This window comes from Helianthus annuus, chromosome 12, assembly GCF_002127325.2.
Source record: "Helianthus annuus cultivar XRQ/B chromosome 12, HanXRQr2.0-SUNRISE, whole genome shotgun sequence".
NCBI classification, from domain to species: domain Eukaryota; kingdom Viridiplantae; phylum Streptophyta; class Magnoliopsida; order Asterales; family Asteraceae; genus Helianthus; species Helianthus annuus.
In genome coordinates, this window is record NC_035444.2 from 55,332,076 (window position 1) to 55,404,164 (window position 72,089).

Here is a 72,089-nt window from a genome sequence, read left to right on the forward strand (position 1 = left end):
CCGTATGTGGCGACTAGATGTGAATGCCCAACCCCAATGCCTCCATTTAGGCATTGGTCATGAGGTCAAGGTATCAAACAACCTTGAATAGATGTAAGGGGTCTTATATGTACACGATGAGAATGCCCAACCCCAATGCCTCTAACTAGGCATTGGTCATGAAGTCCAGGTAATTAGTTCACGCCCGTCCTTTCGGCCCGGTATGAGGGTGCCAAACCTAATAGCGCTATCAACTAAATACCTTGTTGCTTCTTCAGCAACACGGTAGATGTACGGGGTCTTACATGATTTATACTGTGTTCAATAACCAACATCCCAATTAAACAGTTTACCCAGTATTCCCTTCAGAAACGTTTACCAGATGTCCCAAACCACCGGGACGCATGCTTAGAAAAGTGCAGTGAACTCACCTTCGGTTTGCTCGGTTAGACTAAGTGCTTGTTTAACAGTTAACCAATCAAATCCTACCGTGGTTAACAGAGACAGTCAGTGTCGTGTAAACATAAAACATATGTTCTTTTAACTTAGTACATAGATTACAAGTAAACAGCACACATAATATTACTCAAGTTGTAGCAACATCCAAATCACAACACTATTTCATATAACACCATAATCCATGTCGGGTGATTTGATTAACATTTCAGTGAACATACAACTTATAACTAGAAATCCTACAACATAGTTATCCGTAACACTAGGTACCATATTAATTCGCAGATTTATATGTGTATATATTATATCGTTACACAAGTTAATATATCATTATCTTGATTCCACAAGTTACCGGCCCAGTCCAGCACGTTGTAATATGTACGACCCAACGAAGGTGTGTTGTTTGGACTGCCTACATCTAGGCCCAAACAAGTGTACGGCCTGTTTACGAATATGCATCTAGTTGGTTTGGGGCCCGACGAGAGTGAATGACCCAGTTTAGTGTGTGCGCCGCCCGACTATCATGGCAGGCCCAACTGAATTAATTTAATACTAACGTGTGGCCCAAGCAAATGGTCCACTAGCCGGTGAGCAGCCCACTCGATAATAACTCAACTTTGTAACAACTCTTCCACATAATTTATATCACATAATATCTATCACATAAATCATGGTCATGCAGTTAACACTCATATTCCGGTAAATCCTATGATCTCATCATGTTAATGAATAACCCCCAGCATAATCAACCGTGACCATAGTATTTTGGGATCCTTAATTTACCAACATAAAGATCAAACAAAGATATGAACCCAAGGTTACTGAATGTGAATTTCCCCTATTTTCATAATAACCAACCCACCTCATCATCTAGTGATTACATCATTATCTCAACCTTTAATGCATATAATAATCTTACTGACAACATTAATTAAATGTCTATGTTATTTGATTAGATCAACACATGGGCCGCCATTCTTTAGTCAAAGTTATCAATTTGATTATTTGAAGTTTGCAATTTCAATGGACCCTTGACAATTCTCATGCAAACATAAACAAGATAGCCGACAACATGAAGTGATCATTATCCACATTGGTTGCACTTTCAAGGCATATCACATGTACTAATATTATAACATATAGGGCCAACATAACAAAGTAAATAATGATATTACTAACCTAGAGGTGAAGAGTTATATTCGGGCACAAGAACTTCGAAGGGGGGGGGGGTGGTATCCACTGCCGTGACAATCTCAAGGAGTGTAGGGTTTGTATTTGCTTTGAGTTTATGTTAAACTAAAACATAATACATATATTCGCATAATAAGGGTTTGGTTTGGGGCGGTTAACAAACTGAAATGGGCTTGAGCCCACTCACATGGGTCGCCGACCCACTTGTTTGTTTTTGTTTGAGCCGAGTACAAACAACCAAAAATAGTGGGCCGAGCTTCGGGTTTTTAAGTTTAATACTTCAGGTGTGGGCCGAGATGCGTGTGTGCCAAGGTGCCCAAATGCGGCCCAACGTGTGTGTGCTAAATAAGTCCGTGACCCAACTCAATTAAGCGATTCATAAAACGTTTAACGATTCCATGCGTAGTAATTTATCATGTTCACATAAACGCCCAGTGGTTCACGAGATAGACCAATAGACTTAGAAACGCACGTCAAAGGTTGTGGAGTGTTAAGTAGTGCTAACCTCATTTATTCAGGTTGTCACTGACTGTCTCTGTTAACCACGGTAGGATTTGATTGGTTAACTGTTAAACAAGCACTTAGTCTAACCGAGTAAACCGAAGGTGAGTTCACTGCACTTTTCTAAGCATGCGTCCCGGTGGTTTGGGACATCTGGTAAACGTTTCTGAAGGGAATACTGGGTAAACTGTTTAATTGGGATGTTGGTTATTGAACACAGTATAAATTATGTAAGACCCCGTACATCTACCGTATTGCTGAAGAAGCAACAAGGTATTTAGTTGATAGCGCTATTAGGTTTGGCACCCTCACACCGGGCCGAAAGGACGGGCGTGAACTAATTACCTGGACTTCATGACCAATGCCTAGTTAGAGGCATTGGGGTTGGGCATTCTCATCGTGTACATATAAGACCCCTTACATCTATTCAAGGTTGTTTGATACCTTGACCTCATGACCAATGCCTAAATGGAGGCATTGGGGTTGGGCATTCACATCTAGTCGCCACATACGGTAATCGAGTAATAACCACATCAAATCAAAATGTTAAACTGTTTTATACATGTATCTGGTAAACTAAACTCGTTAACAAAACTTTGAACTCACCAGCGTTGTCTGACACACTTGTTTGCATGCTTGTAGGTCGTTAGATGTCTTGCATTGGAACTTGCTGTCTGGAGTAGCGGGAGTGGTCATGGGTCGACTGGAGGAACTCATGTTATTGATTTCTTGATACTATACATTGGTTTTGACACTGTTTTACTTTGCTTCCGCTGAACACTTTGGTTTTCACTTAACTTGCCGATGGTATTTTTATTAATAATTGCGAACTTTATTTTGAAACATGTATGGGTTCAATGTAATTGGTGGCTCATTGTTGGTACGTCACACGCCTAACAGGGACATTCCCTATGTGGTATTTTTGGGGGTGTGACAAATGAGGCTCTTAATGGTTGAGACCTCTTACTGGTTCAGCACTTAATGGTTCAGACTGTTTGTTTCACGAGCAGATGTTTGAATGATTCAGACATTTGCCTCTGAATGGTTAAGCATTATACAGAGTCTGAATGGTTAAGACCTCTATCTGAATTGGTCAGACATTTGTCTCTAAACGGTTAATCGTTATACAGGCTATTAATGGTTTAGACCTGTTACTGATTCAACACTTAATGGTTCAGACCTCTTATTGGTTCAGCACTTAACCATTCAGATGTTACCAAACAACCCCAAAGCCTTTGTCATCGCTACTCAAACATTATTTTTATAATTTTATTGTAATTTAGATTTATTTTTAATTTATAAACATTATAAAATTAAAAACTCATCCAATTTATAAACTATAATTAAACGAGTTTTTAAAACCCGTGCGTTGCGACAGAACCGTTAAACCTAATTAAAAATAAACTTAAAAATGTTGAACCAGATACGTGCGTTGCAGGGTGTTAAGTCGTCAAATTTAGAGAACGAGAGAGAAAACCTAAAAAATACATAAATGTAGTATGCCAATAATGTCTATTTAAAAAATTTAACGTAAGAGTCTTTAACACTCAAGTAAATATTGTCTTAACCAATGGGGCGGTGGTCCATTGACAAAAACAAAGTCTTTAAACACCTTGGGATGAGGGGAGGTCTTAAGTTCAAGTCCCACATACGATAGGAATAAAAAAAAATTTGCCATTAAAAAAAGTAAATATTGTTTTATAAAGAATTCTGATGTGTGTGAATTGAGAAAAAATAGTTTTGACAACTCATATGAGGATGAAAGTTGTACCAAACACCATGATTTTGTATATATGAGCTCACATATAAACAGTTTCTACTTATCTCCCTATGAAATCTCTGCAAACAAAATCATCATCATCATTATTATTATTATTATTATTATTATTATTATTATTATTATTATTATTATTATTATTATTCCTCTCTATGCTCAAATCCACTTGTAATTGTTAATGTCATTAAAATTCTAAAAATGATAATTAATAAAAAAGAAAAATAGAAACGACAAAAAAGTAACAAATGGTGGGTGTATTTCAAAACACCACCACCACCCTCGGTTGATTGAAGAACTCATGTCTACACAAAATCCCAACTCTAAATAACTTGATTTAACCCACTTTTATTCTCACATTGTCCACACTACCGTCAACCACCATCATGCTTCCTAAAGATTCCATTTTTCACCACACTCCTCCATAACAATAAACTTTTTACCAAACAATTATCACCTCAATGTGTTTATTCAAGTGAATTTCTTTTAATAAAAAGGAACAGATTATCCCCAACCTGACAACCACCCCCACAACATCTTTAACTATTTATTCGCTCTATGACAATCAAAATTTCGGGTGTCTTCTCCTGTCAACACTATCATCACCATAGCACAACCACCGCTTCCGGTGGGCATCTGACTTGTTCCTACCACTACCACCGTTGCACTCTCTCTCTCCTTCTTTGAAGACAGTTGTCGAGCCACCCATAAATGCCTCATGCTTGCCTCGTCGACCTACCCATTACTACCATAGGTAGACCGCCGTCAACCAACTCAAAATTTACTGTTTCTTAGTACAGGAGATAGGCAACATTTGGGTCCGGCCGGAAAAGTTTTCGCGTCACTGTTGCAACCTTGGAGGAACTTGAGTTTGAGTTTGAGAAGGGTGATAGGTGTTGAGTGGTGATTGCTGAATTTTTTATTAGTCAACACCAGGGGTGGTGGTCATGTTGATTGTTGAAGTTGTCATGTGAAATGGCACACACACCCCCAAAAAAGACAAAATGTTATACAACTGGACCAGTAACATTCAACAAAATTGAACAGTAAATTTAGCTCACAATAAGAATTTGGTAATTAATATAGAAGAAATTACAAACAAACTCATCCAACTTATAAACTAGAGGTTTGTAGGTTATTAGTCGCTGCTCTGGCCTACACCATTTGGCAGGAAAGGAACAATCGTCTTTTCAGGAACCAAGCGAGACCTCCGGAGATTATGTGTAAGACTTTTCTTCAAAATGTGAGGTATAAATTGATGGGACTCAGATTCAAGAACACAGTTAGAGTTCGGGAGTTGCTGGAGAAGTGGGATATCCATGGAGCGGATCTAGTTATGGATAATCGCTGATTTTTATGTCTTGGTTTTTGGTTTAGACTAGATCGTTGTCTAGTGGTTGTGTTCTTTTAGTTTGTCGCCTTTTGTGGTTGTTTCTAGTTTGTTTCTACTTGCATGAGGGTATGTCTCATGTTTGAACTAGTAAGGATGCTCCTTACTACTTGTTTTGATTGTTTGTGAATATATAGAATCACCGGGATAACCCTTTACCAAAAAAAAAAAACTTATAAACTAGAATTAAATTACAAACTTGATACATCAAATTTGTAAACAAATCACCCACTTATTTTATTATAAACCCATTTTGGTGGCCATATTTAAGCCAATTAGTCCATCCCTAGCCTCTTTAAACCTATCCCTATCTACCCTAAATAAAAGAAACACAGTCGTTCAAAAAAACACAACTAAGGGGGTGTTTCTTTTTTGCAAGAAGTACTTCCTGACCTCTTATGTCTGCGCCGCGCAGAGCACGCGCAGACATTTGGGTCTGCAGCGTGTTTGTTTTTTGGAAGAGATTTCACTAAAAAAGCTCTTCTAGAGGTCTTCCTCACGCAGATGTGGACTTACATCTTCACACCTCTTCCAAACCTCTCCCTCATCTTTCAAAACGCATCTAAAAAAAACCCTAGCTTGCTTCTTCTCCACAGCCGACCCCCACATCCTTCTTCTCCAAAACACAACCCTAGCACCCTTCTTCTCCACAGTGACACCTCCATTATCATAAATCACCGTCTCCACCACCGGTGAACACCGCCGCCACCGGAAAACCGTGTTCTCAGTTTCCGCCTCCTCTCCTAGCTCTCCGTAAGTAATACTACAATCTGCCATTAATAGAGAATACAACTACTACAATCATAAATCGAAACAACTTATTATTATTTATCTAACTTGTTTCACTCATTAATTGCATCTCCATCCACTACATTCGATGCTTCAAGAACAGGCCGGGTATAGAGGAAGAACAAAATAACTTCAATGTTTCCAACACAATCGAAATCGTAAGTTTTTCTCCCCATGTCTTCATCAAACCACAAATTCAATCGCAAATGCTTCATATCTTCTGGGTTTCTTTAATTCTTCAAGAAATCACCACTATTGGGTTTAAAGTTTTTCATAAAACAAATGTGACTGTAATTTGGGGTTTGTCGACTAGTGTTTGTTTTCTATTTTAATCAGTGTTCTCTCACATGAATTTGTACATTTGAATTACCAGTTCGATTGAAACTAGTTCCTTGTTCACATATGAGGTGGTTAATTTTAGCAGATCTTTGCTTTGTTAAGTTAAAAAACAAACAGTCTTCTTCTTGAAGACTGCAGAGGTTTGGTCCACCTCTTCAGCCGCAGATGTCTACAAATGTGGTCCGCGGACTGCAGACGTTTTACCTCTGAAAAAACAAACAACACCTAAGAAAAGGTTGTCGGAGATGCTGGTCTGTAGTCGACCGTACTTTCTTCCAGAGAAAAAGGGGTTTAAGAGGGTGGTACACGGCTGCAAACAAGGTGGGTCCCCTTGTTTTGCTCTTCTCATGCCCGTTATCTCCTTAGCGAAGCCAAGGATGGCACCCTCCCTTGGCGGAGGCGAGGTGGTGTTGGGGGCACCATAGCTCCAACGTGGCTATGGGCGCTAACCCACGTCGTTTGGTCTTATTAACCAAGTTTATATATTTTTTTTTATTTCCTTTTTGTCATGAAATAATTAAAAATATGAGAAGTCCATTTCTTTCATTCATAAATATGCCTATATATAAAAAAGATGTACTCAATATATATAATAGAAACATAACAACCTAGGAGAAGAATCAGGAGGATATATCTGAATTTATAAAACTCCCCCTCATATATATATTATTATTTATTATACACGGTTAACAACATACTTCGGGATGATGTTATGATGGGTACTTCAGGACCTAAAATAAATAAACTGATACTACTGGATCAGTTGTACTGCCTCATTAAAAACCTTACTAGGAAAACCCATTGGGACAAAACTTAGTTAAGGGAAAAAGAGTACAATGTGTATAATTCTCTCCCTGAATTCAACAAACATCTTTCAATCTGCGGAGACCGATCTTGTGTGGTAGTTGCTCGAAACTGCTTCTTGGTAAAGATTTTATGAACAGGTCAGCTAAATTTTCACTTGACTTGATCTGGCAAACATCAATTTCCCCTTCTTTCTGCAAGTCATATGTTGAGAAGAACTTAGGTGAGATGTGCTTTGTTCGATCACCCTTGATGTATCCTTCTTTGATCTGAGCTATGCAAGCAACATTGTCTTCATAAATAATCTTTGGCTCTTTCTTGATCTGTTCTAATCCACATGCTTCTTGTATGTGAGTAATCATTGATCTCAACCACACGCATTCTCGACCAGCTTCATATAGTGCGATTAGTTCGGTATGATTTGATGATGTTACTATAAGTGTTTGCTTAGTTGACTTCCAAGAAATTGATGTGCCACCATATATGAATACATAACCTGCCTGAGATTTTGCTTTATGTGGATCTGATAAATATCCAGCATTGGCATACCCAACAAGGGGAGACTTTTGATCTTTCTGGTAGAAGAGACCTAAGTCTTGTGTCCCGCAAATATACCTGAATATGTGTTTTATTTCATTCCAGTGTCTACGTGTTGGGTTTGACCTATATCTTGCTAGTACATGTACCGAGAACGCAATATCGGGTCTCGTGTTATTTGCAAGATACATAGGGGCACCGATCACACTTAAATAGGATACTTCTGGACCAAGTACTTCTTCGCCTTCCTCTTGAGGGCGGTAATGATCCTTATGTGGATCTAGTGGTCGGACAACCATGGGTATGCTAAACGGGTGAGCTTTGTCCATATTAAAACTTAAAACGTATTAACATCTTCTGGATGTAGTTTGACTGATGGACGAATGTACCATTACGCAAATGCTCGAACTGCAGGCTGAGACATAATTTTGTTGTACCAGGATCTTCCATCTCAAATTCTTTCTTTAATATATTAGTAGTTTTTTCTATCTCTTCAGGAGCTCCGATGATGTTTATATCATCAACATAGGCTGCTATTATAGTGAAATTTGAGTGTGATCCTTTTATAAATACACATGGGCTGATTACATCAGATTTGTATCCTTCTTTTTCGAGATATTCACTTAGTCGATTGTACCACATCCGGCCAGATTGTTTGAGACCATATAAAGACCTCTTAAATTTTATAGAGCACATATCTCGGGGTACTGATTTTAATGCTTCAGGCATTTTTAATCCTTTAAGGATTTTCATATAGATGTCATTTTCTTGTGTCCCATACAAGTATGCAGTGACGACATCCATAAGTCTCATTTGAAGTCCTTCTGAGATTGCAAGGCCAATTAGAAATCTAAAGGTTATCGCATCCACTAGAGGGGAATACGTTTCCTTATAATCAACTCCTGGGATTTGGGAAAACCCTTGTGCTACAAGGCGTGCCTTATATCGTACAATCTCATTCTTTTCGTTTCTTTTTATAGTAAATACCCATTTATAACCAACTAGTTTGACGTCTATGGGTGTCCGGACTACAGGTCCGAATACATTTCGCTTTTCAAGCGAACCTAACTCAGCCTTTACGGCCTCTTGCCATTTTGGCCAATCAATTCTGTTGTAACATCTGCGTCCCTAGACTTTTAGATATTGTCAATTTTAGTCCCTGAACTATGCAGACATTAATACTTTTGATACTTAGGCGAATTTTATGCTATAAACTAGATACTTGGAATGTCTAAATCTACATACTTGGAATGTCTAAAATCTAGATACTTGGAATGCCTAAATCTACATACTTGGAATGCCTAGATTCTTGACTCTTGATATGTTGGTGCTTGACTCTTGAGGCTCGTAAAACTTGAGACTTGGTTGAACGAGGGACTGGAGTCTTGTCACTTGCGAAAACTATGAAACTTTGAAAAATTTTGTGTTATTGCTATAATCTAGTTATACTATTACCCAAAAATACGCAACGCTTAACCTAACTCGCAAACGAATCAAAGACGGGGACGCAGAAAGGATAGGATTGATCAAGTGGCAATCTGATCGGATGACCATCCGATCGGATAGCCATCCGATCGGATGACCAACCGATCGGATGGCCACTCGATCGACTCGCTATCTGATCCGCTGTACACCGCCCTAGTCCTTCGATCTCCCACACTATAAATAGGCTTGTCACATCAGTCCTTCACTGATGTGACAGCCTCACTCGACTCAGACGCATGCACACCACATTTATTTGATTTCTCGGCGATTCCGGTATGTTTTACACTAGATTCTTGTACTTTCTTGATCTACACTTCATTCTCTACGTGATTCTCCTTTTAAATCACACTTTTCACTATGAAATCTCTTAGATCTGAGTTCTTGAGGATGATGTCATCATGGTGGTTTGTACAAACTACCATGTGATGTCATTCCTGGTAAGATCTAGCTCAGATCTGAGGAATTCCATGTGTTTTTCACTAAATCTATAGCAGATCTAGGATTTTTCTTAATAAAACTTAAGCTATCTTCATTTGTTCTCCAAACTCTCACTTGAAATGGCGGAATCCAGGTCAAATGGACTGTAGACTGGATGGATAGTCTGAAGTTGGTTTGGAAACGGGTTGTTGCCGGAAAGACGGCCGGAATACGGATTCCGACGTAGACTCGTTATGAACAGACGACTGGTCGGACAAGGTGATTCCCATCCGATCAGAACAGTTGTATATTGTTGAGTTTACCATTGTATCAATACGTATCATGCCGTCATCGTTAAACCAGAAACTTAGAAACTTTACAAAACTATAAACGAGACAAGGACCACTCGATCGAGTGGCAATCCGGATGGATAGCCATCTGATCGAACAGCCACCCGATCAGGTGACACTTGCCTCGCAACCTTAGAAACTTTTTCAGAAACTTGAAACTTTCGAACCTTGATCGAATGGCAATCCGATCGGATAGCCATCCGATCGAACAGCCATCCGATCACAGCAACCAAGACCCTTGGCATCAACTACTCTTGAATCGAGTGGCAATCCGATCGGATAGTCATCCGATCGGATAGTCATCCGTTCCCTCACACATTGTCACCTCAATCGACTAGAAATCCGATCGGATGGCCATCCGATCGGACAGCGATCCGATCCAGTGACCAACTCGACACTTTGCGCAATCTCGTTATTCTGCCCGACTCTTATTTGTTGTAATCGAATCAGGATAATTCTAAAAGATTTCCCTTTGATCCAATAACGGTCTTAACTGTTAAGCAATCACTGTGAGTATACTTGATCCCTTTTTATTTTAAACTTTGGGATGTAACATGTATTCTATAAACTACGAAACTTGATACTTTTGAATCTAAACTCTATCCTATGTGTACGGGAAACTTGTGATTCTTGACTCTTTGTGTTATGTGACGTTTAATCCAGAGTGTGTAGTTCCGCCTTAACAATAGTAGCGCTATAAGAGATGCACCTCCCCATTATTCTCGGGGGTATCGTTAGGAAGATTCTAGTTTACCTTGAGTCTTGGGTAAACACCAAAGCATCGGGATACTTGGGCTATCACTGGTTGGACTGCGACACTAGCACGGCTGAAACTATTTTTATTACTTACATTGTGGATATGAGTTGTTTTAACCTACTATTCTATATACTCAAACTTGTATACTCGCCGGTACATTTTTGTACTGGCTCTATTTTAATACATGTTGCAGTCTGATAGGATGCTGTGAATCAAGAACTTGCTAGGATGCTGCTTAGAAACACATCTTAGTTAAATTTAGAAACTTCGAAACTATTTTGGATGATAGTATTTGATAATTTGGATGTTTGACACTTTTAGACAATTTGTTATGAAATCTTGATTAATATCTATCGAAACTTTTAGTGTTATGGAATCTCCTGAGCAATCTGAACGCTTAGTGCTCGCACCCTGATGTTTCCGCCATCGGTTGGGGTGTGACATCTGTGCATGCACTCTTCTAGAGTTTTAGGTACATAATTAGTTTCATTGATTACATCCGTTGCTATAGCATATGCAAATATATCATCAACACGTGTTTCATTTCGGTTCCATATTGTACTATTTTGTACATAATTTATAAAGATCTCGTTTTCGTTTGGTACCAGTGTGTCTTCTGGGATTTCATTTTCCTCTGGAATTATGTTAGTTTCTTCTAGGACTTTTACCTCTTCTAGGGTTTCATTTACTAAGTTTTCACCAACTGATTTATTCTGCTCTTTCCGTATACGTGGGTTCTTATCTTTGGTAGCTATTGGTCTCCCACACTTTCTATGTATGGTAATCTTCTGGGATTACTTCAATTCGAGCAGGCGCATTTAATGCTGGTATATGTGACTTTGTCACTCTATTTGTGTCCGTGAATGCATCTGGTAATTCATTTGTGATTCTTTGCAAATGTATAATCTTTTGGACTTCAGATTCACATTTACCACTTCGGGGGTCGAGATTTGATAACGATGATGCATTCCATGTTAACTCTTGTGTTACCAGTCTTTCTTTAGTCTTATCTCCCCCTAAGACTGGGAATACAGTCTCAGTAAACTGACAGTCAGCAAAACATGTTGTAAACATGTCACCCGTTAATGGTTCTAAATATTTAATAATAAACGGGGAGTTAAAACCAATGTAAATATCCAGTCTTCTCTATGGTCTCATTATGGTACGTTGAGGTGGCGATATCGGTACGTATACCGCACAACCAAATATTTTGAGGTGAGACATATTTGGTTCTCTTCCGGAGACCAGTTGTAATGGAGAGTATTCATGATCAGCAGTTGGTCTTAATCGAATTAGTGCAGCAGTGTGTAGAATAGCATGCCCCCATGCAGAAGATGGCAATTTGCATCGCATCAGGAGAGGTCTAGCTATTATTTGTAATCGTTTAATTAATGATTCAGCTAAACCATTTTGTGTGTGAACATGAGCTACTAGATGTTCAACTTTTATCCCAATTGACATACAATAATCGTTAAAAGCTTGGGATGTGAATTCTCTTGCATTATCCATTCGTATGGTTTTAATTGGATTTTCAATTGTATGGTTGGTTAAAAATGTTTCGAATTGAACCGTTTCGACCAGTACCATTTCGACCCGTACCGTTTCAACCAGTACCGTTTCGAATCGAACCGTTTCGACGCGAACTGTTTCGACCCGTACCGTTTCGAATCGAACCGTTTCGACCAGTACCGTTTCGAACCGAACCATTTCGACGCATACCGTTTCGACCCGTACCGTTTCGGCGCGAACCTAAACATGAATTAATACGCAAACCTAAACACTTTATCTTTTAGTAAATTGGATATACGATATCAATCCTGCCGTTGTACAGCTGACTAGAATTTGATAGCATTATTGCTATTTACCACCATTGTAGACTTATAATACATTACAGGAATTGATAATAACAATTCTGCTGATGTGACTTGAAGTGTTATTTACAAAAAGCAATTCATGAAGCCTCAAATATGCCTGTTATTTGACGATGATGCAACCTAGAGATATATGGTGGGACATCCTTTCTATTTGCGTATTACGGTATTACCTTTGTTTTGCACCTACGGTATTACATTAAACAAAATTGCCCCTTGATGTACAATCTTTTAAAAAAAACATTTTTAACCAACCCGTTCCGACCAGAAACTCGTTCTGAAACGAACCCGTTCCGACCCGAACCCATTTTGACCCGAACCAAAACAACCCCTTTTTTAATTGACCCGTTTTGACTCGAACCCGTTCTGACCCGAACCCGTTTTGACCCATGATCCGACCCAACCCAACCCGACCCGTTTGCCAGGTCTACTTTTAATCATCATAAAGGACTCGGTAAGAATTATTGGTTAACCTTCCAGAGAAGGCAAAAATAAAATTTCATATAATGAGATGACATCGAAAAGATTGACCAACTTTCATGAACAACAATAACAATCTTACTCACTTATTCCCACCTATAGTAAGGTCTAGGGAGGGTGAGATATAGGCACACCTTACCTCTATCCTATAGGACTCTTGGCTCAAAAGACATATTAAGGTATAAGACTGTGGGATGTGGGGCGTGGATTAGGGCGGCAGAATGCCTTCAACGCTGGCTAGACCACACTAGGCTAGCGTTGGCCATGGCGTTGCCCCGTTGGCGTGGGGATTGAGCCTGGCGTGGGGCGGGGGGCTGGGGTGATGTGGCTGGCCATGGTTGGCTAGTATTTGATGACCACATGGCACCCTAACGCCGCCTAGCCACGCCCCTTCCACACCCCACTTTTTTGGGTGTGGACTAGTGGAGACCACACCTGCCACGTGTCGAGCAATACCACCAACCCAATCCCCTCCACACCCCATAGTCTAAGAGTCAACTGTATACATAGCGTATTTATGCAAAAAAAAAAAAAAATACTTGGTTTAAAATCTCACCCAAAAAAAGAACTACAAAAGCTAAAGCTCCTAAGGCAAGAAAGCCCCCTACAAATCTTTAACCTTAGAGAGGTGCAAGTCTAATAAATCCTTTCTAACTCACTCTTCCCAAGTTAGTTTCGGCCTGCCTCTATTCCTCCCCTCCACAGTGAGATTTTCTACTGATATAACTATACATGTCACTTGTCTCCTCCTTACATGCCCAAACCATCTCAACCCCTCCTCCCTTATCTTATCTAAAATACTAGTCGTTCCCAATCTTTCCCTAAAAATCTCATTTCTTTTCTTATCCTACCTAACCTAGCGTGCCCACACATCCACCTTAGCATCCTCAACTCTGCTACCTCTAGCTAACGCGCTTATGTCTTCTTGATGGCCTAACAATCTGTACCATATAACATAGCATGTTTAACTGAAACCCTATAAAATTTCGCCTTTAATTTAGTTGGTAATGGTAATCGCTTGTCGCACAATACCCCAGTAGCTGCTCTCCACCTACACGCGATGGTCTACATCACTATCTATCCCCCCATCATTTTGTACAAACGATCCTAGGTACTTGAATAACTATCTTTAAGAACCGATGCGATTTAGACAAGGAAACCAATGTGGCTCTATATTAAAGATCTTTGTACATAACGCTAACACATATAAACTTGAACTCAACACCATTCGACCCATTTAACCAACCCAATTGATTTCAAACTTTTTGAAATAGAAACCACACCGAGTTGCATGGTTTGATTCTATTAACCATCAACCATCTTTCTCTGAGCATCGCCACGTAAGCTTTAGATTACAGTTTTGAACATTCATCTCCTGTGCCATAAGAAGATACAGTCAACTTTGTCTCCATGATAGGCACATTGTCAATGTGAACATCGCGTTAAGGGAGTGGGTGATAGGGTTGGGTTGACATGTACAAATAATTCCATTTGAAACAACCTTTCATATACAATCAATTCATGGTAACAAAACAATATACAACCACGAATTTCACCCCGTTTACTTATAAGATGATCAAGTCAACCTATATCTCCATTTATAAGTAAACGGGGTGAAATTGCTACCTCTTATCTATCAATAAAACTTTAACCATCTCTAGGGTCCTAGGTATGTAACATGATTCAACATTAAACCAATAGAATAATTGTAGGATCGTGAGACGATCGAAACGAGTCTATCAGAAGAGTTCTCAGTCTAATCAGAGGCGGAATTCATTGATTAGACTTTGTAACAACTTGATTCACTTTTAATTGTCTTGTTTTATTGATTTGACAAGTTTACAGATCAAACGACACGTCGGCAACACTTCGGTACCGGAATCACGAGCGTTACAAATGAAATCACACGACAGGTATTTATAGGAGTGTGATTTCGTACGAAATAGACAGAAGTCATTTCGTGCGAAATAGCTGATTGCTATTTCGTACGAAATAACTACTTGCTATTTCGTGCGAAATCAACTATTCACACACAAACCCTATTTTCCTCGTACAACGTGCCCTGATCTAACATTTCTATTACAAGACTCGGTACAAGACGAAGTCGACAGACGTATGCACCAACAGACTCCCCCTCGGATGTTGATGAAGTCTTCGGTGTCGAGTCTTCACAGTCTTCAGCCTTGATCAGTCTTTGGGCTCTTACACAGTATTTGACAGTGTAAGTATCATCCAATCTCTTTCTCTTCTTCTCTCTTTCTTTTCCAGAAATTCAATCTGACTCTTCACATTTTCTTGATCAGATCTTTTGAATTCTTAACCTCATTAGCATCAGCAACTTGTATGAATATAAATTCAGAATCTGGATCTGGCTCTATTCATCTACAAACTCCTCTTTTCTAACATGCTCCCCCTTAAGTTGTGCTGGGATCATAATCTGGCTTTCACAGGTTCTAGAATCACAATCTGGCTCAACTTCTGCTCAGGAATCAGAACCTGGCTTTTTCATGACTTCATTCGTGCACATTCTCTACCTCAAAGTAAATTTCACACATTTAAAATTTGACAAATTTAAACTTTTGCAGGAATCAAACAGAAAGATTTAACATTTAAAATCTTTGATTACCACTTGTAGATAAAAACATTCAAATCTTTTCTCATTTTAAACAGACTCCCCTTCACCTGATATTTATCATGTTTAGCACTTGGAATTCTGAAAATCAGCTTTTCAACATCAGTTTATCAAAAATCTTTTTGAATTTTTCAAAAATTTATGCTAAAACACTTCGAAAATCTTTTTGAATTTTTTATTTTACAGAAATGCTGTAAAGACATATTTACAAACAATATTTTTGTGAGTTTGTGTAAGAGGATCATATCAGTTTTTGAAACATATCACCAACACCGTTAAGCTTTAGACATTTTAAGTTCTAAACGATTCACATAGATTGTCAGTATATTGGTCCACTTAAATTTTCACACAAAGTTCAACTGTTTCGAGATACGAAATTAATGTTTTAAGAACTTAAACTTATTCGAGTGTACCACCTCAGAATATACTCTCGTATCCAGATTTCTATATTCAGTCTTACAGGTGAGTGGACACTAATGATATCTGTAAACGGGTAAATGCGAGACCGTAAGAGCTCCGGCTAGAACTTCCGTTCAATCAGAGAGATGACGGCTCGACTTTAGGTGTGTCCCGTTTGGGGATCTTTTATTCAACAGCACATGATTAGCATTTTTCAATGTTTCATCATTTTTTATGCTGAGGGCTGACTTTAAGATTAAAGCTTATGCAAAGTATTATACGAGGACTAGGCTATTACTCCCGCAAAATCAGAAGTCCTGGTATAATACCCCAGATATCACCACGCACAAAGTCCTAGTATGTCAGAAATAGAAAATCTTTCAACCAAGATTTCGGGGGTTACCCATATATCCGAGAGATGTTCCCCACGAGATAAGTAAGCATTTGAATTTACGTTTATATCTCGAAAAAGAATATACTGAATGTATAAAAACCTACTGACACATCAACAATGAGATCGTTTATCACATTTGACTTTCCAAATCTTTAACGTGCTGTGATAGTCTACTGATATACTATTATTTCCTCTTTTTACAACAAAACTCAGTTTATGAATTTTTTTAATGTTTTTTTGGATTTTTCAAATTTTCGAAATTTCCTAAATTTTTACTCCCCCTAAAATCAAAATATGTTTCAATTTTGATTTTCTGGGAAAATTTGAAAACAAACTGTACAGATAAAGTGACAACTGATCTTTGAAGCTTCAAATCTCTATCCAACTGGCATAAACAATCAGAACTCCCACTAACAACAAACTATTTTCCTATTATGATTTCAAAACACTTAAGTTTGTTTTAATCAAAAATGGTTTTTCCGGAAAATAAGTTTTGTTGATTTTACCACTTGTAAGATTGGGGTTGAGTTCATCATTTTGTTCTTTCTTCATATTATGAATAAATCCCCTTTTTCTTAACCACTTGCAGGAAAGTTAAATCAAGTTCAACTTAATGACCTTGATTACCCACTTGTAATTGAAAATCCCTTTCAACCACTTGTAGAAAGATGCCAATTCCTACTCCACACTTACCAACCTAGGAGTTCCGGCAAGTCACACTTGACAAAAATTTTAACAATTTTAATATTTTTCACACAACAGTATTTTAAGAATGATGCCGATTCATGCTCCACGATTACCCACTTGGGAGCTCCGACAAGTCAGGGTTTCAAGTAGAAAATGTTGTTACCCAAGCCTGACCAGCCTTGGGTGATTTTGACTCACATCTATCCCACCATCTTTTTGATTTGTAAAATTCTTCTGCACCTTTAACCTTTCCATCAACCATTTTCCCGAAAATATGTTTGACTTTCCCACTGAAAGCCTTTTCAGCATAAAATTCTTTCTTACCAGCAAAGAATTGATCTGAAATCTCAGTTTTACCAACTTTTAACTTCAAGTTTTCTTTTGACAATTTTGGAAAATTTCCATCGTTCGATTCTGGAACGGAAATTTTCTCATTCTTTTTCTCAACATATGACTCCTCTGATTATATGGAATCAGATTCATTGTCAGAACTACTCTCGGAACTTTTAACAACCCATTGTTGTTTGTTCAAATCGACTTTTCTTTTGTAAAAATGTTTTGAACTTTCACCAATTTCGAAAGTCGAATTTTCAAACACTCTGAGTTTTTCTCTTGATTGTATTGTTTTATTAATACATTTCTTTTTCATTTCAAAGTTAGAAGAAACTCCCTGTTTTGAATAAGTGGACTCGTGGCAATTCCAAGCAATGTGTCTAGCTTTTTGACATTTAAAACAAGTTCTTCTGTCAACTCTTGGAACAAATTTCTTCATATTCTTCTTTCTTTCAGCAAGAAACTCTCAGTTTGACTGTTTCCAGAATGATTTCTTATACTCTTCTTCAGAACTTCCTCCTGCAACAATTTTTTTTTTATTTATAATTTTTCTCATTTTTATAATTTTCTGAATAACTAAAACCCAAACCTTTCTTTTTTGAAATTATTGTTATAGTTTGGTTTCTTTTGAAAACCATAACCAGAACCGTAACCCATTTTCTTGTTTACTCTTTGTTGAATTCTTGAAGTGTACTTATTAGGTTTTTTAGTAAGATTTAAATCTTTTATTTCAGAAATATTAATTTCTGTTAATTTGAAAACCTGTTTGATCATTTCAGTTTTGACACTTCTTATTGGAAATTCCTCATCAGAATATAATTTGTCTGAATCATTCAAAGTATAAGCCACTTTGATTGGTTCGTCATTCAAATTAGATTTTGATAGCAAAAATTCTTTATTGTAAACCCGTTTGACCGGTGAACTCGGACTCTTTTCTGATGAACCCGGACTTTCAGATTTAGACTCCGACTTTGACTCTTCATCCATATCTAACACCTGGTCGACAACTTTCTTTAACAACTCAGACTCATGATCAGTGTCAGACGCTGTGAATGTGACATCAATGTTGTCGGGTAACTCATCAATGGTTTTAGACTTTAACTTTATGTTGAGCGCATTTTTTAATCGTTTTTCATTTGGCTTTCTGGGGGAATAACTCTCATAGATCGGAGGCGGACACTTGTTATATTTGACACTTTGTTTCTTACCAGTATCCGTATCTTCCGTTTCTTTATCTTGAAAGGTTTCAAGACCTGCAACAGTAGGATAAACTCGATCAATCAAATAATCACAAGTTGTATAACTCAACGGTAATCGTTTGATTCTTTCGCTTTCAATCTTTTCGAGTTCCAAATCCTGCTTTAGCTTTGCACAATTTTCAATATACTCATTGATGACCTTCTGCTTTGTCATTAATGTTGAGCTCATCATCGTCATAGCAGCATCAACTTCTAAATTTGTCTTTTTCAGACCATCAATTGTTTTGTTCAACACATCATATGTTTCCTTCACGTACTTCACATCAAACAACAGTTTTTCTTTCAACTCTTCAAGTTCACGAATCTTCTTGTCTTTTTCTTCACAATGTTTGCAAAAATTCAAACATTTCTGACAAGGTTTCATGACCTCAACTATCTTTTCAACCTCGACAATCTTCTCAACTTCAATGATCTTTTCAACTATTTTCTCAACTTCAACAATTTTTTCTACTTCAACAATTTTCTCAACTTCGATTATTTTTTCGACTTCAACATTTTTTTCTACTTATTTCTCAATGGCCTTTTCAGTCTTCATTGGTTCTTCATCGAATTCTATTTCTGCTTCACACTCAGCATCTTTGACCTTCTCTGTTACTTCCTCAGCTTCCAACTTTGCCTTTTCTTCGGCGATCCTTTTTGCTTTCAACTCTCTCTTCAATCTGGCAGCCTTCTTCTCATTCAGCATCTCAACCTTATCTGCAAAGAACAAATTAAAACTATCAGGATCCAGACCTTTTCTAGCTTTATTAAGATATTCTTCTTCATCATCGGTATCTATATCACTTCCTAGTTCTGGAAAAACCAGTATTCTTTTCAAACTACATTTGACCGACTCTTCTTCCAAGATTTTTGCAACAAGTCCTCCTGAACCAGCCGGAATGTATTTATCCCAGCTAAATCCCTCTGCAACCTTTTCATCATCTTGATTAACAAGATAAATTTTTTTCTTTTCAACATCAATGGCACGGGATGATGATGGTTGTTGTTCAATTTGATGAAAAAATGATTTTTGATAATAATTGTTCTTTCCAGACTGATCTTGTCTTCCGTTTGCTTCTTTGTTTTTACATTCTCGTTTAAAATGTCCCTTTTCTCTGCAACGAAAGCACGTGACCTTTGATTTGTCAAACCCTATCGGAGATTTAGACATCTCACTAAACTCATCTCTACCAGTGATTTGTTGAAACTTTTCTGCCCTTCTAACAGCACTGGCTAAACACCACTTGACATCCATCAACTCAAGTTCCTCAGCATCAATTTGGTCATAATCCTCTTTAGTAAGCATTGGATTTCCAATTTTGCCAGCAATTAAACTTTCATATGATTCTAACATAGCAACCAGTGATGCCATGTGTTGCTTAGCTATTTCTGGAGAAAGATTTTGACCATTTTGAATGTTCAATGTAACATTGCACTGAAGATTCGTTGAATTCTGTCGTTGAGGACTTGGTGTAATGAAATTTGGATCAAAGCTTGAATACGAAGACGAATGTCCACCACTCTGAGTTACAGTACTACCCTTCGTTCCAGAAGAACTATCAGTACTGAAAGTTGTCTGAATCTTTGGACTCGGAGTAATTTCAAATTTGTTTCCTCTGTAGTATAAACTGATATCTTGTTGCGCATTTGGATTACTCATGATAGCCGTTTTCTGAATGTCCAATTCATGTTCTTCAATCTTCTGAATGAACTTTGCCAAATTCATACTTTCTGATTTTCTCATATGTTTTAAGATCAACAAATAAGTTCCCCGTTTATTCTGAGGTAATGCATCGGCTAGCTTATCAACCCATTCATCGTCGTCTTTCATAATGTCCAATCTTCCCATTTCCAAAACCAGATGACAATATCTATCAATGGTCATTTTTGTTGTTTCACCTTCAAAAGTCACAAACATATCAAATGATTTCTTTAATAAAGCCTTTTTGTTCTTTATCATATCAGCACTTCCCTTAAACTTGTTAATCAACGCTGTCCAAATTGATCTAGCAGTACCCTCATGTTGGAGCAAAACAAAGATATCTTCTTTAACTGCTTGTTATACCAATCATCATTTTTTCACTTGTATATTTCAATTTTTCACCCTCTGAATAGTCACTAAAAGCTTTTTCAAGCCCATGTTCATTTTTTCGGTTTTTCGTAATCTACCTCTAACGAACACCATGCATCAAACTTATAAGCTTGCACCCAGTTTTCAAATCGATTTTGCCATCCTCTAAAATCTTCAATGTACATAAGCTTCGGCGATTTTTGATAAGTTTCCGTCTCATTTTCACTGTAAACAGTTTCAACAGCTGTAACAGGAGCAACTGGTGTAGCAAACGCATTGTAAAACTCTTCTTCCATGTTTTGGTAACCTGTTTCACAAACTTAACAAAATTCAAACAAACTGTAAGTTCAAACGAAATGACACACTGACACGAAATGAGTTTGATGCGAAATACACTTCAAGCGAAATAACTCTTTGAAGCGAAATAATCTTTCAAGCGAAATAGCAATTTTCACAAGAAATGACCACTTTTACACGGAATGACGATTTCGTGCGAAAACAGTCACGCGAAATAACGACTTGGTGCGAAATAATGTGATTTCATGCGAAATAACGTGATTTCGTACGAAATGAATGATTTCGTGCGAAACGGGAGAATTTTTCAAACGAAATGAGTGATTTCGTGCGAAATAATGAAGACAAATGCTATTCCGTGCGAAAAGAAGATTCCAATGTGTATTTCGTGCGAAATAATCCAAACGAAATAAGCATATTTCGCGCGAAATGCTGCCGATGTCATCATTTCGATCTGATTTTTGCCAAAATGATCAAGTTTTCGTTTGATTTTAGGTCCGATTCTTTCAAGGCTTTGTTAAAACTATGTTTCGCACTTAATACGTGAAATTCAATCCATTTTAACCGTGAAAATCCGTTTAATTTTAAAAAGAAGGTGTAGAAGTCAGATTTTCAAGCTGAAATTGGTAAGAACTCTTCCTCCTGAGCTCTGATACCACATGTAGGATCGTGAGACGATCGAAACGAGTCTATCAGAAGAGTTCTCGGTCTAATCAGAGGCGGAATTCATTGATTAGACTTTGTAACATCTTGATTCACTCTTCATTGTCTTGTTTTATTGATTTGACAAGTTTACAGATCAAACGACACGTCGGCAACACTTCGATACCGGAATCACGAACGTTACAAATGAAATCACATGACAGGTATTTATAGGAGTGTGATTTCGTACAAAATAGACAGAAGTCATTTCGTGCGAAATAGTTGATTGCTATTTCGTGCGAAATCAACTATTCACACACAAACCCTATTTTCCTCGTACAACGTGCCCTGATCTAACATTTCTATTATAAGACTCGATACAAGACGAAGTCGACAGACGTATGCACCAACAATAATGCAATAGGTTTCATATGATAATCTCACGTGTCTCGGTTTCCATTATAAAATTGCATCTTATAATATTGAACATCCAGACAAATAACAATGAAAGAAATTATAGTTGACTTATAGAGGGTGTGTGAGATGGATCACAATGAATTTGCAAGATCTAGTGGTACGGGCACAAACCACTCAATGGTTCCAAACCAGCCAATTGACTACGAAGAAACCCGTAGACTGATTCTGTTGTTGTGGCAGCTATTCTGACAACACTACCGATTCCCTGCGGTTGTAAACAAACAGCATAATAGGTGATTCGTGAGTAAACTCAATAAATGAACCAGCACAAACACATTAGAAAATAAGATCGTTTGTCCAATATTCGCTCAATTAGATGATAAACCAACATACACATTAATGAACAGTGTTAACAAACATTTTCACAACCAGATAAACAGAAGTCATAAGTTGCATAAAATTGACTTGGAAAAATATAAGTCAACAAAGAAAAGCATAGTTAACTGAAGAGGTCAAAGTGAATGCCAGAAGTACCTTTGGACCAAAGGAGTTACAAGAAGCGACAAGGGGTGGCTTTGTATAGCCATCACCATTAATTGCTTTAGTTCTTCCCCCCATAGATAGTTGCTCTGACATTATCTTCTTCACATCTTCTTGAATTTGGTTTTGTATGTGCTTCAACTTAGGCCTAAAAAATAACAATAAACTTGATTCATGAAACTTCATAGTACTATTCAGAAAAAAAAAAAAAAAAAAACTTTCCCAAAAATGACAAGATATGAGGCTTAGTGAGAATGATCCTACCCCAGCAAAATAACCATTGCAATTACTTGGTAATCTTGCATGCGTTCAGCGATACTCGTAACATTTCCGTTCTCAAGTAGTACCTGCATTCACATGAACCATAATAAATAGAGGTGGCAAAGTGATTATTGTTACTTAAATAAAACCACAAAGATCAGATAACCAGTTTTATAAGGCACATCTAACAGGGGTGCTATGTACCCAATAGTACATGCGTTATAAACACCTTATCCTTAAAAAATAAGCAGACATTGGCCTAAAGGAAAAGGAAAAATACCGTATCAAGAAATAGAGGCTTGGTTTCCATAATATATATATGGTTGGTGCTTTTATAAAGTATGAAATCCCATTTTTCTCCACTTTCATGACGCCCACTAGTGATCCAATCAACAACCAGCAAGCTCGAGCCAGACATGATTCTCAACACTTGCTTTTGGGAGTATTTCGCAGTAGAAAAACATGTCACTGGATCTGGAATGACAACCAAAAGGCCACCATTGCCTATGCTTGCCTACTACATTAAAAATATTGGGCTTGTTAAAAACGAAAAAGAAGCGAAATAGAACTAATAGGAACTACTTATTTCATTTAAAGGAATGTATGTGCGTGACTGTGTGCATCTGGGTGGGTTTGTATATATATAGACAGATATAGAACTAATAGGCACTACTTATTCTCTTACCTCCATAATTTGCTCAGAGCACTTCAAGGCCACCGATTTATACACCTATACAACAATGTTACTCATTAGAAATTGAGGGAATACCAATCAACATTATTCAAGTAGATTTTGTCAAAACAGATTCATCTTTGACTTAACTGATCATAGTCTAAAAAGGTATATTCAAAATGTCACAAATTATCAATTTAGTTGGTTAACAAATTATCCAAATGTCACAATTTGTCAATTTAGTCATACTTGTCAATAGCGAATAGTGGCCAATAGTGACAAGCTACCTATATGCTACGTAGCGATAGCGCCTGCTATTTCATGTTTAGCGATAAAGTAGAGAAACAGATCATACATGTTATCGAGCAATGAGATGAGGAAAATACATGTCATAAGACCAAACCTGAGGTATAGAGTAGTGGAGATGAGAAAAATAAATAAATCATCATCATCATACTCAGTAAATCCCACCAATAGCAAAGCAAAGGTAGGGTCTGAGGAGGGTAAGATGTAGACAGCCTTACCTCTACCCCGTAGGAATAGAGAGGCTGCTTCCAGTGAGACCCCGGCTCGATAGTAGTTTTGCATCAAGCCTTGGACATAAGGTACATAACACTCAGCAATCGGGACAAAGACCGATTAGTGCATGTACCCTTTTGTCTTTCAGCTATCAAGGCCACCACATGATGCATGATTAACCGTCCTCAGCTTTTAACGTTATTTTCACGAAATTAGTAAAATAACGTTAAAATTAGTGCACTTTCACTTTTGCCCCCCAATGGCCCACACATATATACACGCATACCGCAAGCCGGGCGTAGAGAAAAATAAATAAACTAATTAAAAAAAAATGTTGCTATTTATCACTATATAATATATTGCTACATATGACCTATACGCTACCTAGTGCGCTATAGCCGCTATTGACAACTATGAATTTATGGATTTGGTACCTATGCAATACAACTGTGACACAATTGTTTGGATGGATATTCGTGAAGTTGGGACTACTGTGCCTTGGTTCAAACTTGTTTGGTTTAGCCAAAAGCCCAAAACATTCCCAGACTGTGGCTTGCCTTAAAGTGTAGGCTTAAAACCCATGATATCTTGGGTACATGGATGGACGTAACAAACCTTTGCTGTGTCTTCTGCAAATCTGTCCCGGATAGCCATTCCCACTTGTTCTTTGAATGCCAGTTCACTAACTAAATCTGGAAAGAGCTGAGTTGTGTTACAAGATGGGGTAGTATACCTAATTCCTGGCCTTATATTGTGAATCATTTGTGCAACATGAGGTCTAAGAAGTCTATTTGGAGTATCGTCAATCGTCTCACATTGGCCTATGCGGTGTATTACATATGGCAGGAACGTAATCTTCGCTCCCATGAGGACAGAGCTAGACCCAAGGCTGCTGTTGTGAAGTTGATTAAGGATGCAGTTAAACTTCGCCTTCTGGGGTGTATATCTGCTGCATCTTTAGAAGTCATGCGTGTCTGGGATCTGAATAATGCTCAGTGGTTTGTCTCTGGCAACTCCCTTATGGTTTCCAATGAAGTGTAAGCTGTTTTGTATTTGCTGGTTTACTGTCATGATGGTTCAGCAGCTCAGGAGGGGTTCGGTCTTGAGGGTTGAGAGGTTGAAAATTATCTGGACCATCACACATTTTATGGAAAACCTTCTAAATGGCACCCCACTGGTGCCATTTTCGTATTTACGTTACTCTTCAGGCTGGGCTGGGCTGTATTTACTTTCTGGTATTATGTTTTGAAGGGAGGGATGGGGCTGGGCTATTATACTGTTTGGCTGTGTTGCTGGCCTCGTTGATTTAATGCTTTTCTGGGCTGGGCTGCGGGTTGGGCTAAATTGTTATTTTAGTCGCTGTTGGGCTGGAGTTATAAGGGGGTGGCAGGTAGATCCTGTATGTAGAGTTTCTTGGTGCTCTTGGGTGTTTTGCTTCCTTTTTTGGACTTTAGGTTGTTTTTTTCTATAACTTTCCTTTGTTTCAAACCTTGGATATTTATAGGAGACATTTGGGAGTTTTAAGTTTGGTCTGCGTGTTGGGGATCGGGAGTTATAAGGCTGGACAGGTTTGGGAGGAAGTTCTTTCGTTTGCACCCTACTCCCAAACCAAACCCTGTAGGATTTAGAAGCCAGTTGAGTTCTACGAACTGTTGGTTTTTATGTCATCTTGGGGTTTGGGCTATAAAGGGTTGGGACAGGAAAACAACGTTAAATGGGCGAATTTTTACAATGAGGTGCCATCCTCGGATCTGTCTGTTAGGTGTGATGTTACTGGATCTTGGTTTAGTGTTCGTGTTCGCTAAGAGCTGGTTACATCATCATGGAAGCAGGGCAGCCAAAAAGACTTTTCTGCCCCCCACTGTTGGTTTTTTCTGCATATACCTGCTGCTGGGACCAATTTTACTATTACATAAGAATCATTAGGTATACAAACTTGTTGCTGCACGTGCATGATGATAGGAGATCCCTTGGTCTTGGTCCTGTGATCTTGATTGGAGCTAAACACTGGTTGAATCAGAATATAGGCAGCGTTGGGCTCAGGGGTAAATTGGTAAAAAAGGCTGCTGGGTTTACGAAGACCTGCAAATTTAACTGGCTGGGCTGTGTTGCTGTTTGTTTAATTACTCAGGTTCCTTCTCTCCGGGTTTATGGTTTCCGAGCTTCGTTTCCGGATTTAGCCCCTATTTTTTGGATCCGGGTTTATGATTATGTTCCTGACCGTTCTGAGTTTGGATTGTGGGCTCCGGCGTTAACCTCTGCTTTTGCTGTCCGGGTCTACGGGAGCTGGGTTTGTGGGCCCTGGTGTATACGTCAATATACTACAACCAGTTGGGCCAGTACATGGGGTAAATTGGTTATATTGCTGCTGGTTTCATGAAGATCCTCCATACTAATTGGTTGGGCCGCTATGCTGTATGTCTGCTGTTTTTAGTGAAGGCCCTTTATTGGGTTAATCTGCTGCTATTGAAGGCCCATCATTGGGTGGTGATGCTGCTGGATAGTAGCCATTGGCAGGCCTGTATGAAGGTCCATTTGGGGGTCATTGTCAAAACTTTGAAGGCCCTTAATACAAGCCCACGATCTGGGGTTTATTTTTGGGACACTCGAATGAAATCCAGATCTATTTATGTGAAGATGGGCCTGGGATATATTATGTTGAGGACCACTAAATGGGCTACTATGCACAAGCCCACATTTGAGTTCGTTTGTATGAAGACCAGGTTTAACTACATTTTGCTGGGTCTGATGTGCAGATCGCCCAAGGCCCAGAAATGGCTGAAGCCCGGCCCCAAAGGCAGAAGAATAAGCCCAAGTTGGGTTACTACTTTGATGTCCAATGGGCTGAGTATTGGGCCTGTTATTTTGGGCTATGTGCATGACGACGGGGGATATAGGCAGAATTTCAAGTGCAAATTGCCTAGTTTATTTAAGCGTTCTTGGTTTATTTGTAATTCTTTAAAGAGTGGGCACACTGATAGTGTTTGTATGTGCAGAACTAGTTACTTGTGTACCCCAAAGAAAGGTCGGATGATTTCTTATTTTTGGTCTCCGAAGTCTGTTTCGGGGATGAAACGGGGGTATGCCCCTTTGATTGTGTAATTTTTATTTGTGGTTTATATAGTTTGCCGGGCTTTGCCCTTTCATCATCATCATCATACTCAGTAAATCCCACCAATAGCAAAGCTAAAGTAGGGTCTGAGGAGGGTAAGATGTAGACAGCCTTACCTCTACCCTGTAGGAATAGAGAGGCTGCTTTGCCCTTTAAAAAAAGTATATATATATAATCCTTTGAGTTGTAACTTGTAAGAAATACCTCCAACCTTTTCGTACGGGTAAAGATCATCTTATTAACCAAAAAAAACATGACAATCAGGGGTTGAAAATGTGTTAACTGTCAACAAAAAAAAAAAAAAAAAAAAAAAAAAAAAAAAAAATTTCAATACCCATATGGCAGTAATTCAAATTCTACAAAACTGAGTATATTATAGCAAACACATGGTGTGCAACCAAAAAATCAATGAAGTAGAACAAGCAAACCTTAGTAGATGCCTGAGTTGTCAAAACAGCAGTGCAATCATCTTCAACAGTAATGTCAAAGGAGATACAATCGCCCTAAGTCACAAGAAGCATACATCATGAATAAAAGAAAACTAATTGGCTGGCTTGGCTGGGTAAGCGAAAAAGCTTATTGAAACAATGCCACCACCATAAGTGAGAGTGTAGATCCAAACAGCATCAATTTCTGAACGCCCAGCCTGCAAGATCAAACAAAATGTGAATAAAAGAATTCAATTGAAAAGTTGTTGTTTGTTACCTTACCTTTGTTTAACCAACTGGGGTAGCCCAGTTGGCCACCGACACCCACCTCTTCCCAGAGGTACCAGGTTCGAGTCTTGGGAGTGGCATATGTCGGGTAGCGGCTCCCGGAGTGAGATCACTCCGGCGGTTGGGAGGACCGTGCATTATCCCCCCACCCCTACCTTACCTTTGTGGGAACGATGAACTTGAGAGGGTACTTGGAGAAGCATCAGGTTACGCTGGACTTGCCGCTAACTCTCTCCACTGCTAACCTGCCGGTTTCCATCTTCACGAGTCAACTGCGCCCTTGTGGTTTATCCCTTATGTATTTATTACCTACTTTACACTCTGCGTCCCTCCAATTACATTATATAACATCTTAAAGGAGAAAGTCGGTGCTATAGTCAAGGTTGGAGAACTCGCTAGTCGGCCGGTGAGGTGGGGACTAGCGACTACTCGGGATTAATCGGATCGGAATTTTTATATGTATATTTTATTATTTTTATAAATATGTATATATTAATAAGTACTAGTCAATATAAAGTCGGTGCTATAGTCAAGGTTGGAGAACTCGCTACTCACACATCTATATCAATATAATACTTAAAAATGAAAATGTAAAAGTAGTTCAAAATTCAAACTAAACTTACATATAAGTCATCACATCACAAGTCTAAGTATCAACCATCAGTCACTTCAGTATAGATTAATAAGTACTATAGTCTATAAGACTAGTGGGTATGGGGGCCGTCCCCATGCCCGGCTTGTGTTCGCCGCCCCGTCTTCCCCGCCCCCCTGCTCCGGCGCCGGGCCAGGCCTGGCTTCTCCATCTCCCCAGCGACGGTCTCGACGCCCCTCACTCCCACACACACAGCTATACATACATACATACATACATACATATATATATAAAGGGGTTCTTCACCACCCCCTAGGTCCATCCCCTTCCTTTAGGCCCCCGCTTACATGGCGGCCCATCCCCTTGGGGATGAGGCTCTCCATACCGGTTAGTCTAAGTATCAATCAATTAAGAAAGTAACAATCAATTTAAGAATTACTGAATAAAATTCATGTAATTTATCAGTTATACACTTATATAAGTACTGTACTATCAACATCATCAGTTCACAAAATTAAGAAAGTAACAATCAACATCATCATCAGTTCACAGTATAAAATTCATGTAAGTACTACGACCTGACCTGTTGGAGTGTGGAAGAACTACTGCCACCGGAGAAAGAAGAAGGGTAGCCGGAGAAGAAGAAGGGTCGCCGGAGAAGAAGCAGGGTAGCCGGAGAAGAAGAAGTGTAGCCGGAGAAGAAGCAGCGCCGTCGGAACTCGGAACCAGATGATGTCGCTGGATGTCACTTGAAGCTGCTGATGGAATGATAACCAATGAAGCTGATGAAATGAAGCTACTGGCATAAGCTGTAAACGAATTGAACGTTTATGAACCGTTCGTTGGGAAGTTCGTTTATGTTCGTTTATTTAATAAATGAACGAACACGTACAAAAAAAATTGTAATTAAATGAACGAACATGAACACACCTTGTGATCGTTCATTTAGGTTCGTAAACATTCTTTTATGTTCGTTCATTTATGTTCGTGAACGTTCGTTTAGTTACATTCATTTAAATGTTAATAAATACATAAATAGTTATATTTATATAAATATTAGGTTTTCTAACTACTTATATAAATATAACTAATTAGTATATCTATGAACCTTTATTTACATGTGTTTTCGGATGAAATGTAATATATTAGACTTGTTTCTTCAATCATGTTAATTTATGTTTATTCAATGTTGGATCTGAGTTTGATTTTGATTATATTTTATGTTTGTAAATAAGATGAAGATGGATGAGTGTGCAGCGGAAATTAAGATGAAAACAAACTTTGCATACAATCAAACGAGAGTAATACTTTTATCAAACATCTTTACACAATGAACCGAAAGATTGAATTTATTTCAAACACGATTACAATGATTGATGAATGAATGCAAACTCCCCCTCAGCCAGAGCTCAGTAGTTTGTTCGTGCAAAGAAGACGAATGATGCAAAGAGCTAATAGAACAGTACAAAGTACTGAACTATTTATAGGCACTTGCAAACTACTGAGCATCTTAGCTGACGTCACCATGAAAGTGACATCTAACCTCCTAACAAACTCTAACCTCTGATCTATATAGACACTGCTTGTGTTAACTACTGCTAATACATTCTATTACAAAACAGACTTTAGAACAGCTGCTGCAACCTTCTACTGCTGTGAACCCAGCAGCACTTGTCCGGATCAGCAGTGCTTGACTCAAGGCAGTAGATTGAATCAGCAGGACTTTAGTCTTCCATCAGATCTTTAGTTGAGCAGCAGTTATGGGTCAGCAGTTTAGCAAGATCAGCAGATAGGAGGTCATCAGTAGTTGTAATCACTTTCAAGGGGAGAGATTTGTATATCAACATCTGCTTATTCAGGATCCACTGCTCTGATCCAGTTTTGGCTTTAATTATCTGTTCCTCTGATAGGGTTCAATCCCAACAATCTCCCACTGGAACAGATAATGCCAAAACCCTTCATTATTTGTGGACATTTTATTGCCTCATTAACAGCTCCCTTATCTGACCTTTAAATTGTAATTCAAAGTCAAGGGCATCTGTATCTTCATCATCCCTGCTAAGTGGAAGATCAAGGAGATCCTGCAAATCTTCAAGACTCAGGCCAAGAGCTTGTTCCCTTGATATTTTCTCCACTTCTCCACCAGACCTGAGCAAAGTCAATACGCAGGTCTGTTTGTCAGTTTCCCACTTTTGTATTTTTGAGCCTGGTGGGTTTCTTGGGAGATGCTTATTTGCAGAAGTATTTGGTGAGGCTGGCCTGTTCATCACTGGCTGAGCAGTGGTAGCAGAGTTTTCCTGTTCAAGTTCTTCTTTTAACTTTCTTAACAAGCCTTCTTTTACAACAGTATTTCCAGTAAGAATTTCTTGAACTGTTTCAGCTCCTAACTGGCTTTGTTTCCTTCTTTTGTAAAAGGCAGTACCAGTAGGAGCAGTGGCTTTCCTGGTGTGCAGCTTTGTTGGCCTTTTTGAAACCTCTGCTTCAGGATAGTCAGGTTTTTAAGGAATTTTTGGATCTTTCTTTCTTAATTCCTCCAACCTTTTGTAGGTTGACCTGATCATATCTTCTTTCCATCTAGCAATTTGTCTTTTTGTACCAAAATCAGCAGCAACCAGTTCTTCTTTCATTCTCTTTAGTTCCAACTGTTTGTCAGGTACATTCTTTTTGAACTTTGCCCAATCAGGAAGAGTGTGAGTGACTTTCCTTTTTATCTTGTCTTGAATTCTTGCTGCTTCAACTTCAAGCTCAGGAACAGTCCACTCTTTGTACATGTGTCTCTCTCCTTTGTATCTCTTGTGAAACATAATGCTTTCAATGTAGTCTTTCTTCAAAGTTTCAGCTGCTCTTTCTGAAATTTGTTGACTGACATTCTTTGCAAAACGTTCTAGGGAACTGACTTGTGTGAGCAGATATTGATAGTATCTTGAAACTTCTTTGTCAGATTTCCCTTGTGTGTTTCTTTTCGAGATATCTTCTGCTTGCTTGGCCTTTATCTTCAAATATTCATCAATATTTTTGGGCCAGGGATATCCTTTGATTGAAGGCAAACTCCTTTTGGCAGGGTCATCCTCAATATAAAAAGATTTTATTTCTTCTCTAACAGCTTCTAGTTCAAGAGGAAATTGAACACCTGCAGGAGGTAAGGGTTTGTGCATTGGAACTGAAGAAAGTGGAACTGGTTTTGGTATATTGACAAGAGCTAAAGATTTTGAAGATGTTTGTGATGGTGAAGAGACATCATCTTTAGGAATTAGCCTTCTCCTCTTTATTTGAGGAGGGACTGATGATGTTTTGGTTGGAAAGGTGGTTGTAGTGGCAGTGGTGGGTGATAGACTAACAGCTGTTGAAACAACTAGTGTTCCAACCACTGTTGTCTTTACAGCAGAAGTTATAACAACTGCTGTCTTCTGCCTTTTGACAGGAGGTGATTTTGATTTTGGTGGTGATGGTGGTAAAGCAGTGGATGTAGTGTGTGTTGAGATGGTGTGTGTTGAAATGGGAGCAGATGTTGAAACTACTGAAGTACCAACAACAGCTGATACAACAGGAGTTACAACAGCTGTTTTAGGTGGTGGTTTTTGAGCAGACTTTGAACGTCTGACTGGAATGGATTTGGGTAGCCTTACTCTTCTTGTAGGCTTCTTCTTTTCATCAATAAGATTTTCATCATCTCTTGACCCTGAAGTACCCTGATCCGGATAATCCACCCTGGCTTTCTTTTTGGCCTCTCTATCCCTTTTCACACATGCAAGTGCTTCTGCAAGTGCATTTGTGGTCACATCAATTTTCTTACTCCCATCTGGCAAAGGAATCTGTTTGGTCATATTTGAATTTTCTGGTGCAAGGTAGAGACCATCTGTTATTCCTTTCCTTCTCCACTCCTGAATTTTCTCCCCCTTTTTGGCATTATCTTCGGGGAGTTGATCAATGAAGAACACTGGTGAAGGAGCAGTGCCAGTGGAGTGCAGGATCTGAGTTTTGAGAGCCTTTAGATCAGCCTGAGTGTCTTTGAACCTAGACTCCATAGCATTTCTCAATTGTTGAACATGTTTTACATGTTGATGATCTGCTATTTGTGCTTGATGATGGAGAAAAGGTTGAAATAGATTCCAGAGCTCATTTTTAGCAGGTGCCTGTTGGAGAGCAGGTGCTTGAGGTGGAACAGCAGTGGATTGTACCTTTTGTACCTGTAACAACTGTTTGAGCATATCTTTGAGCTCTGCAACAGTGTTATCAAGTTTTTCAACACGAGCCGTCAATTTCTGGTACTTTAAATCATCACCCAATTGAATGGATCATCTGATTTCCCACTAACAGTGGTTTTATTAGTGGCAGAGGTAGGGAGTTTACTCCAAACATTAACCACTGATGCCCCTTTTTCTTGGTACTGGGGTCTTCTTCCTTCAACACTTGACAACCTTTTGATGTTGCCAGTAGGATAAATAAATCCACTGGTGGTTGGCAGAGGTGCTATAAAAGGAATTGCCTCCAAGGAAGTCTTATTGATGTAACCACTGTCCAACTGTAAACCAGTGGGTTCAACAGTTGTAGTGGCTGCTTCACTTGGATTACCACAAAGAGTTACTTGTAACTCAATGGGTGTAACCTCCTCAGGTTGTGTTGGTGGGTTAGCAATGAATGATACAGCAGGCTCAGTCATTGGTTGAGGCATATTCTCATTGACAGGTGATTGAGAAGGACTGAGTAATGCCTGGTTCAAATCAATTGCATCCAACAGTAGTTGTGTTTTTGGTGGAATTGTGGATGTGATGGTTGGTGTAGAAGGCTGACTTGCTCCGGGCATTGAGCTGTGGATGATGGAAACGAGTGTATCCAGAGCATCATAATGTGGTGGCCCTTTGTGTACAACCTGTTCTTTTTGTGAAGAAGCAGGAGGAGTTATGGTTATGGGTTGAGATATTTGTACCAACTGCTGTGAGGAAGAAGCAGCAGTGGTTTCTTGTGACATTTGTGTTGTCACAGGCATTAACTCTGGTATCTCATCCTCCAGAGTTGCCGTTTTGATTGGTTTGGGAGGTTTTTGATTTTTCTTTTTGTAAAGCCTTTTGGGTTTTGTAGGTGTGGGTTTCAAAACAGTTGGTCTGCTGCTTTGATCACCTAGAGCAGTAGGCTCAGCAGCAGATACCTGAGGAGCAGTGGTAGCTGCTAAATTCTGCTCAGGCACCCCTGCTTGTGTTTTGCAAGGTGCTAACATTCGTGAAAAAGTTTCAGATGTTAGGCAATTTATTACAGTTGTTTCACCTTGGTTTATTAAAGCTAAATCATCCTAACTGAATTTCTTTTCAAAATAGTAACTTAAAAACCTTGGAAATAGTAAGAATGATTTGGTTTCAACATTATTAACCAAATCTTTAAAGATTTCCCGAGAATAGTTATAATTTTCTTCTTGAAGAATTGCATATCCCAGATTTTGAATCTTTATAGGGATCTCATTAAAAGAAGTGGTTTTGTTTGAAACACATAGTAGGAGGGTATGAAATAGGAATCTGGGTGCAGGAGGAAAAGAACCTTTTTCTAAGGTTAGTTTCGTCATCATTGTGGCTTCATACCCTCTTTCAATGAAGTCAATGTGCAACTCGTTTTTAGTGAAGGAAGTTTTACCTGCTTGGTCATCGAGTTGAAAGACTTCGGAGATGGATTGTGGTGAAATTTGGACAGTTTTACCCTTTATGGAAGATTTAATGGCGGTTGCAATGTCTCCATGTTGTTCAAGGGTTGCATTCTTCCAAAACTCCCTTTGGGTCGCCAAATAGATTGGTGCATCGGCGGTGAGCAAAGTTTTGTACTTTGATTTTGCCATGATGGTAATAATGGAATCGAAAACATTGGTGGATCCTGGTTTTGTGAGAAGACCTAGGAGATTGTGAGATTTTTTGAATGGAATTTCAGTGGAGATTGCCTTTTTAGAGGCTGTTTTCGATGATTTTGATATGGGTTTTGCAGATGACTTCGATTTTGTCATTTTTGAAACGAATGATCGAAGGAATTTGTGAGAGATGAGAAGAAAAACTGCTTTGAGAAGAGAATTTTTAAGAATTCAATTCGACAGTAAAACCCTGTTTTGGTGGTGAGTGGGGAATTTTATAGGAAAGAGAATGAATGCTGACGTGGCAGCCGTTACAAAAGGTCTGACTGCTATGTACTGCCCACGTGACAACCACTGGTGAAAATGAAGGACAATACTTTTGATGAAAGCAACTGATGAAAGCAGTGGAAAGGGGGCAGTGGATGATTTTCACGATCAGTGGATAGCATATCAGTGGATAAGACACTGCTTTTGAACAACAGAGGTTATCAAGAAATGAGAGAACAGAGGTTGCCTTTCAGCAGTGGGCAGGCTTTTTGAAGTAGAGCAGACTTTTGAACAATCAGTGGTTATGGCAGACTTTTAAGGATTTAATGAAATTTTCATTTTTAGCTATTTTTAAGGATGGATTTTTGATTTGCTGAAAACATTTTGTTGCTTTTATTCATAGAAAAACAAGATGTTGCTTGTTATTCCATGTTTAGCATCCCAATCCTAGAGACCAAGCTTTCAAAAGTAGTTGTATCAAGTGCTTTTGTGAGCACATTTGCCAGCTGGTCTTTAGTTGGGACATGATGCAGAGAAATCAAACCTTTTTCATAGCAATCCCTCACAAAGTGATGTCTGATGTCGATGTGCTTTGTGGTAGAGTGGGAAACTGGATTTTTTATGATATTTTCTGCTGCCTGGCTATCCAACATGAGTGGTGTCTTTAAGGCAGTGATACCAAAATCCAGCAACTGATTTTGAAGCCATAGGAGTTGGGCTGTACAGCTTGCAGCAGCAATGTATTCAGCCTCAGCAGTGGATGTTGAAACTGCTGCTTGCTTTTTGCTCTGCCAAGAGACTAAGCAATCACCTAGAAACTGGCACCCTCCTGAAGTGGACTTCCTTGTGGTATGACATCCAGCAAAGTCACTGTCTGAAAAACCTGAAAGCTTGATATTCCCATTAGCTGGATACCAGATACCAAGTGTGGGAGCACCTTTTATGTATTTGAGAATCCTTTTTACAGCAATGAGATTTGATTTTCTGGGAGCTGATTGACTTCTTGCACAGACACATGTTGCAAACATGATGTCTGGTCTAGATGCAGTTAGGTACAATAAAGACCCAATCATGCTTCTATAAAGTGTTTGGTCAATCAGTTCATCCTTTTCATCAGACATGACCAGCTTATTTGTGGCCATGGGTGTGCTGCATGGTTTACAATCATTCATATCAAATTTAGTTAAAAGTTCTTTAGCATATTTGCTTTGATGAATGAAGGTTCCATTTTGCAATTGCTGTACTTGGAGACCAAGAAAGCATTGCAGCTCACCCATTGCACTCATTTCAAACTCAGCTGTCATGAGTTCTCTAAACTCTTCACACATTTTGGTACATGTGCTTCCAAAAATAATGTCATCCACAGAAATTTGGACAATCATTAAATCTTTCTCTCTCCATTTAAGAAACAGTGTTTTATCAATGGTACCTCTTTTGAAACCATTTGAGAGTAGAAAGTTGGAAAGAGTTTCATACCAGGCCCTTGGTGCTTGTTTCAGACCGTACAAGGCTTTGTTTAGCCTGTAAACATGATCAGGATAAAATGGATCCTCAAAGCCTGGAGGTTGACATACATACACCTGTGCTTGCAATGTACCATAGAGGAAAGCAATTTTGATATCCATCTGAAACACCTTCATGTTGTGGTTGACAGCAAAGGCCAGGAACAGTCTGATAGCTTCCAATCTTGCAACAGGGGCGAATGTTTCATCATAATCAATCCCCTCTTCCTGTCTGTAATCTTGAACCACAAGCCTGGCTTTGTTCTTGACAACAATGCCCCTTTCATCTGTTTTGTTCTTAAAGACCCACTTTGTGCCAATGGGACTAACCTCTTTTGGCAGTAGTACAAGCTCCCATACTTGTTGTCTTTTAAACTGTTGGAGCTCCTATTGCATGGCTTCTACCCAGCTGTTGTCTTTTAGTGCCTCTTGGTACTTGACTGGCTGATGGAGTGATAGAAAACCAGCAAAAAGACAAATGTTTTGGGTTTGGCTTCTTGTGAGCACCCCTTCATTTATGTTGCCAATGATTTGATCAGGTGGATGAGATCTCAAGAAGATTATGTCACACCCCCAAAATCCACCCGCGGAGTTCCACCGTTTGGAGGCGTGACATGACCAGGATCAAGCCATCAATCATATTGAACATAGTGTATAATAATTAAAGTAGTTCTAAAACCCAATTCAATACAATTGATGTTCAAACCAAACATAACATAATTTGAGTAGCGGAAGCATAAGTATGTAAACTCAATGTAAATCATAAGTTCAAGTGATATATAGTTTAACATAACATCCACGATTCATGCTCCACAACGACCTGCTCCTCCTTGTGCAAGCTCCATATGTACCTAAGGTCCTGCAAGGCATGCAGCAGAGAGTCAACAACTAGTTGAGCGAGTTCACAGTTAACAGTTCAGTAATTGTAATAGTATGAGTAGCTTTATGTTCGTTCGTTAAATCATGTATCGTATTATTTCGTATCGCGGCCCTCTAGGCATGTATGCGAAGATTTAGGGAGGTTTTCCCAAGTATTCTAGACTAGGTATGTTTGTATCGCGGCCACCCGGCATGTATGCGAAGTTTAGAGTATAGTTCGCGGCCTTCCTAGGCATGTGTGCGAATGATTAGTCATAATATCGCGGCCAACCCCTGGCGTGTGTGCGAAGATCAGTTCAATGAGCATCACTAGTCTAGTCGTATCATATCAATAACCCCTCCTCACCCGAGGACCATATAACTAGGTTCCATAAACTAATTAAGTACGAGTAAATAATCCAAACCCATTCCCACCCTGGGAACCCCATGCCTTGGCTGTGTGAACTCACCTTGGATTGCTCGGCAGATACACAAAAAGGTTTCTTGAACTAAGAGTGGTCAACCACGTCCTAACAGGGTTACCATACAAGTCAGGTTTTGACTCAAGCATAGCACATAGGTTTCACACAAGTTAACACGTTACGAGCACATATAGATCATGGCAACATTTTAACAGTCAAACAATACATTCAACTTGTGCGATTTAGAAGTCTAAGCCCAAAAGATAGTTGGCCCAACATGTTGTGCGATCCACAACATGTTGTGCGATCCGTAATGACCCGACCCAATATATAAATAAGCCCAACATAAAGGGAGTCCAAACATATACGGCCCAATGAATGATGCACCTTGTGCGATCCGGGCAGGCTTGTGCGACCAGCCCTATTACCCAGCCCGATATATAAACATACGGCCCAAATAACAAATGAACAAACAATCTTGTGCGATCCAGTAACCCTTGTGCGACTGTGGGTGCCTTGTACGACTGGACTCCTTGTGCGATCAGTGTTAATTTCCGGATATCATGCAATCGGTTACAACATTTAACAGTTTCCAATATTACAACAATCAATCAAGAGTTTCTTATTATCCCAACACCCTACAATCGATCAAACTAAGAAATCTAACATCTAATTCACATGAACCCTAAATGTAATCAAAACGTGTACGTTAATCATAATCACATCGTTTAGTCCGAACACATGAACATACAACCGGTTACATACGTTAAATCCTAAATCATTATGAAACAACAATCCAAGAACATTACATGCTAGTCGATTAACATCACCCTACTTATCTGATTGGCTAGAACATCCTCATATGGTTAACAATCCGAAAACATATAACATAACAGTAATTTAACAGGCATCATCAAACCAATTCTAGCTTATTATCGTGCAACACCATTTACAAAAACATCACATACGGTTCTTAGCTTATCATCACAAATACAACCCTAATCGGTTTAGTCTAAGCATGGAATCATATCATCGTTCAACAAGAAATCAATAACAACACACTAACCGTAAGATAGAGGGTGATCCGATTCGAGGAATGATCTTCGAGAGAAAGGGGATGCTTGCCGTCGGCTTAGAGAGAGAACTAGGGTTTTGTGTGTGTGAGGTAATTGCAACAAATGAGAGAACAAACCCCAATAATGGGTGTTTACACGTTTAAGAGAAGTGGGCCGACCCATACATGGGCTGCCCTATGTTCGAGTGTAACAAGTGTAAAGCCCGAATGGGCTTGTGCGATTGGGTCTATGTTGTGCGATCCGGTTCATGTAACACATATTCATGCATTCATTCATTAAAAGCACATAACACATAACTTTCGTATAATCATTCACTTTCATAGAATCACATATCATTCACATACGCTACATAACTCACAAGAATAGGTTCGAAATACGAGTTGTCACAGATTAAGTCTCCTTGGTATGGGATGATGGCATTTGTTGGTGAAGGCTGCAAATGTGTATCATCTGAGCTAACCACTGCTGGTGACTTTGATGACCCAGCAGTGGCTTCAAAAGGTGGTGGAATGGGTGGTAATGAAGTGGACCACTGCTGACTTTTATCCACTGTTTGAGGACTTTTGTCAGCAGTGTTTGAGGATGTGGAAGCAGTGGTAGAAGGGCTACTTTGGTCAACAACTGTTGAGGTAGCAGTGGTTGAGCTTTGACAGCTGTTTTGAACAACTGATGCTTTTCCATTTGTGGCAGACCTTTGAGGGATGATGATTTCATACCCATAGTCTGGTGTTGTATCCTCTGTTGGACCTGCACTGTTAGTCTTGACAGCAGTATTTTCAAAAGTAAACTTTTCAAGATCAAACAGATCAGCAGGATTTGCTGGGATTTTCATTGAGGAAAGTTCATTGAACTTTACATTCAAAGTCTCCTCCACTGCCTTGGTCCGTGTATTGAATACTTTGTAGGCCTTGCCAGTGGCTGAGTATCCCAGATGATAACCACAATCAATTTTGGCTGCAAATTTTGAAATCGAATCTTTTAAGTTCAAAATAAAGCATGGGCAGCCAAACACCTTGAAGTATGAGATCAGTGGTTTAATTTTATACAGAATTTCATAAGCAGTCTTTTTGTGCCTGGGGTTTATTAAAACTCTGTTCTGGACATAGCAAGCAGTGTTTACTGCCTCTGCCTAGAAAGTTAATGGCAAACCTGAATATGCAAGCATGGTTCTGGCAGCCTCAATTAAAGTTCTGTTCTTTCTCTCAACAACCCCATTTTGCTCTGGTGTTCTAGGGATGCTGTACTGTCTTACAATCCCTTTCTTCACACAGAAGGCATCCAACTCCTTATTTTTAAATTCTGTGCCATTGTCACTCCTGAAGCTTTTTACTGGAAGGTCAAATTGCTTTTCAACCTGTATCACAAAGTCTTGCAAAATGCCTGCAGTTTCATCTTTAGAGTGCAAAAAGAAAGTCCATGTAAACCTAGAAAAGTCATCAATAATAACCAAACAATATCTTTTCCTTTTGAGGCTCATGACTTGAACTGGTTCCTCGACGAAGTGTAACTATTCGTCGATAGTGAGCTCTTTCAAAGGAATTATGAGGGTCTCATCTGACAGACATTTCTTCAGATTCGACACGTGGAAAACGTTGTGAACTGCCCCGAGTTCTGCTGGTAGGTTCAGTCTGTAGGCTACTTTGCCTATTCTTTCTATGATCTCGAACGGTCCGACATACCGCGGATTGAGTTTGCCCCGTTTGCCAAAACGAACCACACCCTTCCAGGGTGAGACTTTAAGTAAAACCTGGTCCCCGACCTGAAATTCCAATGGCTTCCTACGCTTATCCGCGTAGCCTTTCTGACGGTCGCGCGCTGCCGCCATGCGTTGTCGTATCTGTGCAATCTTTTCCGTGGTGTCCACTATAAGTTCTGGACCCGTGATCTGACTATCCCCCACCTCTGCCCAACAGAGAGGTGACCGGCATTTACACCCATATAATGCCTCGAATGGAGCGGCTTGTATGCTGGTGTGATAACTGTTATTGTACGAGAACTCCACCAAAGGGAGATGCTTTTCCCAGCTGTTGCCGAAATCAATAACACATGCCCGAAGCATGTCTTCCAAAGTTTGAATCGTGCGCTCAGACTGCCCATCTGTCTGAGGGTGATAAGCCGTGCTCATATCTAACCGAGAGCCAAAAGCTTTGTGCATTGCTTGCCATAGTTCTGATGTGAATCGTGCATCGCGATCCGAAATGATAGAGGTGGGCACCCCGTGCCTTGAGACTACTTCTTTCAAGTATATATCTGCTAATGTGGAAAATTTGTCTGTTTCTTTGATTGCCAAGAAGTGAGCAGACTTGGTGAGTCGATCCACGATCACCCAAATAGTATCGTTCCCACGCTGGGATCTAGGTAGGCTTGTAACGAAATCCATGGAAATTTCCTCCCATTTCCACTGTGGTATCTTTGGTTGCTGGAGTAAACCTGCTGGTTTCTGGTACTCCACCTTGACTTTTGCACAAGTCAAGCACTTGCTGACATAGGTAGCGATGTGGGCCTTCATGCTAGGCCACCAATACGTTGTTCTGATGTCGTGGTATATTTTATCCGACCCTGGATGTACCGAGTAGCGGGACTTGTGCGCTTCGTCCATCACAAGTTCGCGTAGACCGCCATAAAGTGGGACCCAAATACGCCCCGTTACATAGTAGGCGCCGCCTTCCTTCTGTTCTAATCGTTTCCTTGAGCCGCGTAGGGCTTCAGCCCTTACGTTTTCTGGTTTCAATGCTTCTACCAGAGCATCTCGTATCTGTGCAGGAAGACTAGACTGAATCGTAAGCTGTAGCGCTCGCACGCGCTTAGGTAGGGTGTCTTTTCGACTGAGGGCGTCAGCCACAACATTGGCTTTGCCTGGATGGTACTTGATGGCGCATTCATAATCGTTAAGTAGTTCCGCCCATCGACGTTGACGCATGTTCAATTCCTTCTGTCTGAAGATATGCTCGAGACTCCTGTGATCGGTGTAAATAGTGCACTTGGTACCGTACAGGTAGTGTCGCCATATCTTGAGTGCAAAAACAACAGCTCCCAGCTCTAAATCGTGCGTCGTGTAGTTCCGTTCGTGAACCTTAATTTGGCGCGAAGCATAAGCAATGTCCTTGTCGCGCTGCATTAACACACATCCAAGACCCTGGATGGATGCATCACAGTATACTACAAAATCGTCCGTGCCCTCTGGCAATGAGAGGATAGGTGCACTGCAAAGTCTATCCTTTAGGTGCTGAAAAGCAGTTTCCTGAGTGTTTCCCCAACGGTAGGTGACACCCTTCTGTGTCAGTAGTGTAAGCGGCTGAGCAATCTTTGAGAAATCCTTGATAAACCGTCTGTAGTATCCCGCCAAACCCAGGAATTGGCGGATTTCAGTTGGCGTACGCGGTGCAGGCCAGTTCCTGATCGAATCTACCTTGGATGGATCAACATGGATCCCATCCTTGTTTGCTACGTGGCCTAGAAAGTGGACTTCACGAAGCCAGAAGTCACATTTCGAAAACTTGGCGTACAGCTGTTCCTTTCGTAGGAGTTCCAAAATAAGTCGTAAGTGCTGCTCGTGTTCCTCCTGACTCTTGGAGTAGATTAGAATGTCATCAACGAAAACTATCACGAATTTGTCTAAGTAGGGTTTGCACACCCTGTTCATAAGATCCATAAATACGGCAGGCGCGTTCGTTAACCCGAACGGCATGACAAGAAACTCGTAGTGGCCGTAGCGAGTTCTGAATGCTGTCTTGGAGACGTCCTCATCCCGGACTCTCAGCTGATGGTAACCTGACCTCAAGTCTATCTTGGAGTAGTAACACGACCCTTGCAACTGGTCGAATAAGTCGTCTATACGTGGTAGAGGATAACGGTTCTTCACCGTCACCTTGTTGAGTTCCCGGTAGTCTATGCACATCCTGAAGGTACCGTCCTTCTTTTTCACAAACAACACTGGAGCTCCCCAAGGCGAAGAGCTAGGACGAATAAAGCCCTTTTCCAAGAGCTCTTGTAGCTGCTTTGACAGTTCTTCCAGTTCAGTTGGAGCTAAACGATACGGTGCTCGAGCTATGGGTGCTGCTCCTGGAGTGAGCTCGATTTGAAATTCGACCTGATGATGAGGCGGTAGACCAGGTAAATCTTCAGGAAACACCTGAGGGAAGTCGCGTACAACTGGAATGTCTTCCAATTTCTTTTCTTTCGTTGATGCTTCAGTAACTAATGCCAAAATAGCGGTGTGACTCTTTCGCAAACATTTCTGAGCCTTCAAGAAAGAGATGATGCCAACCACAACACCACTCTTGTCGCCTTGAACTTCGAGAGGTTCTTGACTAGAACGAGGAATACGAATGATCTTTTCCTTGCATAGGATTTATGCTTGCTGCTGCTGCTGGCGATTCTGATTTGCAGGCCGTGGGCTCCTGAATCCTTAGCTTCATGACCCATCTTGAGACACCTCTGGCAACGTCCCTCGTTGCACTAACCACTGTGGTATCTGTTGCATTTGTTGCACTTTGGGTGAAATCCTTGGTATCTTCTCTGCCTATGACCACCAAAAGATTGCTGACTAGGACTCTGGTAGTGGTCAGTCTTCTGTTGCTGAGCTTGAGACTGAACTGTTGCTGAACCCTTGCTAGAATCCCCCTCCCACTTTCTTTTGTTGTCACTGGGGGTAGTAGGAGTAGCGGCTGATGTGGTAGCAGTAGTAGCGCTGATACGTTTGGGCAGCTTGTTCTGTTCCACTGCCTGATCGGTGAGTCGATGAGCAGGACGCTGGATGTCTTGGATGTTGTCAAGGTTGGCCGATGTCACATGGCTCTGAATTTCTGACGCTAGACCCTTGAGGTACAACTCAATGCGCTTGATTGGAGGGTCCACCATGGTTGGACACAAGATGGCCAGTTCGTTCGACCGTTTCGTGTAGGCTTCAATTTCTGACCCCGTCATTTCCAAATGATAAAGCTCCACTTCCAACTTGTGGATGTCATCGCGTGTGCAGTATTCCCTCTTGATCAGTTCTTTGGATTCATTCCAAGGGGTGGCGTTAGCAGCTGCCAACCCTAGGATCTGTACTTGCGCGTTCCACCAGGTTAGCGCGATTCCTTCCAAAGTACCAGTGGCGTACTTGACCCTGCGAGCCTCAGGGCATTCACACATCTCGAATACCGACTCGAGCTTCTCAAACTAATGGAGTAGTCCCACTGCTCCTTCAGTGCCACTGAACGTGCTTGGACGACAGTCCATGAAATTCTTGAAAGTGCAAACAGGTTGCTGAGCGTTTTGACCCGTAGCTGACCCGTTGCGCGCGAGAGTTGGGTCACGGGAGTAGGATCTAACATCCTAGGATAGGTTTGGAATAGCAGGTTATACCTCCTGCTTGTGCGGCTGCAAGCGCCGCAGCAACTTGTTCATTAACACGAGCCGTCATCTGGGCTTGAGTTAGGTTTAAGCGTTCACTCATGATCTTCACATCGAAGGAAACACAAGCAGGAAAAGTGTCGCGAATGTGCGTAAGTGTATATTAACAGAAGGGAGTAAGTACACAAAGGTTCCCAAGCAATAGTCGTTATGTGTATCTAAGCATACCCTGAGCAAGGTTCTACATAATCTAGCATGCAGGCAATAAAACATATACCATATTACCTAGAATGTTGAGTCTTGCGCGTGGAGCGAGGCGTCGTTGGGGATCGTTGAGCACTGTACTGGTTATAGTCTGGTTTTAATAAAAACGTTTTTCCCTTATTAAAACCAAGTTCTCTATAACCAATGGCTCTGATACCAATCTGTCACACCCCCAAAATCCACCCGCGGAGTTCCACCGTTTGGAGGCGTGACATGACCAGGATCAAGCCATCAATCATATTGAACATAGTGTATAATAATTAAAGTAGTTCTAAAACCCAATTCAATACAATTGATGTTCAAACCAAACATAACATAATTTGAGTAGCGGAAGCATAAGTATGTAAACTCAATGTAAATCATAAGTTCAAGTGATATATAGTTTAACAAAACATCCACGATTCATGCTCCACAACGACCTGCTCCTCCTTGTGCAAGCTCCATATGTACCTAAGGTCCTGCAAGGCATGCAGCAGAGAGTCAACAACTAGTTGAACGAGTTCACAGTTAACAGTTCAGTAATTGTAATAGTATGAGTAGCTTTATGTTCGTTCGTTAAATCATGTATCGTATTATTTCGTATCGCATCCCTCTAGGCATGTATGCGAAGATTTAGGGAGGTTTTCCCAAGTATTCTAGACTAGGTATGTTTGTATCGCGGCCACCCGGCATGTATGCGAAGTTTAGAGTATAGTTCGCGGCCTTCCTAGGCATGTGTGCGAATGATTAGTCATAATATCGCGGCCAACCCCTGGCGTGTGTGCGAAGATCAGTTCAATGAGCATCACTAGTCTAGCCGTATCATATCAATAACCCCTCCTCACCCGAGGACCATATAACTAGGTTCCATAAACTATTTAAGTACGAGTAAATAATCCAAACCCATTCCCACCCTGGGAACCCCATGCCTTGGCTGTGTGAACTCACCTTGGATTGCTCGGCATATACACAAAAAGGTTTCTTGAACTAAGAGAGGTCAACCACGTCCTAACAGGGTTACCATACAAGTCAGGTTTTGACTCAAGCATAGCACATAGGTTTCACACAAGTTAACACGTTACGAGCACGTATAGGTCATGGCAACACTTTAACAGTCAAACAATACATTCAACTTGTGCGATTTAGAAGTCTAAGCCCAAAAGATAGTCGGCCCAACATGTTGTGCGATCCACAACATGTTGTGCGATCCGTATTGACCTGGCCCAACATATAAATAAGCCCAACATAAAGGGAGTCCAAACATATACGACCCAATGAATGATGCACCTTGTGCGATCCGGGCAGGCTTGTGCGACCAGCCCTATTACCCAGCCCGATATATAAACTTACGGCCCAAATATCAAATGAACAAACAATCTTGTGCGATCCAGTAACCCTTGTGCGACTGTGGGTGCCTTGTACGACTGGACTCCTTGTGCGACTCGGAGTCTTGTGCGATCAGTGTTAATTTCCGGATATCATGCAATCGGTTACAACATTTAACAGTTTCCAATATTACAACAATCAATCAACAGTTTCTTATTATCCCAACACCCTACAATCGATCAAACTAAGAAATCTAACATCTACTTCACATGAACCCTAAATGTAATCAAAACGTGTACATTAATCATAATCACATCGTTTAGTCCGAACACATGAACATACAACCGGTTACATACGTTAAATCCTAAATCATTATGAAATAACAATCCAAGAACATTACATGCTAGTCGATTAACATCACCCTACTTATCCGATTGGCTAGAACATCCTCATATGGTTAACAATCCGAAAACATATAACATAACAGTAATTGAACAGGCATCATCAAACCAATTCTAGCTTATTATCGTGCAACACCATTTACAAAAACATCACATACGGTTCTTAGCTTATCATCACAAATACAACCCTAATCGGTTTAGTCTAAGCATGGAATCATATCATCGTTCAACAAGAAATCAATAACAACACACTAACCGTAAGATAGAAGGTGATCCGATTCGAGGAATGATCTTCGAGAGAAAGGGGATGCTTGCCGTCGGCTTAGAGAGAGAACTAGGGTTTTGTGTGTGTGAGGTAGTTGCAATAAATGAGAGAACAAACCCCAATAATGGGTGTTTACACGTTTAAGAGAAGTGGGCCGACCCATACATGGGCTGCCCTATGTTCGAGTGTAACAAGTGTAAAGCCCGAATGGGCTTGTGCGATTGGGTCTATGTTGTGCGATCCGGTTCATGTAACACATATTCATGCATTCATTCATTAAAAGCACATAACACATAACTTTCGTATAATCATTCACCTTCATAGAATAACATATCATTCACATACGCTACATAACTCACAAGAATAGGTTCGAAATACGAGTTGTCACAGATTAAGTCTCCTTGGTATGGGATGATGGCATTTGTTGGTGAAGGCTGCAAATGTGTATCATCTGAGCTAACCACTGCTGGTGACTTTGATGACCCAGCAGTGGCTTCAAAAGGTGGTGGAATGGGTGGTAATGAAGTGGACCACTGCTGACTTTTATCCACTGTTTGAGGACTTTTGTCAGCAGTGTTTGAGGATGTGGAAGCAGTGGTAGAAGGGCTACTTTGGTCAACAACTGTTGAGGTAGCAGTGGTTGAGCTTTGACAGCTGTTTTGAACAACTGATGCTTTTCCATTTGTGGCAGACCTTTGAGGGATGATGATTTCATACCCATAGTCTGGTGTTGTATCCTCTGTTGGACCTGCACTGTTAGTCTTGACAGCAGTATTTTCAAAAGTAAACTTTTCAAGATCAAACAGATCAGCAGGATTTGCTGGGATTTTCATTGAGGAAAGTTCATTGAACTTTACATTCAAAGTCTCCTCCACTGCCTTGGTCCGTGTATTGAATACTTTGTAGGCCTTGGCAGTGGCTGAGTATCCCAGATGATAACCACAATCAATTTTGGCTGCAAATTTTGAAATCGAATCTTTTAAGTTCAAAATAAAGCATGGGCAGCCAAACACCTTGAAGTATGAGATCAGTAGGGTTTAATTTTATACAGAATTTCATAAGCAGTCTTTTTGTGCCTGGGGTCTATTAAAACTCTGTTCTGGACATAGCAAGCAGTGTTTACTGCCTCTGCCTAGAAAGTTAATGGCAAACCTGAATATGCAAGCATGGTTCTGGCAGCCTCAATTAAAGTTCTGTTCTTTCTCTCAACAACCCCATTTTGCTCTGGTGTTCTAGGGATGCTGTACTGCCTTACAATCCCTTTCTTCACACAGAAGGCATCCAACTCCTTATTTTTAAATTCTGTGCCATTGTCACTCCTGAAGCTTTTTACTGGAAGGTCAAATTGCTTTTCAACCTGTATCACAAAGTCTTGCAAAATGCCTGCAGTTTCATCTTTAGAGTGCAAAAAGAAAGTCCATGTAAACCTAGAAAAGTCATCAACAATAACCAAACAATATCTTTTCTTTTTGAGGCTCATGACTTGAACTGGGCCAAACAAATCCATGTGTAGCATTTGCAAACACTGGGTTGTTTTGGACTCTTCAATGGACTTATAATAACTTTTATGCTGTTTTCCTTTTAAACAGGAAATGCAATGTTCAGAACATGAAAACAATTTTTGTGGTAGGCCTCTCACCAAACCATTTTTGAGATTTCACTGATTGTCTTAAGATTTGTATGCCCCAACCTTCTGTGCCAAAGTTCTGTCTCTTTGTTAGAGGCAGCTGAGAACAGACAGGCATCTGCTCTGGGACACTCTTTTGACATATCAACAACATAAACATTGCTACTTCTTTGAGCAACAAGTTTAGTGTGACCAGTTTTGATTATTGCTTCAATCTTTTTGACCATTTCTGGTCCAACAATCCTACAACAATCTTTTGTGAAGAATGACCCAAACCCTTTGTCACTCATTTGTGATACACTCAGAAGGTTGAATTTCAGATTGTCTGTTAGATTGACATTTTCAAATTTTACATTTCCAGATTGCACTGTCCCAGACCCTAGAACTTTCCCTTTACTATTATTCCCAAAGGATATATCACCCCCTCCATGGATTTTAAAGTCTTTGAGGAGGGCTTTACATCCTGTCATGTGCCTGGAGCCTCCACTATCTACATACCAAAGACTATCAAAGCATGCAGAAGCTCCCTGCACATGAAGTAAAAAGATTAGTTCATTAAGGGCTCCAAAGCCAACAGGGCTTTGGATGGGGATTCAGCAGTGTCTGGTATGGATGCAAAGTGATGGACAGTGGTTAGGTCAGGGGTTTGGACAGTTTTAGTACTGTTTCTTGCTAACCACTATTGAGGGTCTTGACCAATCACCTGCTGATAACCAAAAGGATGCCTATTTACTTTAGGTTTAGAGGGCCTTTTGTAGGTCTCATAAACGTGTGGAATCCTTTGGTAAGACTGTTTTTCCTTGCCTTTTCTGAACGGATTGGCTGGAGGTGCATCAGTAACCTGAACATCTCTTTTGACAGATGTTTGGTTCAGCTGTTTTGTGACAGCTGTTTGAACTGGTACAAACAGTGGTTGCTTTTTGGTGAATTTGACCGATGGTGATGCTGATGGACTCAAGGATGTTTTAGCAAGGTACTCATTCTTTTTGATATCAAAGTTTTTGAGATACACACATGCTTGAGTTTTGTGGTTTGTTTTACCACAAACAATGCAACTTTCAGCTGAAACTATGACACTTGTTTTGTTTATATCATAAGCTTTTAAGTGGAAACAATCTTTTGTTAGATGGTTCCTTTTCTCACAGAATTCACAAAACAAGTTATCAATTTTTTCTTTCTTCTTTCTCTTTTCAGACTCCTTTGTAACAGAGGCTTTAACCACTGATGGGATGTCCTTGAGAGGTATAACTTTAGCTTTTGGAGCTTTAACACCATCAGTTGATGTAAAGTCCATTGGCTTGAAATTTTCAAGAATATCACACTCATCAGACCATTTTGGTTTAAATTGATGATTTTCAATTTCCTCAAAAGCAGAGGGGCCCATTGGTCTGTCAAGTGTGATTTTGTTACCAAGTTTGTCAGTGATTTTCACTTCTTGGCCATTCTTGTTTGTGGGGATGAACTCAGCAGTTACATCAGTGGTTGAAACAGATTTTCCAAAAGCAGTGTTTTCATCATCATGTTTTCTATAACCAACCCCAAATTTCACATTGCTTTTTATCTGTTTCTCAAGCATAACCTCATACCCTTTGCATGATTCCACCCATCTCTCACATGTGATCTGGGTGGATTCTAACTCCTTTTTGCAAACTTGGTATTTTTCTACCAAGGTTTGGAGTTGGGTTTTGGTTATGCTTTGCTCTTCTTTCATGCTGCTAATCTCTTTCTCTTTTTCAACCAATTTGTTTTTAAGTTCTTTTAGAGATCTTTCAAATTTGACTTCATCAGATAAGATTTTATCACGAAGGTTTTCATTCACCTCTTTGATGTTAGCAAAAGCAATAATGCAATTGTCAGAACACAGTTTTTCAAGAACTTGAGGTGATACCTTGGCAGTAGCCATCATTGCACAATTACATTGGGGATTTTCCTCATCTTCAGCTCTCTCTTCTTTCTCACCTGCCTTTTCTTCTTTGTTCTCTTCTAACCATGGATCTGTCAGTGGTTCAATCAGGGAGCCTGAACTTTCTCCCAACAGTACTTCATTAGCCACAGTAGTAACCACTGCTTCAATTATCTCATCCACTGTTTCAGAAACCAGCTGTTCCTCTTCAGATTCAACACCCTCCTGTATTGACTCTAATGCCATCAAACAAAATTCATTATGAGAAGAAACATTGGAGGCATAGAGTGCAAAGTTTTCATCACTAAGGTCTTCAGGCATACTGCTCCAGTCAACAAACCCTTGAGTGAAAAAGCTTTGTTGATCTGGTTGTACTGCTGCTGGAGCAGTGGTTTGAGGTGCAGGTTGCACTTGTGCCTGAGGGACAGGGGTTTGAACATATTGGATCTGTGGAGCAGCTGTTTGGACATAATGCACTGGCACAGGGGCAACAACATAGTGAGCAGCGTTCACTTGAGCTGCTGGGGCATATTGGGCATAGTGCACAGTGTTTTGATTTTGAGGTCTAGGGTTTGAACTAGGATGAGTGATTATGGGGCCAGCAGTTTGACTCCTACATTCCCTAGCAAAGTGTCCTAACCTATTACACTTGTAGCACTTGATTTTCGATTTATCCAACCCAACCCTTAGATTCCCATGCAACCCTGGGAATTTTCGCCCTATTCTTTTATAAAACTTGCTAGTTCTAACACTTAGCAAGGCCAGTTGATGCAGGATGTCCATTTCCTCTAAATCAGTGGGGTCAAAATGCTGTAGATCATTGAGTTTAAAGCTTAGATTGTCTGACATCTGGTTTTCGTTTGCAGTGAATGCATAACTTGTAGAGTGAGGATCAGGGTTGTAAAAATTTGCACCAGCAGTTATGTCAATGAAGTGATCATAACCCTGATCCTTACCACTACTCCCAGATTCTTCTTGACCCAAAAGAGCCGTGTTACCGAATGTATAATCATCAACGGTTTTTCCTGACTCTTGTAACTTCCTTTTCTGGTTCAACTCCCTTTCGTAGGTCAGGAGTCGACCATGGAGTTGGGTCAAGGTCAGATCCTTGAACTCAGGTGAATTTCGGGTGACAAAAGCTATGGTGTCCCATTTTTCTGGCAGTGACCTGAGGAACCTGCTATTTTGAGTTGAGTTTGTAAAAGTGGTTTTAACAAGCCTCAGTTCACTGATGAGACAACTGAAACGCCCAAATTGTTGCGTCAGTGATTCACCTTTAACATGACAAAATGTTTCATACTGTTGGTTCAGGATTTCCCTATTGTTTTCTATGACTTCTTCGGTACCCCCAAACTGTTCCTTAAGTGCGTCCCACAATTCTTTGGCACTGTTACAGTGTAACAGTCCAGCATATATTTCATTGGGCAGCGCTGAAGCTATGATGCTAAACGCTTTAGCATCTAGTTCGATCTTTTGAAAGTCGGTTTCGGTATAGTTTTCAACTGGTTTTGGAACGAACTTTTTAGTATCTTCAGCGCTTGGCACTGTAGGAACATGGGGACCAAAGACGACAGACCTCCAACAACCTGTGCTTTGTTGAGCGAGGATGTGACCCATCCTCCTCTGCCAGATGTTGTACTCATATCTTTTTAGCATAGGTGGTTTAAAAAGCGAGCCGATGTTGTTTTTATCGTCCTGTGATTGTGATGTAATTCTTGTTGTTTTACAGATACTGAGAAATCAACTTTAATGGTGATTAATCCTTACTCTGTTTTTCAACGACGAACAAACGATCAGTATCAACTATTATGAGCTGAACTATTTACGTCAAAATGATTGTTAAATCAAATTTGACTGTCCAAGCTCTGATACCAATTGTTGGACCTGAGTTTGATTTTGATTATATTTTATGTTTGTAAATAAGATGAAAATGGATGAGTGTGCAGCGGAAATTAAGATGAAAACAAACTTTGCATACAATCAAACAAGAGTAATACTTTTATCAAACATCTTTACACAATGAACCGAAAGATTGAATTTATTTCAAACACGATTACAATGATTGATGAATGAATGCAAACTCCCCCTCAGCCAGAGCTCAGTAGTTTGTTCGTGCAAAGAAGACGAATGATGCAAAGAGCTAATAGAACAGTACAAAGTACTGAACTATTTATAGGCACTTGCAAACTACCGAGCATCTTAACTGACGTCACCATGAAAGTGACATCTAACCTCCTAACAAACTCTAACCTCTGATCTATATAGACACTGCTTGTGTTAACTACTGCTAATACATTCTATTACAAAACAGACTTTAGAACAGCTGCTGCAACCTTCTACTGCTGTGAACCCAGCAGCACTTGTCCAGATCAGCAGTGCTTGACTCAAGGCAGTAGATTGAATCAGCAGGACTTTAGTCTTCCATCAGATCTTTAGTTGAGCAGCAGTTATGGGTCAGCAGTTTAGCAAGATCAGCAGATAGGAGGCCATCAGTAGTTGTAATCACTTTCAAGGGGAGAGATTTGTATATCAACATCTGTTTATTCAGGATCCACTGCTCTGATCCAGTTTTGGCTTTAATTATCTGTTCCTCTGATAGGGTTCAATCCCAACATTCAAATATGTTCAGTTAATTTTTTTTATGTTCGTTTGTGTTCGTTTATATTCGTGAACTGTTCGTTTAGACTTTAAACGAACGAACATAAACGAACACGAACATGCCCGATTTCTTAATGAACGAACATGAACAAAAAAATGTGTTCGATTATATGTTCGTGTTCGTGTTCGGTTAAGGTTAAATGAACGAACACGAACATGCCTATGTTCGTGTTCGTTTGGTTCGTTTACAGGCCTAGCTACTGGTGTCGCTCACTTTAGGGTAAGGGTTAAGAAATGGGCTAACTTTTTTTTGGGCCAGTTTTGTAAACATTTTTCTTGGGCTGACTAGGCCGACTCGGGCCGACTAGCACCGACTAGCCCGGCTTGGACCGAGTAGCGATTTATTGGTTGATTAGTGAAAAATTACTCAGTCAGTAGGAGGCCGAATAGTCGTGATTTTTGCAACACTGGCTATAGTGCACCGACAAAATTACAAAAAATGCCCTTGGTATATTGTAACTGTAGGTGGGCTCTACATCAAACACCATCCACAAACACTGCATGCCACCGATTTACCTTCAAACTCTCCTACGCAGCCTGCACCGTCCGTCTGCCTGTCGGACCTCTCGGTTCTGCCAGGGATACGTTAGTCTCAACCCGATTTGTATCCACTAATCATTAACGCCAGTTTATTCGTTCGATTGAAGACCGCCGCGGGACAACATACGCCTCCCATTAGACTTACCTCCATTGATCTACTAGATGAGATTCTCCACAGCTCTCTCTCTCTCTCTCTTTTTCTCTTCGGAAACGGCATCGAAGTTGACCGATTTTTTGGGATGAAGACGTGGAAGATTATCGAGGTTGTGAGCGATTCATGTTTGATTTGGGTTTTTAGGGTTTAGGGTAGGGGGTATGGTTAATCACTCTAGGGTGATTGAGTGATTCTCTACCCAATAATATTATGTCATGTTAACTCCCCATTTCACTCCCCATTTTGCACTCAATCACTAGGTATGGTTAATCACTCTAGGGTGTTTGAGTTATATATTTTTTATTTTCTATAAATTATTCATAAATAAATAAAACATATTTTAATGTAAATAAAGGTACTTTTAATTATAAAAACACATTACATAAAATTAAAATAAATAACATGAAATTAAAATATAAAAATAAATTTAAAAAAAACTAATTTAACTATTCGTCGTCGGAATACGCCAAAAGGTGGGGTAAATCTTGTTCTCCAAGATGCTCCACAAGATCATATTTTAGTCTATAATGCGTATTTTCATCAATGAGCTCGTTATAAGCAGTGTCTTCGAAAACGGGCTCGACTGGAGGATCCCGAATATGTACCGGTGCAATCGTATTGTCGTCGTCTTTTAGAATCATATTATGCATAATAATGCACGCATATGCGACCATCCTAATTTTTTAACACTCGTAGCACGCATCGGGCGATGAAGTATATGCCATTTTGCCTTTAAAACACCAAAAGCCTGCTCCATGTCTTTTCTTGCCGCCTCGTGTTGCCTCTTGAACTTCTTTTCTTTCACAATGTAAGGATACGAAAATGATTTCACAAACACGGACCAAGTAGGGTAGATTCCATCGGTAAGATAGTATCCACGATTGTACAAGTGGTTGTTCACGTAAAATGGGCATTTTGGTGCAGTTCCATTTCGCTCAGTAAGAAATAACGAAAATTGTTGGAGCACGTTGATGTCGTTTTGTGAACCTGGTGGACCACAAAAAGCAAGCCAAATCCACAAATCCTGAGAGGCCACCGCCTCGAGCATAACTGTCGGGTGACTGTGATCCCCCCTCATATATTGACCCCGCAACTCCGTTGGACACATTCTCCAAACAAAATGTGTACAATCAAGACTACCCAACATCCCCGGAAGGTGATGTTTCTCCTCATGAGCTTGGTACAAGAGCGCAACGTCGTGGCTAGTAGGTCTACATAAAAACTCGGAAGCGTATAAATTACATACCGTTTCGCAAAAAATTTCTAGACTTTCTCGGGAAGTCCTTTCGGACATATTTAAATACTCGTCGAACTCGTCTGGGGCGTTACCGGTTGCTAGTTGCTTAATCGCCGAAGTAACTTTTTGCATCGGTGTAAAACTCTTCCTATTACTCGCATCCACGGCGTCTTGAAACCACGAGTTATTCGCTTGCACGTCACTCAAAATTTTTAAAAACAACCTTTTGGACATACGAAACCTTTGACGAAAAACCTCTTCGTTGAATACGGGCTCCTCGACAAAATAATATCTCATAAGGCTTTCATGACATTTCACTCGATCTCGACGGACAAAATTTCTTTTTCTAAAAGTGCCCGTGTCTTCCAGTTGAGCGGCTTCGTTAATAAGATTTTGGAAAAAAATTAAACTACTATCGCTCGAGAAAGAATCATCGTCTTCACTAATATCAATTGGAATGAATAACGGTGGTATATCATCCATTGGAAAAATAGAAGAAGTTAATTTTTTAAAAAAATAAAGTTGGATGGAGAAGAAAATGGTGAAAAATGATGTTGAATGGTATTGTTTTTATAAGGAAAAGTTGTATTTTTTTTAAATAAAACGGCTAGTTAACGGCTATAAAACAATCAAATTTCATCAACCAATGCACTCAATCACATCGGTGACTATATCCCGATTTCCCTCACCGAACACCCACTCACCGATGCACTCAATCATGATGGTATGGTCACCGATCGGTGACACCCACTCACCGATGGACTTACCGAACATCATACCGCCCACCCTTATAGGAAGATGGTTTAAACCATCGAGGAGGATAAACAGTAACAAGTTTCGGTGAGATTACAGAGTGGTCGTTTTTTTCCTAACTCTATTGTATTTTTTTTAATTTATGCTTTCATTTTTTGTTTAGCAAAAATAAAAAGTCAGTTCTGTCTATTTCTTTTTAGGCCCATCCAATATTTTTCTTGTAATTTATGCTTCTAATTTTTGTTTAAATAATAGTTCTGTTTGTATTTTTTTGGCTCATCCAATATTTACCCTTATATTTATGTAATAAACTCAATTAAAAGAGCATATTTTGGGGTTTTTGTTTTACTAAAATATAACTAAATAGGAAATGCTTTTCCTATAATCATATACTAAAATTCACTAAAATAAACAAGGAAGTAATCACTTGTCGATTCCCTATTAATAATATTACTACCATATTTTTCCGGTTCTTCATTTTATTTACAAGTACATCAATATGCGTTACCAACAAAGTTTTCATCGCGATACCCACCGCAACACAGGAATAAATAAACATCTATCTTATTGAGGAATATCGGTTGCTTTACGCCTCCGATCCATCAAGTTTTGAAGTTTGCATTATTAACACAGAGGTTTAAATTGCGCCACCAACCTCTCAAATTTTTAACCTTTTGTTTTTAGCCTTCAAGTTTGAAAGTTTTCATTTATAAGCCATGCGCTATTACTCAATTTTTACATCTCTCAACTTTTAAAAATTACAATTTTAACCCCTAGACTACTACTCTATTTTACGACTTTTACAACTTTTACAAGTTGTATTTTTTATCCCCTATGTTTAATAAATTTCTAAAATAAAATTTTTACATGTTATTTTAATTTTAATAAAAATACCATTTTTTATGTGCACCATGCTCTTTGGCGACCTACGAAGTCTAACTCCTAAGCTTTCACATATTGCCGCATATTTGTGGTGTGTTTTTTTGCACTTGGTTAAGAGCATTGTGTTTCACACTTTTTAGTAATTGTATTTTACACATCGTGTTTTACGATTTATGTGTAACACTTTGTATCTTATGCATTGTGTTTTACGAATTATGTGCAACGCATTGTTTTTATGAATTGTGTGTAGCGTAATGTGTCTTATGCGTTGTGTTTTACACTTCGTGTCTGAATACACAGTTCAACCCGTTGCGCGCCGCCGCAACGCGCGACGGGCAAAATACTAGCTATAACTTAAAGGACAAAGTCGGTGGAAACCCCACCGGCTTTGCCTCCCCCCCATACTTTAATGATGTTGCAATTTTAGCCCCTTTACTTTGGTACCTTTAAAGTTTCATAAAATGACAAATTTAGTCCCTAAACTACTACTCCATTTTACAAATAGTTTTTTTTGACACCCCAACTTTGTGGTAGTTTTCTTTTCAGCCCCAACTTTGTGGTAGTTTCCTTTTCAGCCCCAACTTTGTTATAGTTTCCTTTTCAGGCCCAACTTTGTTATAGTTTCCTTCTTACCCCAAAACTTTATCAAATTTTATCTTTACCCTTTCTTAGCCTTTAAGTTTAGGAAATGTAATTTTTAACCACTTAACTTTTTATCAACTTTGTAAATGCCACTTTGACCCCCTCTAGAGTTTTTGGCTTGACGATATAAATTCGAGTTAGTCGAGTCGCGTATAATACGTTATGATTGTACGATATAAATTCGATTTACATTACGTTTTGATCCAATCGCAATGCAACTATAGGATACATTGAGTTCAATCGGATACGTCAAACCGCGTGTTTTCATATGGGTAACACATTACATAACGCTTGTACTAATCCGTTTGATTTTACGAAGTACCCGCACCGCAATGCGCGCGGATCTTATTACTAGTTTACATTGAATTCCTTGTAAACATGTGACTCTCTTTCCGTAAAAGGGAAAATAACGAAAAAAACTTTTGACTTTACTACTTTACGTAATTAAACATTAACGCGTTAAAGGATTCCCAAAAAACAATGCACTTTTTTGCATCTAGTCGGGACGCATAAACATTACCCAATAGTAACGTGTAAGAATTCCAACAATGCGTCTCACAGGCGCATTGGTGCGGCCTTTCGTAGTCTTGCGTCTGATCCATGAAGCATCAGACGGCTCTTAGCCTTAAGCAAGGGTTTTGGTCCTATGTCCCTCACGCGAAAATAGAATTTTCTTTTTTTTCATTTTGTTTTAACCTTAACGCAATGTTTATGATATTATGGTTTTGTTTTTGTTTTTTTTATAATTACTTATATTTATACAATATATACATTGTTTCGTTGGCTTGACATTTAACATACACCACATTTTTAACGAAGATAAGATGCTACGATTTTCTACTGTGCTTATTTTTTTTCTTGAAAATATTATGTATTTGGTATGAAATTATTTTTATATGACGTTTTTCTTAGCTTAAAAATTTAAGATATTATCCGAACAACTTATACGACTCGGGGTAAGTTTTGTATTCCGAAAAGTATGTGTGTTATGTAATTGTTCCATATAAACTTCAGTCTGGAAATGACAAAACCGGTGGAACGTTCAGTCTTTAACATTTTAATTTCGTTATATATTTTAGTTTCTAATGTTTTACTAGTTTAAAAATCTATAGAACGCTATCTATCGCAAAAAGAAGGTCTGTCATGTAATAGTTTCTTGTAAAATTCAGAAATGCAAAGCCAATGGAATCTTTAGTGTTTAACTTTTTTATTTTTTTTATGTTATGTATTTTAGTTTCTAAATGTTTATAAGTAGTTGGGAGGTTTAATGTGTTTAGAAGCGTGATAGCTATATTCATAGATAGTTTTGACACAAATACTCTGCGGGTACATCGCAAACATCGAATGGATCAGTCCAAACGTTATGTGATGCGTTAACCATATAAAAATGCGTGTTTTGACGTACCTGATTGAAGTCAATGTAACCAGTATAAGCAATGTGACTGGATCAAAACATAAAGGAAATCAAATTTATACTGTATAATCATAACACATCATATCATATGTGACCCGACTCATACATAGAAAAAGTGATGGATATAACGGAAAAGTTGCCACGTTTAATCATAAGGGATTAATTGAGCTTTTGAAAACATGAAAAAAAAGAAACCACTATTTTGCTCCACTCGATTCGAAACAAAATTTACGAAACATTCATAAAATAAACACGAAAACAAATTATATTGACAACCGGCACTTTTCCATGTATTTTCGTACAATGTGAACAGTAACTTGTGATATATGGTTGTGTATGATGAATTAATGATATGAATGATTTTTTGTTTACTTTCAAAGACATACAAATACATTACATGTTGCATGTTACTTATGATTGTCAAATGCAACTTGAAACAGTTAAATTAGTGCACAGAACGAAACTAGCACAAGAATCAGATAAACTAGAAGTACTGACAGGAGTTCATGTACTCAGATAGACATGTTGTTAGGACACAGAATGAGTCCTGAAACAAAAGTTTACATTAGAATTCTATGTAGGAAAGTAACGGTTATAAAAATGCCTCCCGAGTGACGATTTAAGCTCCAAAAAGTGCCCGAAATACACCCTAAATGCAGAATTCTGCAGAAATCAGCAAAATTCAGCTTTTGAGCACCAAAATATAATGCAGAAATGAGGTTTAAGTGTCCAGAATAACTTGTAAAGTGTCGGGAATGAAAACTATCATATAAGGTATCTCATAGCACACTAAACTGCGCAATTTAGCACCTTAACGAGCCGATAACCAAACGAACAACCGAACACTACCCGAAACACCAAAATTGAACTAGGAGCATTGTTTTAACATCCTAAAACTAGTTATTACCACTAAACATCATATTACATCTTAAAACACCTAAACACATTTAAACCTCTAACTAGAACACTTAAAACTTAACTAATATGTAACTAATGGTTGAAATCAAACCAAGACTCCCCTGGAGGCGGTCAACATAGGGGTCCCACACCCCCCGTTCTTTTGATTATTAAATTATGAATGTTGTTAAGATATTGAGCATTTAGACCAATGTATAAACTAATCTTGGGAGTAAGTTTATAAAAACCACAAGTTCATAACACTTATCATTCTCAACACTTTCAAACTCAAAAACACTCTCTTCTCCCTCTACATAGCTCACGACCAAACACCCCTTTCTTCACCATCATTTTCTAGCTCAATTCCATATAATCTAAGGGTGATCTAAGGTGTATCAAGCATACTTAGGAAGGTTGCAAGCAAGGAGAGTTGAAGGACCATCTTGTGGAGCTATTAACCGCCTCTTTTCTTCTTCATCTTGCATCTTGTTCTTCCCTAGCCTTAGTGCTAGTAGCAAGCCTTATTGATCTTGTTTTTACACTTGATTTTAGTAGTTAAAGTATGTAGTAACAAAATAATCTAAAGATCACACCAAAACAAGAAGATGTACATAAACATAAAGCTTAAAATCATGAAGATCTAAGTTGTTTAAGTGTATGTGATGAACTTGCTTGATGATTTCTTGCATGTATGGTGTAGATAACCACATAAAAGCTTGCTAGATGATGATTAAAAACATGATCTAGCAAGAATGAGGATGAATCTTGAAAGATCTAAGTTGATCATCCTTTATGTTAAGTGTGAACTTGAAGATGAACGTGATTTTGTGTAGAATGATGATTCCTACAAGTTGTAAGTCTTGAAAATATAAGATTTCAAAAATAAAAGTTTCAAGAAACATAAAGTTACTTCATGATTTACAAGACTTGGTTTTCCAAAAGAAAATAAACATGTTTTAGGTGTTAAAATGGAACCATTAAAGTATGGAAAACATGAAAAATCCAAGAAGATGAATTTTTGTAAAAGTGAGTTACAAGTTGTAAAGATTGAAAATTTGTAAGAATGAGTTTTATGAAATAAAAATTATGTTTTTAGTGTTAGTTAAACATGTTAAACATCATGTTAAAATACTACAAGATTTTATAAAACTTCAAGTTCACATCATCTTGTAGAAGTGTATATTATGGCTTATGGTAAGTTGTAGCCTAATTGTTGATGATTGATGATGAATTTTTGAAAAGAAAATGATATGCTAATAAGCATGGAAACCTCAATTTTCAAGGGAAACTATGAAATTTTTTTTATAAAAATCCAACACTTAGAAAAATATTTTTAAACAAGTGTTTACAAGTAATTTTTGATCTTGGTTTTGAATAAAAAATTTGCCATAATTTTTGTTACAAAAATTACAAGTATTGGAGGTTGATTTTTAATAACAAAAATGACTAAATATATATTTAGGAAAATATATATTTAGAAGTCACAAAATTATGTGCTACATGTATATTACTTGTATTAGTTATACTAAAAATTAGAAACTTGAAAAATAATACACCACACCAAAATACTAAAAATTGCAATATGAAATATTACAAAAATCACAAGAAAAATAAATATATAACTTATACCTAAATATTGGATGAATCGGACGATGGACATTTGGACTATATATATATATATATATTCCGGAAATAAATTTGTATCTTGACAAATGTGGTAAACGGTAATTTTGAAACCGAAGAAACGACAAAATATGAATTTTTACAACTATTATAAAATATATCATATTTTGTCAAAATAGGAATAATATTTTTGAAGTGGAAAAAAATATATATTTTCTAGAACAACTCAAAAATATATTATTTTAGTGAAAACCAAAAATATAAATTTTTCTAACTTAAATCTTAAAAATATATTATTTTTAAGATATATGTGGAAGTATACATATTTTTATCAAATAAAATTTATAGATATTTTCTATAAAAATTCTCTTAAAATATGTATATTTCAAAAATATAAAGTTGGTGATTTTTAATTGTATAAAAATAATATTCCGGAAAATTACACATAAATTAAGTATAAAATACTTAATAAATACAAGAAAATACGTATTCCTATATGTATAAACACATACCGACATACACTACCAACACTTGGTAAAATACGCAAATACAAGTATACCTATACTTGAAGGTATATATGTGTGAACCCTATAACGAAACAAGTTAAAAATATATTATTATTAACAATATTCCAAATAATTGGATGAAAATAATTTAAGTTAAAATATCCTTATTTTAACTAATAATTATATAATTTGGAATTATATAATGTACACCAAGCATGTAACTCAAAGTATACCAGAATTCCAAAATAAGTCTTAATAAATAACTAAGGCTAAGAGTTGTTACACGACCTAAGCGTCTAATAAAACTTAGCACGTATGTAGGTGGTAGTACGACTTAAGGATACTTACTTTGGGTACACAGGATTACGGACGCAAATCAGTGAGTTCATGTCCCCCTTTTCTTTTAACTGTTTTCGGATTTATAACTTTCGGGGTGAAATACATGTATGGTTTAGCTAAGGAATGAACTGTTAGATCACGTGGATGGGTAGGCGCACACTTAAGACCATTAATCTTGTTTAATACCGAGGGGCAGGAGTGGTAGATCTATCGGGTGTAGCGAGCCCCACTCATAGGTCCTGAAGTGGCCGCATGTAGTGACTATGTCGTTCCAGCCGGGTGGACCGGTACAAAATTTGCTAGCTTTGAGCCTTCCTACGCCATTGCACACATATTAATGTCCTTGCAAAACATTAATTGATCTATTCATGACGCTTACATACCGGTTATCAAAGGAAATTCTTTCAAATGTTTACAAATTTATACGAGCTCACATACAAAAACACATGAACTCGCTCAACATATGTTGATGTTTTCAAATTACATGTATTTGAGGAAATTAAATGGATCTTACGGCGTTGGAAATGATTTCATGAAGTGATTTACAAGAGTAGATGTCATCCTATTTTGAAGGGTTTGATTTGTATATCTTATCCTGGATAAGATATATGAAACAAAGCCATGGTTTACTAGTCTTTTGTTAAAAGTCCATGTATGGAACTTAATCTCTTTTGGATGGTTTGTGACTTAACATGAAGTTTGTTGGTTGAAACTTAACAACTTGTGTTTGTAATATTTTTAAAACTTATGAATGGATGAACATCAATTTTAGTCATATAGTTGTTTATTATAATTGAATGCGATGAAACTAATCAAGTCACACGCACATGCTTACGCAAAAGTCAGGGTGTGACATTATATTTGACCTGACTCGTTTCGCAAAAAAAAGTTTTTATCAAAACGTACACCAAATCAAATTTATAGCGAAATGTACATAAAAATATGCACGGAAAAATGTTTTTTTTTAAATAAAGACATATTATATTGGACATGACTCGTTTCCTAGAAAAAGTTTACGTCGAAACGTAGAGCAGATCAGATTTATACTGACACGTGCATATAAATATGTACGTAAAATTAGTTTTTAAGTAAAGGAGGTACAGGGGTAAACTCGAAACAAATTATTAGTAAAAAACTTAATAGGTTAAAAACGTGCGTAAAACCGTGCCATGTAGCATTAATGCCACACCACTGCCAGCGACCACCAACATCGTAAAAGCTCGTAAAAATAAAATAAATAAACAAGGAAAAATAATGTAACACCCTTATTATTATTTAACGATTTTAGTATAATTTACGAAGATAAACGGGTAATTAGAATTTCAAATACATTGAAAATACGGGTTTCATTAAACTTTTTTACAGAATTAAAACTATACAACATAACATGTGTGAGTTCGTCATTTAACATAACAACGATACATAATGCGGAAGCTTATTTCTTGATCGTGTTCGGTTCTTCGTTGTGCTTGATCGTCCTCCGGTGCTAAAATTATACATGAAACTCATAAAACATGAGTCGGATTAGTCATACGTAGTCTAAAACGTGCGTAAACGAGTCCGGGATGCGAAACTGATTAAAATAAAAAATTTTCGCCAAAAACAGTGCCTGTCGCGCCATGCGCCGGCACCACGTTGCTCCCTCGCGTGGCACGAGGGAGACCGTTTTCCAGCAGCTCTGGAGCTGGGTTCTGCATTTTTCAGCAATACCAGTTTTTACGGAAACGACCATAACTTCTTCGTTATTGATCCGTTTTACGCGATTCTTTTTCCTACACGTCCGTAATTTAATTCTCCATCATATGGAGTTAAAATCCAACATCCAACATAATAATTTTTTTTGACTTCTAAGCCTTCGACTCATTAATTTTTTACCGAATTTTAACCCGTTTATGCATTTTATCAAACAAACATATTTGTTTGATCCTTATATCACGTGCACTTCTTCAAATTAATGTTATCTACCATGTTAGGTTCTAATCACAGTTTCTTACACAGTTTTAACCCGTTTTCGCTCGTATGCTTATTTTGACCCGTTAAGGGTATTTAAGCACTTTAAAGCTTGAAATCGCTTTCATTCATTTCTAGCATCTTATTCCTACATTTCTTATCAAGTAATCTTCCACCACAACTATATGTGCGTTGGATTTAATGTGGATATCTATATGTTCCGTGTTTTACCCCTCGGATTATTATTTTACGGCAAGACTCAAATAGAGCCATTTGACTAATGTATTACATCTTTCAACTTCTATACTTATTCTAAGTATTTATCTAATCATGAAACACGTTTCCAAATAACCTTTAAGGGTTGTTTGTTCAATTTAGCCTACAAGGGCGTTTTGGTCAATTTTGGTCTTTCTTTTACGACGAAGGACTTTCAGATACTTGTTTGACCCAAAAATCCGGTCTTTTAACTATAACCTTGTTTAGAAACCATTATGTTTCTAAAACACTACAATTATAACTTGAATTACTCGGTTTATCTTTAAGATAACCAAATATCCAATTTGACCTTGTTTAACTCTTAGAAAACCTCAAGTTCTACATGATGAGTTGAATCATTACACAAACCTGGCTCGGATCAATGTATTGACCCGTTAGGATACCTTGCATTAGTGGCCGCTAGGATATAGCGATGTAAACATCCATGTGCTGTTTTTTCCTAAAATTACACAACTCGACAAATCATTAGTCAATATTATCAAAGGGTGATATATTTTCACCCTTTGACCTGTTCGGTCTAAATGACCATGAATCTTTATGAGATGATATTTATTACCATCTTATTTATATGACTCGTTCCGTTTTACCCATTAAACATGATTTATGACCATTGTCTTTTGTTCCGGACCGCACTTGCCGTGTCGGAACATCATAGATTAAAACAAAACTTACTATTCATGACCTATCAAACCAATAGGTATTAAATAATTAGAGTGTAAGCTTTACTTACCTTGTATCCGAATTATGCTCTTTTCCGCGTATACGTTCCGTTTGACCCGCTTCTTTCCCCAAGCCTCCATCTAGCTTGTCAAGAGTCAAACTAGCATCATAATTCATAAGATGGTTAGATTAGTCATCATTTTTATGACTATTTCATCTTACGGATCTTATGTCGAAACTTCTATTCGACTTCATCAAAGGTTTGTTTAACTTTCTAAAGTCAACTACCTTTAATCATATAATATGCATGGTTAAGGCAAATCGACGTTATGATTAGGACCCGTTTTATCCCATATCTCATGTAATTAGTCAAGCTTGCCAATTACGCGTTTCGCTTGAATTTCAACATTTTACTTCTCATATAGGCATTTTAACAAACACCTAATGGTCATAATTCTACACATTTGCTAACTAGTTCATAACTAGTCATTTTTACCAAGATTAACATCAAAATTCACCACTATCACTTATGATCAAATACTCAAACTTGCAAATTGTTTAAGTATTTCCCGATTACTTAACATGCATGATGATTCTAATCATAATCATATCATCAATTCCATCTTATGACTAATACCCACTTAGCCTAGTGTGGGAATTCATTCAATCATTCAATTCATAGCATGTTATGTATGATTTTCACTTAGGGTTTCGTTCCTAAGCAAGTATACATCACTAATCTAGCCATAGCTTCTCTAATTCATGCCTAATTCGTGATTAGGATGATTATCAAATTTTTACAACATCACGAATGTTAGAAATTCGACATACCTTACGATCCCCTTAACTTGGTGATCACGAATTTGTGTTCATGCATTGATTTGACTCTTGATTTGGGCTTCAATTTGATCAATTTGTTGAACTAGGGTTTGGAGCTCCTTGTTCTTGCTCCTGGGCGTACGCACACACACACACAAAGTGTGTGTTGTGTTTTAATTTTTTAGTTTTTATAATTCAAGTCTCCTTTTTGGCAACTTAGGTCCCTCTAGTTTAGTTAGTCATTAAGTAGACCATAACCCACCTATTTCTAGTAATATTCCCCTTATTAACTAGGTTAAACATTCCTAGTTAACTTAATGGGTTGGGAAGTCATAACCCGTTTTATTTTAAGTTCCGTTAACTCGGGCCTTCTATATACTTTTGTTTTCTCAAAGTATTTATCCTCTTTTAATTAACATCAAGTTTATTTATTTAAATTCTAATATTTACCACGTTAATTTTTACCACTAACGGTGTTTTACCCGTTATCACTATTAACGTGGTTTGATTACCAAACCCACTTTTGGGGTGTTACGAATAACACCGAACGAAAAGCATACGTAAAATCGTTGAGCCACGCACACCCGTTGTAGCGTGTTAATGTGAAGAAATTAGACCGAAATGTAGAAAATAATAACTAAGTCGATCTAGGATCCGCACGTTGCGACGAACCGGTCAAATGGAGGAAAATATACGCGTTGCGACGGGCCTGTCAAATGGGAAAATAAGACGAAAAAACGTCGAACCCCACACGCACATTGCGAAAGATTAAATGTACGGGGAACCAAAGTTGAAAATAAAAAAAAAATGTTGTGATTAAATTGTAAAGATGAAAACCTTTGTGTTAAAATTAAAAAAAATCAAAAGGGTTAAAATTGATAAATCAACTTTTTTTTTGAAATACTCCCTATGCATATAGTACAACAACATAAAGCAACAAAATGTTGCTAATTTATATTATGGAAATAACAATTTTTATACTTAAAGGTAAAAGATAAAATAAAAAAATAAAAAAAATAAATGGGTAGACTGCCAAAATTGTTACTGAGTTAACCATACAATTTAACTAGGTTGTTATTTGGATGGAAATGACAACAAAATCAAACAACAGGTGTCCAGATACAAACAAAAGTTATTTTGGATGTAATGGACAAATTAACTCAAACCTTAGAGATGATTTTGACATTTTACTCTTTATTTTTTTAAATATATACTCAGCGATAGCTTCGTTTTTCTTTTTGCTCTAAATGCTGGAAAACATGTATATTACATGCCCTAAATTCTTTTATAAAAAATACGTTGTTTTAGGTAGTGTTACATAAGGGTTTACAACATCTTCTTAACGTAAGTGGGTTTTCATTCTAGTTTTCTTATATATACACACACAAAAATATATTGTTGAACTAATAATGCAGAATAAACGAGTCAGTCTCAGTCTCTTGTAAATTAAATGAACTAAGCTTAAGTTTAAGCTTAAGCGAGCTCGAGTTAGTCTCGGATCGACTCATTTACACCTTCGCTGGACATACACAAAATTCCATAATATTTGGGCTATTGCATCTAGGACATAGGATTCCATATTTCCATGTTAGCAAAGTAAAAGGGTGCTTTGACTCCATTGAAATAAAACTAGGGGATGTTAGTGAAACTTTTCAGTTTCAGACAGTTGGAGGATTTTCAGAATGTTTCCTTCTAAATTCTCCATTAAATTTCCCATTTGTTCGGAATTTCTATTTCTTTTGATAGGCATTCTCTCCCTCTCTTGTTGCTTTCTCTAATATTCCGTGCAACTCCTGCCCTTGTCCTACCGTCCAATTTCTCACTTCTTCATTAGCCATTTCTGCATGCACGGTGAGTTATTTGAATTCATTTTAATTTATATTATAGAACGTACATTATATATCTTTCAACCATAAATATATAAATCGTTCATTAATTTATTCTTCATGTTTTCGGTGATCTACCTAATCTTTCCCAGATGTTTATTGGTTTGTAGAAAGTGTAGAAAGGAGAAATGGCATATAAGGTGGACAAAGTTCACGGGTATGATTACCTGTTTAAGATAGTATTGATCGGTGATTCGGGTGTCGGAAAATCGAACATTCTTTCTAGGTTTACGCGGAATGAATTCTGTCTGGAATCTAAATCAACCATAGGTGTCGAATTCGCAACAAGGACTATCCAGGTTCGTCGGCCTTCTCACAATTTCCTGTAATAACCTTTGTTGGTTAGCAGGGTATTGACAAAGCCATGAATTTTTTGATAACGGGTATATGGGTTAAAAATAAAAAGAAATGGAGAATTCGAGATCAACGGGTCAGTTTATTTATTATGGTATTTAAAAAAATAATAATAATTGGGATATGTCGGTAATCCATTTAACGGATGATAGTGATACTTATTTGTTTAGTAGTGATAGAACATTACAATGTAGGTTGAGGGTAAGATTGTAAAGGCCCAAATATGGGACACAGCCGGTCAAGAGAGGTACCGAGCAATCACAAGCGCATATTACCGAGGAGCCGTAGGCGCCCTGTTGATCTATGACATAACAAAGAAGCAATCGTTTGAAAACGTGCGCCGTTGGCTAAGGGAACTCAAGGACCATGCAGACGCCAACATTGTCATCATGTTGGCTGGAAACAAGGCGGATTTGAGCCATCATAGAGCGGTTCAAGAAAGCGATGGTCAAGCGTTAGCCGAGCAAGAAGGGCTCGTGTTCTTGGAGACTTCTGCACTTGAAGCATATAATGTTGAAAAGGCGTTTCAGATGATTTTGTTGGACATATATAAGATAGTAAGTAAGAAAGCCTTGGCTGCTCAAGATGCCGCCTCTTCTTCTACTCAAGTTCCTAGCCAGACAACCGCTATAAAAGTTGGTGATTATGACAATAATTCAAGGAAATGTTGTTCTAATTAGAGAAAAGAAAAGAAAACAGTGAACACAAATTATTATGTGTAATGTTACAATTTAGTTTCTGTATTAAACGAACATTACAAAATTATAACACTATTTTACTATAATGTTTCTGATAATTGTTTTTTGTTGTTTTGTTTATTCAACATATTAAAAGGCTTCTTTACATGTAATAAAATGCATATTTATCATTCCCATATTTATAGCTCTCGACTCAATTTTGTGGTATGGTTCAAGAACTCTTTCACGTATGAAAGAACTTGTCAGATGGGCTGCGAAGGGAGTTCAAAAAATATTTAACAAAACGGTGTTGGAAAAATATTAACCTAATTGATGTTGATTAATTTATTATGTATTCCCCTATATATTAAAAACTCAAAGCTTTGAACAGTAATATAGGGTATTTTAAGGATTTCCAACGCTTCCTATTATTTTCTTTGTTGTATGAACACATACACTAGGGTTAGAGAGAAGAGTAAGAGAGAGACAGATTAGAGGTGGAGAGAAAGGCAGAGCCATCGTCCGGCTGGCCACCCTCCCCGGCTAGCCACCCTCTTGGCAGTGATGATGGTTGGGTGGTTTTGACGCGGCAAACAGTAGAGAAAGCAGCGATGGACAGAGAGAGAGAGGGGAGCGGCGGAGATGGAAAACCCGGCCACGTCTCCGACCGGCCACCCATGGTGGTGGTGACGGCGACCGTGACGGTTGTGGCTTCTAGGTTTCGCTCGACAACATTCTGGTGGATTCCCAAGCCTAAAAGACCAGTGTGAGTCACAGAACCCCGAATATGGCCAGCCAGAGGCGTTGAGAGAGGAGATGGAGGAGTTGCCGGCGGGAGATTGGGAATTACAGAAATGCCTCTGGTGACCGTCCGTCGCGTTCTTTATAAGGTTCGATTTTTTCGTTTAGGTATTAGAATTTGTGCTTTAGTAGTTTTTGTGCTGCTGGTATTTGACTGGGCCTATTTGGTGGTGGAGGCCTCGTCACCAAATGAGACGTGCGATGTCTCATCTGTAGGGGGCGGTGGTAGAAAACCACCAAACCCTTCAAACATCAATCTCGTCGGTATCATATCAGAGAAAGAGAGAGCGCAATAGAAGAATATACAGAGAAAACCGCTTCCACGGTGGGTTGCGGCGGTGTTTCATGGCGGTGGTTCTGCCGCCGGTGATAGCGATAGTTTGTCGAAGAAGACGCCATTGCATCCGACGGTCCGGCGCGACAGTGCACAACGGAGGTTCACACATAGAAAACTGCTTATTGGGCTTCTAAAAAATGGTATGTGCAGTTTCTTTTTTTGAATTTCGTCGAATAGTTTATTTGCATCTTTACGTCGCTGCTAAAAACTGTTTATGTAATCTCTGTATGTTCATAGTCGGTTACCTCCACACTAATGTCGGAGACATCAAGTGCGAAATCGTGCGTGATGAAGTGCTTAACGCATCAGAGGTTAGTTATATAGGGCTTATCGGATGGCGGATGACAGTGGTAAAGAGCTATTGGTTATACCCGGCGACTAGGATTCCATCGTCTTCCTGTTAGTATTTGTACCTTTTTCAAGTCAACGTACTGCGGCTATGGTATGTATCTAGCCATCATTGGTGATAGGGGTCGGAAACGACGGTGACAAACACTAAAATGTGATTGTGGATGGAGTGTAGTCGCCTAGAACGATTGTTGGCAGACATGTTTATTTCTTTTACTGATGGGTTTATCATAACTAAAGTGTAGCTGGCTTGACATATATATAGTCGTTGTATGCTGAAAGAATTAGGGCTTTTGAAATCTGAATTTGATTGACCCACTTCTTTCTTTTGTTGATCGACTTGGTATGCTGATATGCATTCTAAGATTGTGTACATCGTGTTATGTTTTCTACTTTTAATCTGTCTTATGTTTTTTTTAAGTGCGTGACATGTATTAGTTGTTTGGCGTTTCAAAGAATTCGATTGGTCTGCTTTAAAATTGAATTTAGTTGACCCATTTTTAAGCTTTGCAAATCTGCTTGGTAAATTAAATGCAGTCTATTGTAGTCTAAATAGTATTATGTTTAGTAATTTTTCCGTTGTGGTCATTAGGATGACATCTTAAATTGGTGATGATAAATGTTGAGTTATGCATCAAATTGTTAATATTGATATGTGTTTAGGAATGTAAGAAAATTTACCATTTACCAGCTCTAGAGGAACCTACATGTGATATTAAGTGTACACCAAATGTATGGAAACTTTGAAACCTTTACATACTAACTCATGGGTTGTGAAGAAAAGTAATAAGCGAAATCAAGTGGGGTTGTTGGGTTTGCGGTTAAAGAAGACGAATATGCGTTAGTATATTTAACACCGAATTCACTCGCGCAACGCGAACCACGAATATGTGTTAGTATATTTAACACTGAATTCACTCGCGCAACGCGCGAGATGAAAATCACTAGTTTTTTTAGTAATACATAATACGTTAATATTTTTTTTTCCAACACCGTTTTGTGATATTTTTCCAACGGAACAGTTGCTGAAGACCTTGGCATGCTCTTTTGCTTTCCTCCTACACAGGTCCAACATCAGTTTTGTGGTATGGACTCCACCACTTAACATGACCACATGACCACAAGACTACGGACTATGCCTTACTCCTATAGCACTCTATACATGTTAAGGGGTGGCTCGTATGAAATTAATGACAAGTTTATCACATAAGAATGTTCCAGAAATACGAATCAAGTATAACGTATTAGCATGCATGTTTGGATTGTTTGTGCGATTGTATAAAAGTCTAATTGTAACTATGTAGGTTAATAGGTAAACATATTGCACCCAAAGTGTAAAACGGAAAAAGGGCGTTCGAGTATACTCACGGTTTTGCAAATCTTCGATTAGAAATCCCGCGAGTCGTTGAGTAGAGGATGAGAGCTCTTGGAACACCGAGGTTACCCTACAGGTGGGTAAACGAAGGTGTGAGTTGTTGAAGTTTGAACGAAGGATTTAGTTTCAGAATTTAAAGTACGTAGGTATATATATAGTATGAAAGTATGATTAAAACAGAAGATATATTCCGTCCAGGCACTTGTTAATTGTTTTGACACTGAGTTTCTGTGGTTTTACGGGTCCTGATTTACCCGTCAGAATCAGTAACAAGGAACGAGGAAATGAAATACGAGAACTGAAGTAACACAAATTGTTCGAACGACTGGACAATTCGCACGAGTGGGCACCATTCGCGCGAAAGGGGCTACCCTTCGTGCGAATGGGATCTGTTTGGTGGGAACCGAACTTTGTCTCGTACGTTTTTAACCATTAATCGGCTATGTTTGTGAGTCCAGTTGTGTTATTTAGTTATTTTATATAGTATAGTACAGTCCTATAGCCATATAGATCATAGAAGTCCTCTATGGAGGTAATAACCCCATTATAAGTTCACCAAAGCACAAGTTCGTTAACTAGGTTAACAAACCGGTTGGTAAAATACCAAACAACCAAACAAGGACAACCCAGGTGTGCCGTCTCAATATGGAAGGTATGAACCAAGTGTTGGAGGTTGGACAGGGTTAACTTATTCTAGGTCTAGGAGATTGTTTGGGTGTTCGTTTGCAAATTCAAGTGAGGTGGTGGAACTAGATTGGAAGCCAAGGCCCCCACGGTTCACACTCTGTTATTACAGAATCATCTATATCAAGGATAGAGATCTGAATAACATACAACACTGAAAAAATGCCGGAATGAGGTAAAACAGTGCCTTTCGTTCGAATTGCTGGCCCAGTCGCACGACGGGTGAGTCCCTTCGTGCGAATGGCTGGCCATTCGTGCGAGAGGTCCTATTTCGAGGCGAAACAGTTCGGTTTTGTTTGAACTGTTCACATTCTTGGCTGGAATTAACCGTAACAGTAACCCACAACTATAGACTTAGCTTGTGAGCTCAGTGGATTCGTAATTTCGTCAAGTCTTGTTAATAGAAAGTTGTTTTATAAAAGTTTGAAAGACTTACTTCCCTCTCTAGCTTGGTCCTAATTATTTCTGAGAGTTATCATCAGATTGCCAAGGCAGATGTGTGAACCAAGCTACTGTGATGTGAAGAATGTAAAAAGATAGAAAAAAAAATAGAAAGGATTAAAGTGTTTATGAGTTGTAAACA

General features: G+C 38.6%; 2 protein-coding genes and 1 long non-coding RNA gene across 5 annotated transcripts; 2 read left to right on the forward strand and 1 right to left on the reverse strand.

The window, feature by feature from the left end:
- Positions 1 to 22,207: 22,207 nt before the first annotated feature.
- Positions 22,208 to 55,530, reverse strand: LOC110894888 (urease accessory protein D). 3 transcript variants are annotated; one of them, XR_004874112.1, is made up of 9 exons: positions 29,224 to 29,400; positions 28,043 to 28,293; positions 27,930 to 27,978; positions 27,761 to 27,835; positions 23,714 to 23,758; positions 23,309 to 23,545; positions 23,032 to 23,114; positions 22,762 to 22,915; positions 22,208 to 22,492 (listed from the first exon to the last, which is right to left on the reverse strand). XR_004874112.1 is itself a non-coding variant. In XM_035980566.1 (9 exons), the coding sequence occupies exons 1-9, from the start codon at positions 55,423 to 55,425 to the stop codon at positions 22,379 to 22,381; spliced, it is 969 nt and encodes a 322-aa protein (XP_035836459.1). In that variant the 5' UTR covers positions 55,426 to 55,530; the 3' UTR covers positions 22,209 to 22,378. The 3 variants fall into 3 exon arrangements, 2 of the variants coding, with proteins under 2 accessions (XP_035836459.1, XP_035836460.1); XM_035980566.1 differs by lacking the exon at positions 28,043 to 28,293 and adding an exon at positions 55,412 to 55,530 and having other exon boundaries at positions 22,209 to 22,492; positions 23,309 to 23,542; positions 29,224 to 29,424; XM_035980567.1 differs by having other exon boundaries at positions 22,211 to 22,492; positions 23,309 to 23,542; positions 27,913 to 27,978; positions 28,204 to 28,293; positions 29,224 to 29,355.
- Positions 55,531 to 67,045: 11,515 nt separating this feature from the next.
- On the forward strand, positions 67,046 to 68,065 carry LOC110894886 (ras-related protein Rab2BV). The gene is made up of 2 exons (XM_022142136.2): positions 67,046 to 67,229; positions 67,479 to 68,065. Exons 1-2 carry the CDS (start codon positions 67,059 to 67,061, stop codon positions 67,962 to 67,964), a joined length of 657 nt encoding a protein of 218 aa, XP_021997828.1. The 5' UTR covers positions 67,046 to 67,058; the 3' UTR covers positions 67,965 to 68,065.
- A 319-nt stretch (positions 68,066 to 68,384) lies between these two features.
- LOC110894887 lies at positions 68,385 to 69,775 on the forward strand. Its single transcript, XR_002566784.2, has 2 exons — positions 68,385 to 69,239; positions 69,337 to 69,775. It is a non-coding gene; the product is annotated as an uncharacterized LOC110894887 (long non-coding RNA).
- Positions 69,776 to 72,089: the final 2,314 nt, after the last annotated feature.

What these genes read in the sequence shown, in the direction of transcription:
- LOC110894888 (XM_035980566.1), bottom strand. An exon ending in CAACTCAGGCATCTACTAAG is followed by an intron (nt 23,759 to 27,760) that starts GTTTGCTTGTTC and finishes ATTGTTGTATAG; the next exon opens with GTGTATAAATCGGTGGCCTT. An exon ending in GCTCTGAGCAAATTATGGAG is followed by an intron (nt 23,543 to 23,713) that starts GTAAGAGAATAA and finishes TTAATGTAGTAG; the next exon opens with GCAAGCATAGGCAATGGTGG.
- LOC110894886 (XM_022142136.2), top strand. Translation starts at nt 67,059, where the DNA reads ATGGCATATAAGGTGGACAAAGTTCACGGGTATGATTACCTGTTTAAG. An exon ending in TCGCAACAAGGACTATCCAG is followed by an intron (nt 67,230 to 67,478) that starts GTTCGTCGGCCT and finishes ATTACAATGTAG; the next exon opens with GTTGAGGGTAAGATTGTAAA.